This window comes from Mya arenaria, chromosome 17 (genome assembly GCF_026914265.1).
Source record: "Mya arenaria isolate MELC-2E11 chromosome 17, ASM2691426v1".
Classification (NCBI taxonomy): Eukaryota; Metazoa; Mollusca; class Bivalvia; order Myida; family Myidae; genus Mya; species Mya arenaria.
In genome coordinates, this window is record NC_069138.1 from 49,631,913 (window position 1) to 49,683,334 (window position 51,422).

A 51,422-nucleotide genomic window follows, 5' to 3' on the forward strand; every position below is an offset into this window, starting at 1 on the left:
TTCGTAAAATGCTACTGTATACAGTATAAAAATATATTGTGCCATTTCAATAAATCCCAATCAAATATATGTATGCAAGACTTTAAATTAAAATTGATAATAAAATAATCTTAAAATACGCAATTTTTAGTTATTTAAAATAACTACGCTTTGTGACGTCAGTAAACAACGTCGCACGCGCTTTTTGGTGAATTGAACAGACGTGCGTTTTTCCAACAAATTGATAATTTTAGATATGCAAGAAAAAAAATCAATCATGTATTTCCGGTCCGGATCGAAAAAATCCGACCCTCGGGCAAGCTGCGTGGCCGATAACTCGGCAAGCCTCGTTACCGGCTTACGCGCGTGCCTTCGGATCGTATTGTTCTATCCGTACCGGAAACACATGATAGATACTTATAATCTTACACGAGTGGCTATGATAGATGCTTTTCCCCCACCTCTGTTAACCAAAAATTGTATTTTTTCGTTGGAACTCTTTTGTGCATAGTGAAAATAAATGCGTATAGATAAGTGATAATGCGTGGTTGCCATGGGTATGCGCTCAGTAGTTTAGATTATGTTAAAAGGCAAATCGTTCTTGAAATAGTTCTGAGTAGAGTGTAGCATTATTTCTTGAATAGAGCGTGAACACCTTTTATGGTGACATTTGAAGCGAGAAATAATTAATTAGGATTCTAAATATTGCCACCAGACAAGGTTTCCATGATGCTACAGACGACGGTCTTCAACAAGGGAGGTAATTGTGTGATGACAATAAAAAAGGAGTTCCATAAGGGTACTTGTTTTATCTTTGCCCGTGGGCAAGACAAGAATTTCTAGCATGGTTAATTTTCCTGATTTACTTATCAGAGGTGGAAGAAAAAAGAATTCATAAGCTAGTTCTCGTCATTAAAATTATTGTTATTTTTTATGTTCAGTTACCCGTACACTTTTTGTATTATTTGAAAGGAAAGTGATTGCTGATAACCTATATGTAATATCAATCATCGAAAGTACATTTTGCTATCTTCAACTGAAATGGACATATGACATATTTTTCAATCTTTGATGGCCAAAAGCAACAATTTTGGCTTCATTGTGATACGAACATTATGTTGGATCTAATAGTCACCTTTATATCGGTTGCATTCGCTAAAATACTCTCTGAATTTAATTAAAGACAACAATTAACATAATTCTGTCCGGAGAGAACCCTATCTAGAAAAAAAATCCATTTAAGGTTACTATTGGAAATGCACCATTATCTCGCAAACAATGAATATAGAGTTGTGCATTGCACTTTTTCTTTTTGGGGAACTTAGTTGAGAAATAATGTAAAATATGAAAAATACATGGTTCGTTGACGTTTTCATAGACCACGTGAAATCTTTTAAGCAGGTGCTCGTGACGTACGTTCCCACTATTGTGTTTTATTTTTCTGTATCCTTAATGCTTATTTAAGTTTAATTGGTATGTATTTTTTTTGTTTATCATTTACTAGTGTTTTAAAGCAAACATTTTATGATCATTCCTCAATGAACTTTTATTAATCCATCTATGTTGCAAATAATAACAATTCATACAAGCAAGTATTTTTTAAATTGAAATGGACATGAATTCATGACCAGTATAACACTGGACGCCATTTACTGAATGAAAAATGAAAGTTATTTTTGTATTTATATCAAATTGATATTTTCACTTTTGTTATTTCACTGACAAAACTCCAGATTTCATTTGTACGCATTATAGAAAACATTTTAGTACAGCAAGTGGGTATATATTATCCTTTAAACGTAATGTCCCCTATTGTTATGCTAACATTGGTGGAACAGATTAGTCATCTGCTGTTATTAACAACTCATTTTCTTTTAATTTTCATAAACATACTAGGATCACGCGGGCAATTGACTCAAAAGACATTTATTTAAGCACACAATTGTCTTTACAATCGATCCTAAACAAATTACATTCTACTACATAATAAACAATTTCTTTTCCAAAATATTAAATTCAAACTTCCCGCCAACATTATCTTACAATTTTCAACTCAGGATCATAGTCTGTCAATAGTTTTAACAGAAGAACAAATGCCAAAAAAGTAATCCAAACACATTTCGTAGCAATTAGTGAATGGACAAATTTCCGGAAATGTGTCATTTTGTCAAGTTTTGAAATACACACTCGTGATGTTGTAGACTCGAAACGTTTCGAGTGCAATAAAAACAATAATAAATAAGCTGCACATAAGATAACTTTGATACTCAATTTATTTGTTACTAAAACTTCTCAAACTACTTGTAAGTGTCTTTAGTAAACTAATTTGTAAATAAACGATGCGTTCCTAAAGCTGTCTCAATTCATGCTAGTCAATAAATTCAGTGAATCCGCGCTTACCCAAAAATCTGTAAAATTTATCTAGAAGTTATGCAAAAGCACGATTACATAGGCGCTCGCCACGTTCACTTTTTCGCAACTCTATATAAAAGTTCCGGGTCATAAATTGTGGCCCTGACTTTCATTGACGACACTATTTCCATTTGTTTTCAAATATATTTGGTAAGGTACATTTTGAAATATTTACCCCCTTCGTTTCCTTAAATAAACTGCCTTTAGGCAATTGCGATTATCGTCAAATGAACGCAAAATCTTCGGATATGTTCGGATCTTGAGTCATTGCATAACAATATACGTGTAAAATGAAAATTATTAATCTTGTTATTGCTTGTTTAGTGTCAGCAGGCCTCGAACAACTTAAATGAACATGTTAGAACGTGTAAATTTAGGATAGGTTTATTGTATTGTTGTCATTAGTGTTTCATTTTCACGTTTAAAATTGATTTGGAGGAATGGATTATTTCCCGCGTTATTGTGACGTCATTTGATCAAATGTTTCCGGTAACAGTCGGGTCGTTCTGTTTACAGAATGGTCAAGGAAGAAATAGTGTAAGGTTTTTCTTATATGTAATGTAATGACTCCACCCACTTTAACCAGCCCAACTGCGTTCTTACCCCGACAATGACATCATTCCCGCAACTCATTCCTTTAATTACAATAATGTACGGGTTTTGCTTCTACCTCATTCTATGATATGCTGTGCCCAAATTGGGTTATAGTGTCACAACAGTAGACTTACATGCGTGTACGGGTTTTGGCTTCTACCTCATTATATGATATGCTGTGCCCATATTAGGTTATGGTGTCACAAGAGTAGACTTACATGCGTGTACAGGTTTTGCTTCTACCTCATTCTATGATATGATATGACCAATTGGGTTATGGTGTCACAACAGTAGACTTACATGCGTGTACGGGTTTTGCTTCTACCTCATTATATGATATGCTGTGCCCATATTAGGTTATGGTGTCACAACAGTAGACTTACATGCGTGTACGGGTTTTGCTTCTACCTCATTCTATGATATGTTGTGCCCAAATTGGGTTATGGTGTCACAACAGTAGACTTACATGCGTGTACGGGTTTTGGTTTCTACCTCATTCTATGATATGCTGTGCCCAAATTGGTTATGGTGTCATAACAGTAGACTTACATGCGTGTACGGGTTTTGGTTTCTACCTCATTCTATGATACGCTGTGCCCATATTAGGTTATGGTGTCACAAGAGTAGACTTACATGCGTGTACAGGTTTTGCTTCTACCTCATTCTATGATACGCTGTGCCCAAATTGGGTTATGGTGTCACAACAGTAAACTTACATGCGTATACGGGTTTTGCTTCTACCTCATTCTATGATATGCTGTGCCCAAATTGGGTTATGGTGTCACAACAGTAGACTTACATGCGTGTACGGGTTTTGGCTTCTACCTCAATCTATGATATGCTGTGCCCATATTAGGTTATGGTGTCACAACAGTAGACTTACATGCGTGTACGGGTTTTGCTTCTACCTCATTCTATGATACGCTGTGCCCAAAATGGGTTATGGTGTCACAAGAATAGACTTACATGCGTGTACAGGTTTTGCTTCTACCTCATTCTATGATACGATGTGCCCAAATTGGGTTATGGTGTCACAACAGTAAACTTACATGCGTATACGGGTTTTGCTTCTACCTCATTCTATGGTACGCTGTGCCCAAATTGGGTTATGGTGTCACAACAGTAAACTTACATGCGTATACGGGTTTTGCTTCTACCTCATTCCATGATATGTTGTGCCCAAATCGGGTTATGGTGTCACAACAGTATGCTTACATGCGTGTACGGGTTTTGCTTCTACCTCATTCTATGATATGTTGTGCCCAAATTTGGTTATGGTGTCAAACAGTAGACTTACATGCGATACGGGTTTTGGCTTCCACCTCATTATATGATATGTTTTGCCCAAATTGGGTTATGGTGTCAAACAGTAGACTTACATGCGTGTACGGGTTTTGGCTTCTACCTCCATATATGATATGTTGTGCCCAAATTGGGTTATGGTGTCACAACAGTAGACTTACATGCGTGTACGGGTTTTGCTTCTACCTCATTCTATGATATGTTGTGCCCAATTTGGGTTATGGTGTCAAACAGTAGACTTACATGCGTGTACGGGTTTTGGCTTCTACCTCATTCTATGATATGTTTTGCCCAATTTGGGTTATGGTGTCAAACAGTAGACTTACATGCGTGTACGGGTTTTGCTTCTACCTCATTCTATGATATGTTGTGCCCAATTTGGGTTATGGTGTCACAACAGTAGACTTACATGCGTGTACGGGTTTTGGCTTCTACCTCATTCTATGATATGTTGTGCCCAATTTGGGTTATGGTGTCAAACAGTAGACTTACATGCGTGTACGGGTTTTGGCTTCTACCTCATTCTATGATATGCTGTGCCCAAATTGGGTTATGGTGTCACAAGAATAGACTTACATGCGTGTACGGGTTTTGCTTCTACCTCATTCTATGATATGTTGTGCCCAATTTGGGTTATGGTGTCAAACAGTAGACTTACATGCGTGTACGGGTTTTGCTTCTACCTCATTATATGATATGTTTTGCCCAATTTGGGTTATGGTGTCAAACAGTAGACTTACATGCGTGTACGGGTTTTGGCTTCTACCTCATTATATGATATGTTGTGCCCATATTAGGTTATGGTGTCACAAGAGTAGACTTACATGCGTGTACAGGTTTTGCTTCTACCTCATTCTATGATATGTTTTGCCCAATTTGGGTTATGGTGTCAAACAGTAGACTTACATGCGTGTACGGGTTTTGGCTTCTACCTCATTCTATGATATGTTGTGCCCAATTTGGGTTATGGTGTCAAACAGTAGACTTACATGCGTGAACGGGTTTTGCTTCTACCTCATTCTATGATATGTTGTGCCCATATTAGGCTATGGTGTCACAAGAATAGACTTACATGCGTGTACAGGTTTTGCTTCTACCTCATTCTATGATATGTTTTGCCCAATTTGGGTTATGGTGTCAAACAGTAGACTTACATGCGTGTACGGGTTTTGGCTTCCACCTCATTATATGATATGTTTTGCCCAATTTGGGTTATGGTGTCAAACAGTAGACTTACATGCGTGTACGGGTTTTGGCTTCTACCTCATTATATGATATGTTGTGCCCAATTTGGGTTATGGTGTCAAACAGTAGACTTACATGCGTGTACGGGTTTTGCTTCTACCTCATTCTATGATATGTTGTGCCCAATTTGGGTTATGGTGTCAAACAGTAGACTTACATGCGTGTACGGGTTTTGCTTCTACCTCATTCTATGATATGTTGTGCCCAATTTGGGTTATGGTGTCAAACAGTAGACTTACATGCGTGTACGGGTTTTGGCTTCTACCTCATTCTATGATATGTTTTGCCCAATTTGGGTTATGGTGTCATAACAGTAGACTTACATGCGTGAACGGGTTTTGCTTCTACCTCATTCTATGATATGTTGTGCCCAATTTGGGTTATGGTGTCATAACAGTAGACTTGCAAACGTGTACGGGTTTTGGCTTCTACCTCATTCTATGATATGCTGTGCCCAAATTGGGTTATGGTGTCATAACAGTAGACTTACATGCGTGTACGGGTTTTGCTTCTACCTCATTCTATGATATGTTGTGCCCAATTTGGGTTATGGTGTCAAACAGTAGACTTACATGCGTGTACGGGTTTTGCTTCTACCTCATTCTATGATATGCTGTGCCCAAATTGGGTTATGGTGTCACAACAGTAGACTTACATGCGTGTACGGGTTTTGCTTCTACCTCATGCTAGGATATGCTGTGCCCAAATTGGGTTATGGTGTCACAACAGTTATTTTCGCTATGATTATGTGCCCAAATTGGGTCATAGTGCCAATGTCACAACAGTAGACTTACGTGAAGGTTAGGATTTGGCACTTTTTGCTTATGTTGTACCAATATTGACATGATGTTATCATTACAAAATACTAACATGTAGGTAAGGATGTGGCAACTAAATTTTGCTATGATATGTGTGTCCGTAGGGTAATAGTGTAATAACAGTAGAATGATATAAAAGGTATGGATGTGACCTCTATACTGTGCTATGAGTTCTTACCTTTGCTATGATATTGTCGCTTAGATGTAATGTCATTACAGTAGACTTACATATTAATACATGTAGTTAAGGAATTTGCCTTTTACCTTTTGTCAGATAGCTTTTAGAAACACTTAACTTTCGTAAGTAAGCCGAACAAAAAATTCTAAGACATTGACATTTGATACGTGATGCGGTGAAGACAATAATGTGTGCATGTTCATAAGTACAAACAGATTGTGACTGTATGAATGTCAAAAGATTTCCTACTAAATGCGTATACCGTAACTGATTAAGGCTCTCACGTTTGCATGTTGAACATATTATGTATTACAGCATGCACTTATAAATGAACAATACTTCCAATGATTATCACAGAAGGTATAAAAGACAAAAAACACCCACTTTGCATTTTTAAAGGGATAAAAACGAAATATTGTATGCCCGTACTCGCACATAGACGTGTATAGTTTATTAGAAAATGTCATGAATAAACCATAGAATTTCAACTTAAATTCACTATTAGTTCATGTGCATCTATTAATTGAAATAAAATGTGCTATTCACACAAAGTCTAAAAAAACGTAAATACTACAAAGTAGTAAAGCATTTAATCAATTTATCATAAGTAGTTTTTTGTGTTAACAATAATAATGATAATGATAATAATGATAGTTACCCGTCATCCCGCCATCCATTTAATAATAATATAATAATAATAATAATTAAAAAAAAATAATAATGATGATAAGGATGATAGTATACCGCCATCCCCGCAATACATTTTTGCATGCGGGAATTAGGGATGGCGTACTTTGGACATACGAAACACGCGTATGAGGTACGCATTCATTAGCAGGGTAACGTATTTTGGTACCCCATAATCATAGCATAGTATACAGCATGTAATGGCATTATTTTTTAATTGCATGATATTTATCCTTTTTAATGATAATGACAATAATTTAAAAAATCAGCAATCGCGAAAAGGATTTACATCGACAGCTTTTCCAGAAAATTAATGTTTACAAACGCTAGCAGTAAATTTTTGCTGTTCTACAAAATACAAATTTATATTATATTACCTGTGTTTTAATTAGAATGTGAACAGTTTACAGCATGCGGATTGTTTTATTCTTGTAATCTTGTCGGCTTTGTGACAACCAAATGCCATTGTTTACATACGAATCCATGGAAAATTATCATCAAGGGTAAGTAACTGATTGTTTACTTAGCCTTTGGTGTTCGTCATTGATGGTTCAACTATCACGTCACGATTTTGACTTTTATCAATGTGCTACGTACATCATTTTAACGGCTAAATCTTTCTTATCGGGAAAAAAACAATTTGTAACATTACATCCAGGAAAAATTACTTAGATGAAACAGGTAAAATTATTGTATTTTCGACAACTTAACTTATTAATTAAATTATACTGTCAATTTATAAGTAATGTACTGTTGGCAAAGAAAAAAATCTTTCTTCTCTTATCTGAAAAAGAGCTAGAGATCTCAGTCGAAAGAGTTTCCCAGAGCATGTTTGAACACACGAATGGCATGAAGTGTCGAATATTGTGTTGTAAGGAGTTCGTATACTGTTTAGATTCCAATGATGTATCATAACTGTGTACTCGCGTGTATCATAACTGTGTACTCGCGTGTATCATAACTGTGTACTCGCGTGTATCATAACTGTGTACTCGCGTGTATCATAACTGTGTACTCGCGTGTATCATAACTGTGTACTCGCGCGATTCTTTTTGGGGCTACATATGAGGCGCAAGATGTTGACAACGCCTGGTAATATATTTATTGTGCTCATACACGTATTTCGACGTTTTGTGATAACTGGCCACATTCTTTTAATTTACAGCATTAACAACTCATTGGACACCGCCCGGCCACATGCCCTTTATAATTGAACCGGAAACATATAAATTGCAGGTACAATATACTATTTTTTATTAGTAGCAATGCATTTAATAGGTGCAACAATAGACAGAAAACCACGCCAAAATGAGAATGTATCCCCTGGTAGAGAAAGGATTTACAAACACAAACTATCAAATGACAACATATTGAGACACCATATGCATTGTACTCTTTACAAGCTAAGGCCAAAAAGTATCACCTTCTAATCTTTGTTTATGAAAGCCTTTTGTATTTTTTTTCAAAAGGCAGAGAATGAAATCCTGATAGTCTTTCCTCAGTTAATTCAAAATCTTTGCAAAGTTCCTTGTATGCTTGCACAAATGTATCCTTTTTTTACAAAAACGAGTTGCTTCTTAATCATATTTCTAAGAAGTTAACGTCACATTTCACTTACTTGGCTGCTTTTTCAGCGTTAAAGACAAATATATTTAAAAAAAAAAAAAAAAAAAAAAAAACCTCTTTTTATAACCTTTATACATCTCACTTTATTAAAACAAAATGTATGAGCTTCGAATTATGCAGGCTACAGCCAATACTTAAAAGTCTCAGTTACTTCCCTTGGCAATTATTTTGCCATTATGTAATTGAGGCGTCAGAATCGTCAGAAGCGAGATCTTGTAAACACGTTTTTTTCTACCTTTCAAAAAGACATGGGTAAATATATTATATCATTATACAATTTAAAGTATATTAGAATGTAGTTACTACGCAAGTGTGTGCTTTGTCATGCTGTTGTGGTGTTAAGTCGCCAATGCATTAAAAGTTTGTGTTGTTGTTGTTGTCCAAATCAAATTGTGTTATAAATTCATATTTACACCTCAGCTTTCATTCCTAAAATAAACTGCTTTTCGGCAATTGATATAATCACCCGATGAACGCAATATTTTTCGATATGTTCGGATGACGAATCATCGCATATATTAAACAATATACTTAATCATTGTTTTATCTTGTTATTGTTTGTATTGCGTCAGCAGGACCTGTAAAAATAAAAAAAGTCTTGACTACAGCCAAATATTATTGTATTGAGAAGGCGGAGCCGGTTCATCTCCGGCAATCGCTAGAATATTTTAACCGTAAAGCATCTCGTACTTAGCGGAACCAATGAAACTGCCTCATTAATTGTTCATGATTACGATATTTTCTTAGCCAAATTGCCCACGGTACACAATGAAGCATAGCATATTTTGTATCGGGGTCATCCGACGATGTACTTTTTAAAGACCCATCTTCATTCATTATTTTTTTTTAAATGACCTTATTATTCAGCAGCATTTTATAGAGGAAACATACAACACTTCCTTAAGAAATAATTTTGAGTGTATTCAATTACTATTTATTGACAATGTACGAAATCATTAATTCAATTCATGTATGACGTCATTTTCGACATGTCAATTCCGAGAAATATCATATAACATCTAATTGCAGTTTTGTTGGTTTAAAGTGAAAAAAGTGCGATTACACATTGAAATGAGGCAGCAGAGGCAACATATAATTTAAAGGAATATTATGCACCAGTCAATTGTTACATAACCACGCCCCCAGGTCTGGGGGGAATACCGGGGATAGCGGGAGAAATGGGCCGTGTTTTTACCTTTCAGGTGCCGTGTGAATGCGGTGGTTTAGTTTCCTCTCCGAAAATAGTGGAAATGGGCCATACCTATGTATCTCGGGTTGCGGGCGCATTTGGGGTGGATTTTACCAACAGTCTGTCCCCGGGGACGGGGATTTTACCCGTGATTGGCTGGACCGAAAGCCAAAGTCCCCGCTATTCCCCGGACCTAGGGGCCGTGATTACAATTCACTGATGTATTACGATAGGACTCTGTTCCCTGCTCTCAATTGTACTGTCATATTCACTATTGTCACACTCTACATTTCCTTTCATGCATGGGTTAAGGTAGCAGCCGATATTGCGTGAACAAAGAATATTTGCGTAACCAACGATTTTACAGTATGCATCCTCATGGTACCACTGAAGGTTTCAACGTCTGTTTCCGGTCTTCTCGTATTCATATCTGTAGCGCAGACCAACTATTGTGTTGACTTGGTGTCCTCTCTTCATCATTAAGACCCATTTGCATCTTTTTTGATAAAAAATGTTCATATTGTCAGCATAATCAATGACTATTTCAATTGTTTACCATTGTTTACCACACCTACTATGTCTATGTTGCCAAGATGCTCTTAATACATGCTCTGATTCAAAAATAATATATATCTTTAAACTGACTTCCAGACTTCTTCAAACAGCATTCTCAGAGATCGACTGTTTTAACAAAGCATTTGTCTTGAAATTAGCCATTTTTTGCGTAATTTCCGGGAAATCAGTCTGCTGACAAAAGATCAGATCGCGGTATTTCATATTTACTTTTGCCACTCGTATAAATATGTTTTTCTATAACACTCGTGAAATAAAATACGATCTTACACAGAAATAAACAAATATTCTCTATGTCCATACGTGCTAAACAAATATGAATGTTTCGGGTAACCCGACCCTACCTAATAAAAACCGCCAACCCAGTATTTCTTTAAACAAAAAAAAACTGTCATTATTTTTGACAGAATAAAGCTCCATTACATTAGCTTGTCTGACAAGATTTTTTGAAAAACACCTACCCACCCTTCCACCATTACCATTTGTTAAGACCTATCTCTGAATAAAAATTGCAGACCCAGTATTTTAAAGGGTATTATTAAGAAAATAAAAACATATTTATATATATTAAAAAATCCTGATACATATACATATTTATACCAGGTAAAATTCCCCGATACATATACATATTTATACCAGGTAAAATTCTCTGATACATATACAGTCGAACCCCGATTGCGTAATGTTAAAAACCGATTTCTTCATACTAAGGGTAAGCATTTACGTTTGGCTCGAATTCCTCGCTGGCTCGAACGAAATATTAATGACCGATTTTTTCATACTAAGGCCTAAAAAAATACATTCAGTTCGTGTTACCCGACCCTACCTACGGAATAGGCGCCGACCCTACCGTTTTTGTAGTCAGTTTCACAAAAAAAAAAAAAAAAAAAAAAAAAAAAAAAAAAAATTCTTTTCAATATGTAGTTTATAACCTTAAATGCTTACACAAAAGATAACTTTAACACCATTCCGCTATGATGAAAATGACATTCTTATATAAACCTATACCTACTCTACCTATTTCTGAAAAGCATGTAACCCTAACCAAACAATTATTTTTTTATACTAAGGGTAAGCATTTACGTTTGGCTCGAATTCCTCGCCGGCTCGAACGGAATAATAAGGACCGATTTTTTATACTAAGGGTAAGCATTTACGTTTGGTTCGAATTCCTCGCTGGCTCGAACGGAATAATAAGGACCGATTTTTATACTAAGGGTAAGCATTTACGTTTGGTTCGAATTCCTCGCTGGCTCGAACGGAATATTAAGGACCGATTTTTTTTATACTAAGGGTAAGCATTTACGTTTGGCTCAAATTCCTCGCTGGCTCGAACGGAATATTAAGGACCGATTTTTTTATACTAAGGGTAAGCATTTACGTTTGGCTCAAATTCCTCGCTGGCTCGAACGGAATAATAAGGACCGATTTTTTATACTAAGGGTAAGCATTTACGTTTGGCTCAAATTCCTCGCTGGCTCGAACGGAATAATAAGGACCGATTTTTTATACTAAGGGTAAGCATTTACGTTTGGCTCAAATTCCTCGCTGGCTCGAACGGAATAATAAGGACCGATTGTTTATACTTAGGGTAAGCATTTCCGCTTGGCTCGAAATTTCCGAGGTTCGATGTATTTTCGGAGATCCCTGAAAGTTCGAGCCAACGGGGTTCGACTGTATATCATTGTTACTGTAGAACAAGTATTGCTTAGTCCTGATCTGAGCACGTACACTTGCGTCAGAATGACGAGTGAGACAGATCCTGTCAAAAACATATCGTGAGCTTGAGACTAGGTTGTTAAATGTCAACTAATTTCTTGTTTTTTTTTCAGATCCTGAAAGAGCACAGTTGAACCCACCTACTCAACGTACTAAGTTGTTTGTCTATAGAGCAGCATTGGCCAACAGATGTCTAACTGTAATGTGCATTGCCTTGTGCATCGTGGCATATATATCAGTTGGTGAAGCCTGGCTTGGATTATTTATGGTGATTTCTGCAATTATTGTGAGTATTGTGTGCCAATAAGAACTCAAGACGTAATGAAACATGGAAGCTTATTGTTTTTTATCGTGTAAGATCGTAATGTATTTAACCACCAACGGCTATATTTCACGAGTGGCATAGCCACATTTGAACGATTTTCTAATGCTGTCCTTGTGGTAAAATATATTGCGATCTTACACTTCGTTAATTTTAAAATCCTGAAGTTCATATAAAAAGTTTATTGTAGTTTTTTGGGAACACTTAATTAACTTGACGTGACGTCATTTCGGAAGATGTCGTTGATTTTGTGTCCTAGCCTTGTTAGATTGGGAAATGAGATGGGTAAAAACACCCAACAATCAAATATATATAATTCTCCGACCTCAGATAAGTAGATCCAAAAATTTAACCATGCTAGAAATTCTTATCTTGCCCACGGGCATATATAAAATGCCTGTATGGAACTCCTTTTTAATGGTCACCACATTGTGATTAACTCCCTTGTTGGAGAGTGTCGTCTGTAGCTAAGCATCATATAAACCGTGTCTTGTGGCAATATTTAGAACGCTAATTAATTATTTCTCGTTTCAAATGTCACCATCAAACAGTTTTCACACTTCTTTCAAGAAATAATGCTTCACTCTCCTTAGAACTTTTTAAAGACCGATTTGACTATTAGCATAATCTGAATCACTGCGCGCATATCCATGACAAACACGAATTATCGCATATCCATACGCTATTGCTTTCATTAAGCACAAAAAAGTTCTATCAAAAAATACATTTTAACTTGTTTAACTGAGGTTGGGGAAAAAAGCATCTACCACAGCCGCTCGCGTAAGATAGGTTCATCCCGACCCTCGAACAGGGTGTTTTGCGGAAACGAGGTAAGCCTCGTTTCCGCAAAACACCCTACGCTCTGGTCACAATGAACCTTTCTTACACTCTCGGCCATGGAAGATTCTTATATTGTTATTCCAATTTAAGAAACGCTAAAATAACAACGCATATAATACAACTTAAAATAAAACCTGCATTTTCAGCCAATCGAATTGCAGAAAGGCAATCTTTAAGTACAAGGCATCATCATTCAGAATTTCAATTTTGCGTTGACAATATATTAGCCAATGAGCTAGTATTTTAAGACAGTAAGATAACGAATTAATATTTTAATGATAAAGAAGGGCTGGTTCGCTACGCCCAATTAGCCGATTTTTGTTCATTAAAATGTTATCTCATGTCATTTATTACAAACATTACTTCAACAAGGTGATAGTTGAGCGAATCCATATCAACAGCATGTACTACAGCTAATAAGTAAATATTTTTTACCATATACTATCATTAATTTTAGAATTTTTCTTCCTACTAAAGAATGCGTGACAATTTTTTATATTCCCGGCACCGGTATTTTGTTAAAGCTGATTTATTTTTAAACTTAAGCAATGTAGTAAATGACTGTTGGTAAATCATAGGGTTGATTTAAGTGGCAGAATTATTGTTCATGTTATGAGCAAACGCATTGATTGCGTCATTGATTGATAATTCATAACAATATATTCACTGCAAAATGTTGAAATAATTATAAATATGTCATTTGGTCATCAATACTGCACTTATCTTATAACTAAAAGTATCTCTCTTTTAAATCATAAATTCTTTATTAATGGTTTATATAACATGATCAAATGTTTCTATTCTGTTTGTCAAAGTAAAAAGGACGAGGTATTGTCATAGCTTATGCTTCGTTGTCGTCTGCGGAGGTGTCGGATGTGTCGTCTGCGGAGTTGTCGGAGGTTTCGTCTGCGGAGGTGTCCTCTGCGGAGTTGTCGGTCTCGTCTGGGGAGTTGAAGGAGATGTCGTCTGCGGAGGTGTCGTCTGCGAGGTTGACGGATGTGTCGTCTGCGTAGGTGTCATCTGCGGAGTTGACGGATGTGTCGTCTGCGGGAGTTGCCGTCTGCGGATGTGGTTAAGGTGTCATCTGCGGAGATGTGCTTTGCGGATGTGTCTTAGGCGTCATCTGCGGAGCTGTCCAAAGCGTCGTCTGCCGTCGTCTGCGGAGGTATCTTAGGTGTCGTTTGCGGAGATGTCCTCTGCGGAACTGTCTTTGGCGTCGTCTGCGGAGGTGTCTTAGGCGTCATCTGCGGAAGTGTCATCTGCGCTGCCGACTTGTAAGGACGTTTACTTTGTCCTCAACTCAAGTTCTGGGTGTAAGCATTTGTTTGTATATGGATTAGTTAAACTGACATTAGGCTACCAGATAATTGAAAGAACTTCATCTATGTTGGTCTGAAAAATTGTATTTAACACTTAATCTTTTTTTCAGAGTGTTTTAAGCCCCTTAAACTGCAACTATTCCTGCTGTTTTGATTGTTCCAGAAACAAAAAGATCGGGAAAGTATGTTAAAATAAGTATAAACAGTTTTGTTTTCGTTATTCATTTTGATACGCTATTTCCCTTTCTGCTGTTAATGACAATTGCAACAATCTTAAAGATCATGTAGATTTTCTAATTTAGACATGTAACTCTTGGAAATTGCATTCAATATCCAAAAATTTAGCGATATATATATATTTTTAGGTGCAAAATTTAGGTGCAAATACTCGTTTTCGAATTACCAGAACAAGTCGTGATATGCTTCCGCAAAATGTCATCCTATTTTATATTTTCGGTGGTTAAAAATTGACTTACTCAAACTTTATTCTAAAAAATTTACACGATTAGTAATGTGCTGGAAAGCCTGAATGCTGAAATTAGGTTGTATCTGTATGCAACATTTATCAACTTTTCTTATTTCAGGCATTCCGACATCGAGGTGTGTATGTGTGGATGTTTGTAAGCTGCATTGCATACATCGTTATGTTTTGGTACAGCTGGATCTTCTGGCTAGCATCACGGGGCGGCCATAATGGAGAGTCCAGCAATTTGTATAGCAAATGCACTCGTGAAGGTGGCATTACTTTGCTGAACACCGTATTTGCTTTTTCGCTAATCGTCAATGTGTGCCTGTGGAGTTTGAACCTTTTCTCGTTCTGCATTATCTACAATAACGGTTGTTTTATGAATGAGGTAAGAAGGGACCCAGTGCAACAAAGGGCTGAATCGGAAGTCGTGTTGGATCTCCTAAATATATCTTCGATTGGAGAAGACCCGCCGGATAACGTATGTTCCTTATTTTGATTATTTTAATAACGTTTACAGGCGATACCCGTTGGGGCGAACTCCCAGGGACCGGCGAAAATACCTAGAGTCTCTGAAAATTCGACCCAAGCGGGATTGTTTACCTTCAGTGTAAAGAAATCGGTCCTTTATATCTAGTTCGACCCAGCGAGGATTTTGAGCCAAGCGAATTCCAGCCAACGGGGTTCGGCTGTATTATATTTTAACAGACATGTTGTGCAAACGTCTTGTGATATTGTAATAATGTTTTAGCGTAATTTCGTATTCTATGTAGTTCAGCAAGACAGGCAAACTGACCTATTCGTGTACAGAAGTCGTTTAAACATAATCACTACGGCTTGTGGTCATTAGGTTTTTACCAAGTCAAATATTTCTTTTTAATTCAAGTTTAAATTGATATTTGAGATTTATAATTATCAAAGGTTTACCCAAATGGTGAGTTGTGCGTATAAGGCACCGGACAACAGGACCCAATTTCTCGAAACTTCTTAAGCTTAACAGGCTTACGCATATTATAGAACAACAATAATAGTGAGTTTAGCTTAATCCTGTAATAAGGGACTTTCGAGTTTCGAGAAATTGGGGCCAGGTGATTAAGCCAGGAGGACTTTCGACCGGGGAGACGGCCACTACGGAAGAAGACGTAGAATACAGAAAAAAGGAATTAACAATGCTACCAAACCACCGGGATTGTGACATAAGTCCCTGCTCTTGAATTGGCGTATAGACAACACAATTTGCAGTTTGCTTAAACCTTTGCCTACATGTCTCCCCGGGCCCGCGCGTGTAAACTCATTGTGCATTACTTTTTTAGCGAGAGAAAGCTAAACTTTTTTGTTTTGTTTTATGCAGGAATCGCAATTAACAAATGCTGAGACAGATACCCAGCAGTCGATTGCGAGGCCTTTGGCGCTGAACACCGAATGCTGTCCCTACTGTGCCGAATCTGCTAGCACGTCTACTTGTGCTTCGTGCCAGAGTGATAGTGATACATCAAGGGACTTTGAGAACGTCAATTTTCCAATAAGGCCCCCAACCATTGGAGAATGTCGAACCGAACGTGTCACCCGAATGATTGAGACAACCGTTTAAATCAAACGGCTTGAATCACAAAACTAGTTTTAAATAATGTTAAACAATGCAATAATTTAAACAGTATTAATCACACGAGAAATCAACAAGAAATCACAATCTGAAATGAAAAACATTGTGAAACTCTGCATTTGTATGTCTACCCAAGACATTTAGTGCAGGTTTGTACCTAAAATAATTATTGTCAAAGTACATTTTAAGCATCTTTTTATTATAATTATAGTTATTAATTGATAGTTGTTGAAAGGCCCAATTATATGTCCAGCTTTGTCAGCTCAAAATATTTTTTATCATCTTAGTAATATTTTTTAAACCGGTTATACTGTATTAATACTGCTCCCTTTGTGAAAAACATCATCTAATTTAAACATACTGTAATATTTAAGAAACATATCTGTTTTATACTGCTGTACATGTATATAAGATATATTTTTGTGTGTATATTAAGTATATGTTAAGTGTATGTTAAATGTTGTTGGGTACTATTAGAACGTTGTTGTTAGATGTGGATTTATAACGGCTTTATATGATTTAAATGATTTCGTTGACTGATATTTCCTTCTAAAAGAAGACTCTTACTGGTTTTAGAAAAATAATCATTAGGGGATCAGAACCACAAATAAACATCTTTTTTGATAGCTCAATTTACCATTATGTTAAACAATGCCTGGTGACCTCATACAATATTGTAATTCTTCGGAAAAAACATTGCTCTCTGACTACTAATATGTCATAAACCAACCAAAAATACATTATGTATACAAAAATTGCAGTTATCATTTCTGCTTTTGGATTCAACTGAAATCGACTTGCAATTGCCTGTTTGCCATATTTGAAGGCTCTATATTCTTTTTTATGTTGTTACTTTTGGTAAGATGTTTACATGTTGTTGTCCTTCATATAAAAACACTTCCAAATTATATTAAAATAAGAAGGGTTGATCAGGCATATCAATTTTTACATGTGTGTACTTTTGTAATAGGTTCTCCGCGACACCCTGTCTCTTGTTGTATTTAACCTTTAGGGTTTCACATTCTGTATACAGGTGGAATTATTATGTATTGGCATGGTCGGGACCTGTAAATGTAGTTGGTGCATAGATTATGTACAGGCAGGAAGCTTGTAAAAGCATAGCTAAAACTTTTTTTGAAACATTTTACCTTGTATTCATTTTTGTTTTTGTATATGTATATGCAAGGTCCGTATTTGCTTTGTCATTGATTGTAAAGCAGGAAGTTTTGACAAACTGTTTTGTATTTGTGATTTTAGCTGTTTTTTAATGCCATGCAAAAAAATGTGGGTTTTTTTTGGCAGTTGTTAAAATTTTAATTTTTGTTGCTTCGTAGGACATGGAGCTATTCTCAAAAAAACATGTGATGGCGTTTTTTTGGTGACGAGTTTCTTTTAAGTTGTCGTCCACTTTTTCCAAGCAGATTTAAAATATGTACATAGCTAAACTCGTTTTTTGTTTGTCTTTTAACGTTTTTGTGTCGCTTGCGAAGCATTGTTGACATAAAATGATTACTTTGTCTGGCGTTGTAGTCCGCGTCGTCGTTGTGGTGTCACACTTGGTGTAGAGTCTTAAACTTGGAATGCATATTGGTTATGGTCAATAGATGACCCCTTTTTATGAGCAGTAGGTTAAATATCAAGGTCATGATCACCTTTACTAGTACTATTATATCACATATTATCAACTTTTCGTTTCCAATCGATAACATTAGGGCGACTTGGTGTGTAGACTTGAAATTATGCATTCATATTTGTTATAGTCAGTACATGTACATTATTGTTTAAGACGTCACAAGGTAATTTGTCAAGGTCATGGAGACGTACTAGAAATATTACGGGCGCTTGCCGCTCCGATCAGTAACTTTTGATCGAGTTTTTTACGAGAAACAGAATGGGTGCTCTCGAAAGGCGACACATCCGATTGGTATAATTTTAGTGTGTATTTTTTATAAAAAAAAGATGGAACAGGGGATAACTAGTTTGGGGTTTGTTTTTTGTTTTTGTTTACAAATCTTGATTTATGGAGAAAGAAATCTCAGGAGTTCTATTTGTGTTTGAAATGATGCTAATTTATTGTCCTTTTAAGATTTTATTTGAAATGTGCAATGAGAAATTCAATACAATTGGTGGTTTCTAATCACTCTTGAAAGAGTGCTTTTGTAAACTGTTGTGTCAGTTCCTTAGTATGTGATGTCAAATGAACAGTCACTTTCAATTTCGAAAAAAAACTTTAAAAAAAACTCAAATGTTTATTTTTAAAAACTTTAAAAAAATACTCAAATGTTTATTTTTTTCATTTAACCATTTATATTTACCAGCAATATTGTTGATGATATATTCAGTAAATATGACGATGTGGTATTACTAAAACGGTTAGTGTTTGTACTATATTTCAAATAAACGTATATTTATAATATATATCATTATATTTACTGATTAGTTTGTTCGGAATTTTCATTATGTTATTTATATAACAGTGCTAAATATGTGTTTTCTATACTGCTTGTTTAAAACAAAATACTAAAAGAACAGTTGTTAAATCAGTAGACCTACATTTGTTTTTTAATTTCCCCTTTTGTCAGTAATACATGTATTGAGGACTATGCTAGTCAATCAGTTGCGTGTGTATATTGGAATATCGTGGTTATTAATCTGCATGTTATTTGTTGCACGAAAAATCATTCTCTGTTTACTATTCTGGTAATGTAACAAAAACGGCTATAATGACAATTCAATTATTAAATAATGACTTCCTCCTGTGTGGCTGTTAGAAGCCTATTTTTCGGCCTTGCCACCCGAAACCTCTGCGGTGACCTTTTTCATTTTTCTTCACAATCTAATTGGCTAACGTAATAAAAACAATCATAAAAGTATAACTACCATCCTAAAGCTGGACGGGGAAGTCAAACATTGTTTTTGATTGTGTTATCTGAGTATCAATCTGTTCAAAACACTATAACTTATTTCCAAACATTAATCTATATTTTTTTTCTTCAAGTACACTGTTCACTGTACATAATTTTTTGACAACATGTTACTATTGTTCATTTAGTGTTTCTGTAAATTTAGTTCATTGTTATGCACGCCATGGAATGGATGCTTTTACATATTTAATAAAGGTTTTGTTTTGTGTTCTTTGTTTGTAAACTTCGATGCCAATATAGGCTTTGTGATATTGGGAATTTGAAATATAACAGTAATGTACGGAAACAAAAACAACGGTCTCAAATACAGTACAATTATTTATTGTTGTTGGTAAGGTTTCTCTCCTATCGAAAGGGATACAAGAGCGGTAGATGTTTGTGTGTATTTTTATTTAAAGGAAAACTCCAAACCTTTTTCAGTATTTGACTTTAAACTTCATGGATAGAATTGTCAGTGTGTATGAACAATTACTCTGAATGCGATTTCTATTTTGAGTTGTTGCCCTTTGTTCATTCTCATAAAGACAAGGGGCATAACTCGACAGCCTTCAAAGTATTTCCTTCAAACTCCATGAATAGATAAAAAAAAAGATATTTAGGAGAAATGCATTACAATAGAAAATCTTGTACGATATATTTGTCGAGCCCGCTCGCGGTGAGAGAGACATAGTTGTGACAGATGTGGTGTATGTGTGTGTGTCAGTGCTATCGTTCATCCGGACTGAACCTTGCCCGGGCTGTGTCTTGATCATGCATTAATATGATTTTCGAAAATCATGACATAAGGTTCACCATGATGAGGTAGCGTGTCGTGCACAAGACTCAGGTCTGTAGACCAAGGTCACGCTTAGGGGTCAAAAGTTGAAATGATCCTCGTTCGGGCTGTATCTTAACCGTGCATTATATGATGCTCAAACCTTACCTAGAAAGTTCACCAAGATAAGATGGTGTGTCGCGCGCCATACCCAGGTCTGTACCTCAAAGGTCAAGGTCACGCTTAGAGTTCAAAGGTTGAAATGATATCCTTGACGTTGTCCGGGCTGTATCTTTACCATGCGTTATAGGATTTTCAAAACCTGCAAAATGAAGGTTCACCATTATTAGGCGGAGTGTCGCGTAAAAAAACCTACGTTTCTCAAAGGTATTGGTCATACCTGGTGATTAAAACTCAATAGGCGGGGGACATAGCAGGCTGTGGCTGCACTTGTATATATCAAAAAATCTATTATAATATTTTCAAGAATAAATAGTGCTTGGTGTGGAGGTAAGTCATATGTATGTATGAAGAAAGGTCACAGTGGCAAGACATCAAACAAATGTTTCTAAAATTAAGCATTGCAGAGACAGGCATCTAGTGTAAATATTGACACACCCTTAGTATAAGAGTTGGTTTGTTTGCAGTGCGCATTTAAGTTTTCAAGACTACTTAAGAGTTGGTTATATGTTCCTTCTAATTTTATAAGCGATCTTTGTCAGATGGCTGTCTTTGAATGATTCCATTGTACCTGTACTGTATTAAGAGTGGGCACTGTTATTTGGGCTTTATTCAATCGTTTGCATGTGGAGGCTTAACCCGTCCGTTGATAATTTATAGTTTTTGTATAAGTTTAAATGTGAGTTTTATCTTATTCTTCATTGTTTTCCAGTCCATGCCTTATTTTCAGCACTTGTCCTTTCGGGCAAGTAATTGAAGAAAACCACTTTCCAATACAGTTTTCAAAAATCATCATCATCACCATCATCACCATCCTCATCGGAATCAGAATCACAATTCGGGCAGACACTAGACTCTTAAATAAATAGATCAGATAAATTTATTAAATTTATCATTTAATTGATAAGCGGCTAGGCGTTGGGCCGACGCTTAGACGCTTATTAATTGAATACAACAAATGCAGAGCACGCGAAATGCTCTGACGTCACCGATTCATGTGTAAATATACGTAAGCCAATATTTAGAACGTTCATTCAGTATTTGTGAAGATATTATGAAAATTGGGGAATTTGAATTTCGGAGAAATGCACTAACCCGTTCGGGCAACACCTTTCACTAGTCCGAAACAATATTTACTTTTCCCGGGCTTCGGCCAACCCAGTTACGAGGAAGACTGGAACTTTTCGAATTGATGCTTGCTTTGTGCCTCTAAATAGATGTTATATTTTATGTTTGGACTGCTAGGCTTGTCTTTTTAGTTTTTATTGTATCACATTGAAATGTTTCTTTCGAACCCTTTTTCTTCTATAAAGTCACATATTTTGTGATGTCAATCCATGAAATTATTGCTAATAGCATTAATAGTTGACCGTTGTTCATACAGTGTCGAACAATATAAACTATATCATTATAGCAATTGAGTGATTAATTAAAAGAAGAATTGAAAAATAATTAACATCAAACAACAATATAAAGGCAAAAACGCAAATAGCGAAATATGTTGATGCCAAATGAGCCTCCGAAGCAGATACAGGCTCATCAATATTTCCATGGCAATCTTCTTTCCTCTACTCCATATCGCACCAATTCATCGCAGAAAAGAGGTAACTTATGTCGTTTCTTGTAGCGTCAAAACTAAGAAACTACGATTTAAATAGTTTACCTACGACATCGGGAAACAGGCTTTGTATGGCCCTAACGTAGTTAAGACATTCCTCCCGCCAAACAGATGGTGTGCATTTTTTCTGAGACTGCTTTGTACATGGACGAATAAATAAGACTACAATGATATATCAAAAGAAACATAACGCTTCAAACCGAGTTTTAACTTAACACCACGCGATGCAGAATGAACACAATTTCAGAATATAATCGTCCGAGTCCTTCGTACAAATGTGTATTTAGGAATCGATTTTTATTTCGCGTTTATTACACTCTTAAAGGTTTTGTCTTAATTATGATTAATTATATAGTAAGTGTCAAAGAAAAATCATTTACCTTTGTTTAAGACAATTCCATTACACTTTTCAAACATGTGCAATGTAAATGTATAGAAATTTCTTTGAATATCATTGTTGTCATTTAATTTTGCTGACCAAGTGTATTTTAAAACCAACAAAATGCATTTCAAATTAACAAATCTAAAAGAAAAAGGAACAGCAAAATGAACTCAAATCAAGAAAATTTCAAAAGCCTACTCTTAGACTAGAAAGAAGGTCTATCAAGTACATGTACTGTCCCCTTTGGAAAGTAAAGTACATTCGATGTCGCCTAGATTAGCTCAAGAACATTCAATATCGCCTCGGGTGGGTCAAATACACCTAATGTATGGCGCGTAGGGTTAATTAAGTACATTCAATGTCTTCTAGGGTGGGTCAAGTACATTTTATGTCGCCTAGGGTAGGTCTTGTACATTCTTACTGCCTGGGGTGGGTCAAGTACATTCAATTTTGTCTAGAGTGGGTCAAGTTGATCCAATGTCATAGAGGGTGGGTCAAGTGCATCCATTCTCGTCTAGGGTGGGTCAAGTACATTCAATCCCGCCTAGGGTGTGTCTAGTACATCCGATGTCGCCTATAGTGGATCAAGTACATCTTATGTCGCCTTGGGCTGGTTAAGTACATCCAATGCCGCTTCGGATAAGTCAAATTCATTTTATGTCGCCTCGGGTGAGTCAAATACATTTAATGTCGCAGAGGGTGGGTCACGTACATTCAATGTGTTCTAGGGTGGGTCATGTACATACAATGACGCCTTAGTAGGGTCAAGTACATTCAATGTCGCTTAGGGTGGGTCAAGTACATTTTTTGTCGTCTAGGGTGAGTCAAGTACATTCAATGTCGCCTAACGTGGGTAAAGTACATTCAATGGCACCTACGGTGGGTTGAGTACATTCAATGTCGTCTAGGGTGGATCAATTACATTCAATGTCGTCTAGGGTATGTCAAGTGCATTCAATGTCACCTAGGATTAGTCTAGTACATCAAATGTCGCCTAGAGTGGGTCAAGTATATTAAATTTCACTTAGGATGGGTCAAGTACATTCAATGTCGCCTAGGATGGGTCAAGTACATTCAATGTCATCTAGGTGGGTCAAGTACATTCAATGTCGTCTAGGTGGGTCAAGTACATTCAATGTCGTCTAGGTGGGTCAAGTACATTTAATGTCGTCAAGGGTGGGTCAAGTACATCCAATGTCGCCTAGGGTGAATCTAGTGCATCTAATTTCACCTAGGGTGGATCAAATACATTCAATATCACCTACGGAATGTCAAGTACATTCAATGTCGCCTAGGTTGGTTAAGCACATCCAATGTCGCCTATGTAGCCGTAGGTCAAGTACATTCAATGTCGCCTAGGTTGGTCAAGTACATTCAATGTCGCCTAGGTGGGTCGAGTTCATCCAATGTCGCCTAGGTGGGTCAAGTACATGCAATGTCACCTAGGGTAGGTTAAGTACATCACATGTCGCCTAGGATGGGTCCAGTACATTCAATGTCACCTAGGGTAGGTTAAATATATCCAATGTCGACTAGGTTGGGTCAAATGCATTCAATGTCACCTTGGGCAGGTTAAGTATATCCAATGTCGCCTAGCGTGTGTCAAGAACATTCAATGTCACCTAGGGTAGGTAAAGCACATCCAATGTCGCGTAGGGTGGGTCCAGTATATTCAATGTCACCTAGGGTAGGTTAAGTACATCCAATGTGGCCTAGGGTGGGTCAATTACATTCAATGTCACCTAGGGTAGGTTAAGTACATCCAATGTCGCCTGGAGTGGTTTTAGTACATTGAATGTTACCTAGGGTAGGTTAAGTACATCCAATGTCGCCTAGGGTGGGTCAGTTACATCTAATGTCCTCTAGGACGGGTCAGGTGCATTCATTGTTACCTAGGTGGGTCAAGTACATGGTCAAGTCCATTCAATGTCACCTAGGTGGGTCGAGTACATCCATTGTCGCCTAGGTTGGTAAAGTACATTCAATGTCGCCTAGGTTGGTCATGTACATTCAATGTCACCTAGGGTAGGTTAAGTACATACAATGTCGCCTAGGATAGGTCCAGTATATTCAATGTCACCTATGGTAGGTTAAGTACATCCAATGTCGACTAGGGTAAGTAAAGTACATTCAATGTCACTTAGGTCAGGTTAAGTATATCCAATGTCGCCTAGGGTAGGTTAGGAACATTTAATGTCACTTAGGGAAGGTTAAGTATATCCAATGTCGCCTTGGGTGGGTCCAGTACATTCAATGTCTCCTAGGGTAGGTTAAGTACATCCAATGTGGCCTAGGGTTGGTCCAGTACATTCAATGTGACCTAGGGTAGGTTAAATACATCCAATGTCGCCTAGGGTGTTTTTAGTACATTGAATGTCACCTAGGGTAGGTTAAGTACATCCAACGTCGCCTAGGGTGGTTCAAGTACATCCAATGTCGTCTTAGACGGGTCAGGTGCATTCAATGTCACCTAGGGAGAGTCAAGTGCATGCTGGAATAAAATGATGATCGAGTATTGTCGAAAGTCGATTATTTGTGTCCGAGGTCGGCAATAATCGATTGCATCATTCAATAATCGATTATCGCTTATGTACGGCAAAGGGAAGTAACCGTTTTGTGTATGTACTGATTTTCTTTAAAACGGGAAACGGTACAGACATATACGGGGTTATACGACAATAGGAATCAGGGGAGCTAACTCTCGCAACATCCGTTTCAAAATGTCAGCTCCCATGGACGACCGTGTCTTTTTAAAGTAAAAAATCATCTTCATTGTTATATCAAATATAAAAAATATCAAGTAAAAATGATTATTTATTCAGCATTTCCCCATGTTATATCTTGCTAGAAAAATATTAAATTCATTTCAACATGATGTCATGATAATTGATAAGTATTTCATGTAAAAGATTGGAACATTTTTTAAATGCTACATATAAATACATTTTGTAATACATTTTTGTTCCAAATTATATAATATCTGTTTTAAAGTGATGAAAATGCTGATAATTATGTAAATAATTCATCAGTTTATGGTTGATATTTTTTAAAAATATAAAACTACCGACTGGTATATACTTGTAGTGTGGAAAAATCAAGTTTTTATTCTCAATTATTTTAGAATTAAGTTATCTCCTAAAAACATTTCACTAAATTATCAATTGTAACCTGTATCAATTTTGGAATGTATAACAAAACAGCATATAAAACATAACTGATTGTAATATGTTTATTCATTTAAAGACATGTATGTACAAACCAATATAGTTTTGGATATATTTGTAATATATTCACTTGTTCCGTTTCGATTATTTTCGATGATCGATTATGACTTTGGTCCGATTTTCAATTCCTAGTGCATGCAATGTCATCTAGGACGGATCACGTGCATTCAATGTCACATTGGTTAGGTCAATCACTTTCAATTATGCCTCTGTTGGGTGAAGTACATAAAGGCACATCTTCCTTTCAAATTGTCGCTTAGTAACCATTTACACTGACCAATTTCTTTTCATGATAGGAACACTGGAACAGAGGCATAAACAAATGACCATTTTGGAACATAACTATTGATAAGGAAGACTTTTTTTGTATTCGACTCGAGTGGTGTTATGCAGCTTAGGATTTTAAAAGGCGCTAGCAAAATGAATCTAAATTTGCAAAAAAAACCCACAAGAGTCGATTACGACATTCCGGATCAAATCGCAATACTAATAATCCTTTTATCATATGGATAACTGGTAAGATTACTTTAAATCCCTGGTTTTCATATTAAATATCATATTAATGAAGCATTATTTTAGTTAATGACGTCATTTAAACATTGCACAACGTTACTTGTTATGACGTGACGTAGGCTGAATGAAATACGGCCGTATTGCACTGGTTTGGACAACGGATTCCGTATTATTGCTTTTTAATTTCTTATGGGTATATAATGAAATAAATGTAATAAATCTAACCGAAACAAGTGACATTCATTCTTGTTAAATTATCGCAGTAAACAACTGCGGCACACAGAGACAACCGGATTATATTTGAACTTGTTTTTAGCTTTTTTTTACAGAAGAAAGTAATGTATGCGTTCCGGTACTTTCAGTTCAATGTTTAGTTCAGACAGTGATCCCTATAGCTAGGCTCAGCCTTCATTATTCAAATGCTGACTGTTTTTTGTTGATACGTGACATTTGAGTTAAAATAATAGTGCACATGATTGCGGAACATTCACGTCAAAACAGAATAATATTTGAATGACAAAAGCTTAATATGTTAATCATTTAAAATAAATGAATAAATTATAAAACGCTTATCATTAAGAATTAATATCAATGCTTTAAATGCTATAATTACTTGCCACAAAAAGATTCGTTACTGAAACGGGTAGTAAACTGTTTTTAGTCAATATTATGCATTTTCAACATTGTTTACACTCAATTTTGAAACGTGTTTAAGTTCGAAGTCATGCAGTAACATACTAGATAATTGTTTGTTTCAGTGTAAGATTGTTCTATATTTCACCTTGTGCGCACCAAATCTTATATTTCACGAGTGGTGCAGCCACAAGTAAAATATTTACATCTCAACTTATATTCCTTAAATGAACTGCCTTTAGGCAATTGCGTTTATCAATGAACGCAACATCTTCGGATATGTTCTGATCGCAATTCATCTCATAACAATATACATGATAACTATTCAACTTGTTATTGTTTGTATTGTGCCAGCAGGTCAAAAAATAAATCAACATTTAAGAAAGTGTTTATTTATTATATTTTAAATGAATTTTCCCATAAGTGTTTGAATTTTACGTTTAAAGGTGATTTCAAGTGGTTGATATTTTCCCGCGTTATTGTGGCGTCATTTGAAAAAATGTTTCCGGTTTCATTTGGGTCGTTCTATTTACTGAATGGGTAAGAAAGGATTAATGAATGGTTTTCGTAAATGAATTGAAATATTTTTTAACAATTCTTGAATACAATAAGGAACTATTGGTGTAAATATAAGAATTCAATTGCGGAGTTGATGTCATTGGGGATATGAACGCAATTGGGCTGGTCAAAGTACGCGTGGAGTCCTTCGCAATTCATTCCTTAAATATTCACTCTTGGTATTCACTAGGTGAAATTTATTGTGAGCTTTAACTAAAACTCCTTTTCCTTATTTTTATATGTATCAAATACTATAAAAGACATTTAATTGTAGTTTTTCAGAAAAGCACAGAAAATTGCAGCCGACATGCACATTCCTCTCAAATCTTCCAGTAACAACCAGAGCTTTTACCTAATTATATGCTTCTAGTTGAAGAAATTTGTTTTTCGAAGTTTTTCGAAATAATCTGAACAAATCTCAACACAGTGATCCGGTTCACTGATGAACACTCCAGACACTGGCAGACAGCGAGACAATAGTCAGGTATCATGAACAAAGTGGTCAGTCCTGACTTTGACTTTGTCTCAACCCTGAAAGATCATAGCTATTACAACATTGAATCATTCAAGTTGTATCAAAGTTTGATCTTACTTTGAAATCACAAAGATCGCATATATATATTATGAAAATATTTTTTTATGATTATATCGTATGAGAAAGTGGCATATGTCATTTATGAAGCGGCTTTAAGTCGGTAAGAAGTATATCGGGCCGACGATAAAAGGTGTTGCAAATTGAGGCGGCCCGAAGTCGGCCCGCCTTAGAATCCGATGTCGGGCCGAAATAGCTTGTATAATCAGTCTTATGTCGGCCCGATGTATGAGTATTAGCTCGGAAATACGGTATCAATTGTATTTGTCAGTTTAAATTTTCAGTATTTTTGGCATCAATCGTATACTTATAAAATATATAAGATAATGTATAATAAACTGCGATATAAGGCTTCAGAAAAAAATTATTTGTGGATTTTGGCCAATAACGAAAGGTGCTGCTACGAAAGTAAGTGGTTGCCAAACCATATTGTAGCTAGTGAATGTGATGTTAAATAGGAAAGCAGACCATTGCCAGTTGTTACTAAGACAGTATGTGATTTCTAACGAAAGTGATCGATGTTTAAGAGGTAAACTCTTCTTAAGAGAAGAGTTGTTTGCTAAGGAAACAAGATGTTGCTAAGGAAGTCATAGATTGCTTAGAATTGAATAGATGATGCTAACGAAACGTTTGGTGCTAAGGAAGTCTTTTTGTTCTTTTAGGACTTGTCAATTTTGGAAAGATGTTTTATGTGTAAAAACAAGTGATCCCAGGTCACGGTTAATCTTGACCCCAGGCACTGTCAATCTTGACCCCAAGGACATGAATTAATCAATCACGGAGGATGACTAAACAATGCTACATAACAAAATATTTTACCTCTAGGCCTTGTACTTTTGAAGAAAATCTGTGTTCCTAGCATAACTCAATGTACAACACGTGACCCCAGGGTGGGTCTTAAACACGTGACCCCAGGGTGGGTCTAATTTTGACCCAATGGCAGCATTTTAACAATTTTGGTAGATGAACACAAGACACTGCTTAAGCCCAAATACCTTACCTCTATGTCTTTTTTTAGGTTTGAAAACACTTTCCTTTAATAAATTATTGAAAAATGACCCTCTGAAAGTGGCCAAATTTAACCTCTTTGTCTTTTTTTAGGTTTGAAAACACTTTCCTTTAACAAATTATTGAAAAATGACCCTCTGAAAGTGGCCAAATTTAACCCCTTGGTAATCATTTAAACAATCTTGATAGAGAACTGCTAGACAATGCAGTGCTCCTTTTGTTTGTTATAGCAACCAGGGATCTCAGTGGAAACTATTTTGTACAAAAACCGAGAATTCATGTGTGATTTGACCAAGTTGAATAGTACCAAATGTCGTTTAAAGCAATTGCTGGCGGCAGATGCCGGACAACCCATCTACAATATTAACTCTCCTTGAATAATATGTAAGGATTGCGCCGGTTTAAAATTTGACCTGAAGAACTTTTCATCATATGAGAAATATTTTGAAATAGAATGGAACATGAATAAGCTGGTAAACAAACAAACGTTTCCCCCGTTTATATAAAGAAGTTTTGTGCCTGCTAAATCTTGAATATTTAGAACACTGGTTGAACTAAATATTGAACTGAAAGTATTGAACCGTATACAATACAATGCGTTTACTTTAAAGGTTCTCCTGTATTAGCCTGTTGTCAGTTGACGAAGTAATAGCGGACCGTACAGATTCAATATGGGTGACCGTCGCTTGCTAAGGTTAGATCTATTGTATTTATGTTTTTTTTGTTACTCTCTCTAATACTTTATTAAGTTTAAATACAGATTTTTGTACATTTTTTCCCTGTGACTGAAGAACGCGACGGTTTTAACTAGTGATAAAATGTTTAAAAGTATTTTAATATACGTCTTAAGAACAATTGGCACTGCATTTTATAGATTTATAAACACAACAACGAGATTAGAATTATATGCAATGATGCAATGATGATATCGCAATATATCACAAATCTGGGTGTGGAAGTTGGTTTTATATTTTTTCGGGAGTAATTGAATGTTTACTTATACTTGTACTTAAGTTATAACATACTAAGCTTAAAATGTATCGCAAAAACAAACACGAAATAGCATGATAGTGTAACTTATTTAAGCCAAATACAAGGGAGGGCAAATAATATTATCCTGTCAGGAGATCATAAAATTGCATGAAACACGAATCTGCCCCTGTGTTCAGTCTAGGGTAAGGGGATGCTCACGTTAGCAAACTGTTTGTTGTGTATTCAAGTTGTATCGCAGCGCATTCACCGCAATCGGGGGACAAAATTGCAAACGTTATCCGAAACAACTAAAGTTTATAGCCTTAACTAACTTACTAGTATCTATTGTGTCAGCTTTTAAGTACATTAAATGCCTATTGCCCATATACAGTACATTGCTGTCTTTTATTATTGTGTAACTTTAGTTTCGTTTTCGATTATGTACCAAAAAGGCACTATACATATGAATACAACGTCTTATGGCAGACACCATATATTTGTAAATATGTACGTCTGTATGTGTTCAATGTGTCACTGAAAAAAAAGGAAATAAACAATATCAACGAATATTTTCGTACTTGAAATTGATATTTACAGTCCTCCGAAGTTTTCTTTTTTGTATACAAATATTCATAAGATTTGTTCAAATTCAAATAGCTTTACAATAATTAAGAATATATCGTTTCTTAATTTCATTTTAATAGTTAAACATGCTTGACGTAGTGATTTTAACATGGATAACTATTTTCGGTGGTTCGGATCCCGGAGGGGGAACTTGTTTTACAACATAATGATCAAATTTTGACTAGAAATTGTTTAAAAGCATTGTCACAGTGATAAGCGCACACACATTTGTTTGCGAACTCGTACCTAAGTTCATTTGCCGTTGTTAATATTTGTGAAAATTGTCTGATGTCACAATATAGCGTACAAGTGGGTTTTATCCGAGTATCTCGGTTTTTAACCCAACACAAGACCACACTATCTCGCCCGGTTAACCACACAACAAAAGACCATACTATCTCGCCCGGTTTACCACACAACACAAGACTACACTATCACGCCCGGTTTACAACCCAACACAAGACCACACTATCTCGCCCGGTTTACAACCCAACACAAGACTACACTATCTCGCCCGGTTTCCAACCCAACACAAGACCATACTATCTCGCCCGGTTTACAACCCAACACAAGACTACACTATCTCGCCCGGTTTACCACACAACACAAGACTACACTACACTATCACGCCCGGTTTACACAAGACCACACTATCTCGCCCGGTTTACAACCCAACACAAGACTACACTATCTCGCCCGGTTTCCAACCCAACACAAGACCATACTATCGAGCTCGGTTTACCACACAACACAAGACCACACTATCGAGCCCGGTTTACCACACAACACAAGACCACATTATCTCGCCCGGTTTACCACACAATACAAGACTACACTATCACGCCCGGTTTACCACACAACACAAGACCCCACTATCTCGCCCGGTTACCAATACAACACAAGACCACACTATCACCCCCGGTTTACCACACAACACAAAACCACACTATCATGCCCGGTTTACCACACAACACAAGACCCCACTATCTCGCCCGGTTTACCACACAACACAAGACTACACTATCACGCCCGGTTTACCACACAACACAAGACCCCACTATCTCGCCCGGTTACCAATACAACACAAGACTTCACTATCACGCCCGGTTTACCACACAACACAAGACCACACTATCTCGCCCGGTTTACAACCCAACACAAGACTACACTATCTCGCCCGGTTTCCAACCCAACACAAGACCATACTATCGAGCTCGGTTTACCACACAACACAAGACCACACTATCGAGCCCGGTTTACCACACAACACAAGACCACACTATCTCGCCCGGTTTACCACACAATACAAGACTACACTATCACGCCCGGTTAACCACACAACACAAGACCCCACTATCTCGCCCGGTTACCAATACAACACAAGACCACACTATCACCCCCGGTTTACCACACAACACAAGACCACACTATCATGCCCGGTTTACCACACAACACAAGACTACACTATCTCGCCCGGTTTACAACCCAACACAAGACCACACTATCTCGCCCGGTTTACCACACAACACAAGACCACACTATCATGCCCGGTTTACAACCCAACACAAGACCACACTATCTCGCCCGGATTACAACCCAACACAAGACCACACTATCATGCCCGGTTTACAACCCAACACAAGACTACACTATCATGCCCGGTTTACCACACAGCACAAGACCACACTATCTCACCCGGTTTCCCACACAACACAAGACTACACTATCACGCCCGGTTTACAACCCAACACAAGACTACACTATCATGCCCGGTTTACCACACAACACAAGACCACACTATCATGCCCGGTTTACCACACAACACAAGACTACACTATCTCGCCCGGTTTACCACACAACACAAGACCACACTATCTCGCCCGGTTTACCACACAACACAAGACTTCACTATCATGCCCGGTTTACCACACAACACAAGACCACACTATCGAGCCCGGTTTACCACACAACACAAGACCACACTATCGAGCCCGGTTTACCACACAACACAAGACTACACTATCGAGCCCGGTTTACCACACAACACAGGACCACACTATCTCGCCCGGTTTACCACACAACACAAGACCATACAATCACGCCCGGTTTACAACTCAACGCAAAACCACCCTATCTCGCCCGGTTTACCACACAACAAAGACCATACTATCTCACCCGGTTTACCACACAACACAAGACTACATTATCACGCCCGGTTAACCATATAACACAAGACCACACTATCTCGCCCGGATTACCACACAACACAAGACTACACTATCACGCCCGGTTTACCACACAACACAAGACCACACTATCATGCCCGGTTTACCACACAACACAAGACTACACTATCACGCCCGGTTTACCACACAACACAAGACTACACTATCACGCCCGGTTTACCACACAACACAAGACTACATTATCACGCCCGGTTTACCTCACAACACAAGACTACACTATCTCGCCCGGTTTACCACACAACACAAGACCATACTTTCACGCCCGGTTTACCACACAACACATGACCACACTATATCGCCCGGTTTACCACACAACACAAGACCACACTATCTCGCCCGGTTTACCACACAACACAAGACTACACTATCACGCCCGGTTTACCACACAACACAAGACTACACTATCTCGCCCGGTTTACCACACAACACAAGACCACACTATCGAGCCCGGTTTACCACACAACACAAGACTACACTATCACGCCCGGTTTACCACACAACACAAGACCACACTATCGAGCCCGGTTTACCACACAACACAAGACTACACTATCACGCCCGGTTTACCACACAACACAAAACCACCCTATCGCTCCCCATTTCCCACACAACACAAGACCAGCATACACCCTATACTGTAATTACTTATCTCACTAGATTTTATTAGAAGTTGTCAAAAGAATATGTCTAAGCTAAACACCATTATTAATCAGTCGATTGAATCAGAGTGTGAACAGCATGAACAGGAAACCAATTCAGAATTAAATAAATGTAAAGAATATTAAAATTAGAACGTTAAACAAATAGCACCTTACTCGCTGAAGATTTATCAACTTAAGTATTTATAAGATTAACGCAGCTGTATGACAATTGATTACTTAAATCAGCTTAATCTAATATTGTACAACCATTTTTCCGCATTTCATGCTAGAGTTGGCAGACTGCTGTCTCAAATGGGCAAAAAAAATCAAAGTTTAGAAAATCACTTTCAAAATAACAATAATAATTATGTACGTGAAGTTTGCGGCCTAGTTAACAAACTACATGCCACTAGGCCGCTAACTTCACGTCGCTAGGCAGCTAGGCCACAGACAATACGCCACGAGGCCACACACTTCACGCCGCTAGGTCGCTTACTTCACGTCGCCAGGCCGCTAGGCCGCTAACTTCACGGCACTATGTCGCTAGGCCGCTTACTTCACGTCGCTAGGCCTTTAGGTCGCTTACTTCACGTCACTTGGTCGCTAGTCCGCTAACTTCACGTAGCTAGGCCGCTAGGCCAATTACTTCATGTTGCTAGGCCGCTTACTTTACGTCGTTCGACCGCTAGGCCGCTAACTTCACGTCGCTAGGCCGCTAGGCCGCTAACTTCAAGTACATATAATAATACACTGTTAGAACCAATGCTTAGTGGTCTTAGTTGTAGTCTCTTGTTTATAAGGCTTGCATGTTCATGGTCCGAGTATCATTTAAGCTTCCCTTCTTTGAAATATTTCTTTTTATGTTGTTTTTTTTTGTATTCACTAGATCTATGTATTGCAAAACTGTAAAAGTATTGAACACATCGTTTAAAAATAAAGGATTCAAATCATTAGCACGTAAAACCAGTACTGATGCAACGATTGTGACCATCAGGCTACGTTTGTAGGGACACTTCTGGAACGTTATTTGGCAATGGCATAGTTTAATTTTATTTCAACAAGTCGATTATTAATTGAAAAATATTCGTATGGGACTTCATACCGTTTGGAGATTAATTAGGTTTTGGGAAGTTCGCAAATCGCACCCTAGCGTATATACATACGCTCGAAAAATATTATTAAATCCTTATTTATATATTTATTTTGTTTCATGTATTTAAAATTTGAGAAATAAAAAAATTCAGGTACAATAATGGCGATAAATCAGTTATCGTCTTTCAACTTTCGTGAAAACCCACTTCGCCTCCAAAACATTCAACTTGTTGCTTTGTCGTTAAATCGGCACATAAAGGTTACCTCCTTAAATTATTCAATTATTTACGCAAGACTTTGGTTTTCATTACTGCCTACATTATATAAATATAAGCCTTAGGCCTTTTTGATGACAAAGCGCTATCGCCGGTTTCACAGTTTGTTTGGCAATATTTTGCACAATTCCCATGGGTCAAAATCAAGTGTACTTTCAAGGACATTAAAGGTCGGACGAAAGGACTATACATTAATATGTTAACTCCAACCGGTCATGCTTCACGGAAAATACGCAATTAAATTTAAACATTGACATTTGCATGGTCTGATAATATGAAAACTTGCCGAAAGACAGAATAAGTACCCTTTTAAAACACTTAAGAATGTGGTGTTTTGATAGAAAATGCAGCGACATGATCAGATGATAAAGTATCATTTAAATTGACATTGCAGACAATTAAATTATCTGATTTATTTTTATATATTTTCAAAAACGTTCCTGTGGTATATATATATTTAACAGTGAAATAAAGTTAATATTTGCCAAATAACTGAATTAAAGCTATTTCACAACGCCTTAACCAAATTTGAATAGGAGTAGAAATATTGATATAAAGCCTTCAAACTTTACTTAGGCGTTTGTGTACTCAAACAAAGAAGCGTAGATGAATTTTAAACTCGTTTAACAGCTTGCACTCAATTTGGTATGTGTAATTGTTAATATTTTCGAAAACAGAAATAGCTTGCTGGTTGCATTGTGCTTTTTAAATAATTTCGATTAACTTTCTGACTTCTAGTTAATCATGTCGACAAAATGGAGAACTTTGCCCCAAAGCGATCTACAAAACATAAACACAAACAGGGATTAACCTTTGAATACAAATAACTCTTGCTCCTATATTTACAAATTCTTTCAGAAGTTTATATTTTCATAAAACCTCATGTTCTGTTCTGTTCATAAAATCTTACGCAATCTTCTGCCACTGTGGTTTAGTGGCTACGGTCTCACATGCGAACTGTGAAGGCGCTGGTTTGATTCTCGTATACGTAGCATTTTTATTATTTTTGTTTTCTCTTTTTCTTTGTAATGAATATATTAATGAAATTGATATCATGTTACAAACTTACTTTGAGATATTTTCACCAAAGAATCAATATATTAGATATTTCATTACATCAAATTAACAAATAACAGCTTGTGTGCCTTTAAGAATGTCTTTGTATGATTTTCGTGTTGCCGCATTTTATCCTTTAATCTTAATTAAATCATTCGTACTCCCCCTGGCAAGTTTTATTACCATCTACTCTAACGTCTGAACAGAGATAATTACCTCATTGTTATACGTGTTTAAATAAAAGAAGACATTACTTAATATGTGCTAATATTATATAATGCATTGAAAACAAAATCCTTTAGATTAAAAATAAATGTTCTGTTCTGTTACCCATTACTTAGCAGTCCAATGCTAATAAATGTCATTTGATACAGAACAGAACAGAACAGAACAGAATTTTATTCGACGTTTACCAATAAGGTACATAGTCGTAGAATATAAATGCATTTATATAACGTGAATTCAACAAGTCACATAATACAGATTCGATACAGGCAATGTCTATATGTAGTTATGAATAATTGTCATACGTGAAAAAAATAATAAAAATAATATGCAAATGATAAAACATGAGGATGAGCTGATATAAACTAATCACTATATGTAATGGAAGTTCTATGTTTAAGAGCTTCTTTTATATATTTGGATAATTTAAATACAGTATTTTTGTTGTCTGACTTAAGCAGTTCTATAGATTTGTACATGGTTGGTCTGACATAAAAATATTTTTTAATGTGTTTCCTTCTGATGGCATTATAACAAGGACATATTAATATGAAATGAAATTCATCTTCTAGATCATTTGAAATAACAAAAAGTACAATAACGTTCATTCTTAGGAATGTTGTTATTTGCATATCTACCGGTGTGGATTATTAATGAATGAACAGACACTTAATCTAGTAATATAAAATCGTAAGTCATGCGGTAAAATGTTCAAGTATTGTTCAAAGTACATGTAGGAAACCATATATCTCCCAAACATAGGTGAAGATTTTATAATTTTTTATCATGTTTTACATAGACGCCGCGATTACACTATTTTGAAAAACATAGATGAAGCACTGAGCTAAATGTTTAAGTAAGATGTCAATTTGCTCATTATTATACTAGATGGGCAAGGCATTGAACACCAAAATGTATTAATAAAATGAAGGTTCATCAGTTGCCATTTTCAGAAAATAAATTTTGTAGTCGCTCCGTTGTCTCCATGAGCTCTAAAACAAACATGTCACAAATCTTGTTCAAGATTGATAAATAGTGATTTTATGTCGGAAATGACGTCATTGTTGTTTTCACAAAACCATGAGAAACATTTTTTAACATGTTTAAGATGTTTATAGTGTTACAAACGTTAAATTCATCAATACCTGAATCAAATGTTGTAATTCATCAAACATTTTACACTCCACTATATCATTCCAGTAAACCACAAGCTAAGATAGCATGGAAAAAGGGAAACATATACAGAGGATAATTGTGCTTAAAACTGAAACAGACACTCCTATTTTTATTCACTCTTATTATACATCGAATTTGATAAATATTTATTTTAATATGAAAATCGCGACTTATTGAAGCCAAGTAATGCTAAAGAGGAAAACATGCAATCGTTTGTATCTATAAAATAGTGTGAGCGATTCAGTTAAAATGATTGAAACAAGTATGTTATATGACTTTAAACTCACTATTCCAACGTTACGTTTATCAAGACAATTTACCAGTTTTTAATAAACCACTGAATAGCATGCAATACATAGTAATCTTGATAGTTTATTTCAAAGGTATAATGCTCAAAACAAGGAAGTGTTACTGTCCACTAATACTCATTACTTCTACATTGCAGGTGGTTACCTGCGGTTTGCATGGTGCTCTCCTCTGCGCATGCCTACCCTAGTTTTCAAACAAAACTCCCGAATGGTGACAGTGTACCTCATCCGTGCGACTCTTCTCGAATGTGGGAAGGGGTCGGACACGAGAACCAGGCGGGAGGAGGGGTTAGAAACCCCTTTGGAAGGGACTTTGATGCAAACGGGAAGGTAAATATCAATATGTATTATACGTAAAAAGTAGTCTGAGCTAGGATTATATACACAATCACAATGAAACCTCTGATGTAAATGTTTATATTGAAAAGTCAAAATAACATTTTTAGCCGGACCAGTGGATTTTTCTGAGTACTCCAATCTATCCCACGACAAAAAAAACCCCACAATATTGTGTAATATAACATAATGCGTTACTACTGAACCATGTACATGTTCCAACATTAGAGCATTTGATATCTTATATCCCTGAAAGTTCTTTCTTTGTTCATATTCGTATAGGTTTGGGACTCTACAATCTGCAGAATGGATTCAGATGGAGATGGACGGACGAACGGAGAAGAGCTGGGAGATCCTGACTGTATATGGAGCCAAGGACAGGCCCCAGCAGTCACTTCCGGTCTTTCACACCCAGGTAAAACCTTAGGGACGGTACCCCATAATAACAAGTGATACGTTTCTACGGTATAATTTGTTTTGTTTTTTATTTGAGATCAATATTTTGGAATAACATTACATCACATCACAGCGATATCCACAAATCAATATCGTCCTATTTTAAATTTAGTGTAATTATCAAAATTTTTCAATCATTTTTTAATAACACGAAGACGACGTATTTGACTATTAAAATCATGAAACAATTTAAGAACAATTTTATGTCTGTTTCAGCTCTTGGTTTTTAAATGTGTGTTCCTACATTAATTGTTAAAATTACAAACTTATATGCTTCTTGTTTCTTGAGGCTCGACCTGTACGCTAAGTTGTTATTATCTTCAGGTGTATGTGAGCCATTGGGCAGTAGCACGTGTGCAGGGAGAAACTCGTTTGTAGACTGTGGAAATACCGGAGAGTTTGACTGCCCTCCCATACACACAGAAGGTAGAGTTTAGTTGTTGTTTTCACCAGGGGTGTGTGAGCCTATAGAGGTAGCACATGTGCGGGGAAGAACTAGTTTGTATATTGCGAAAATAACGGAGAGTTTGATCGCCCTCTCATACACACAGAAGGTAGAGTTTAGTTGTATTTTCCACCTGTGGTATGTGAGCCTAAAGAGGTAGCAAGTGTGCAGGGATTCTATGTAGTCGTTTGTAGTCTATGGATAGAGTGGATAGTTTGACTGCCCTCCAATCTAAACAGAAGGTCAAGTTATTTTGTAGGAACAGTTTTATGCAACTGTTTAATAGACCCAGATGCGGATCAACATGCATTTGTTACTTCTACGGATATTATATTTTGAAATCATATGAACAATCAACCAATTTATAAAACCTCTCACTTATGTAGAATATGCCAATTTCAACTATAACTCCACCCCAACTGTCCTGTTTGTTATTGTCACTTGTTTGTCCATGTGATTCTCATGTTTATGTAAATGAGTGTATGAGGTTATGAAAGTGGTCAAACGGGTATATTTGTATTTAACTTACAGTTTCATTGGCTCTCCTATTTTTATCTCACCGCCCTTACTAATTTCCTTCATTTTGGCTATCACTTGTTTTCTAGAAGTCGGACTGCGATGTCCGCTTCTCTTTTAAAGTCATTTCTATATTGTTACAAAACTTTATATATTCATATTTAATAGTGTACTGTTTCACAGTCTGGTGAGTGTATTTCTTTATTACATTCATATTAGTATTTATTTGTATTTAATCCGAAAAGCTGTAATTAGAGATAACCTGCTTAATTGTATTTACTGAATTTCATGAAGGGCGTGGCACTTGCTTTTATCTTGTATGTTTTGTATTGTGTCTTACAAATGTTTATTGGTTCTGTCATAATGTTATTATATTTATAAGTTTTTCTATATGACCATTGAGAAATAAATATATCGAATCCTGAGAAGTGTTGCCAACTTAAATTTGTTTTTAAGGAATGACTTGCGGGATTGGTGTCATTATCGGGGCAATTTGGCATGTTATCGTGTGTGGACCCAACGCGTTCTTTAACCAGTCCAATTGCGTTTATATCCCAGATAATGACATCAGTTACGCAATTCATTACTTATATTTACACTAATAGTTCATTAATTTATTCAAAAAATGTAAAAAATACTTCAATTCAACATGTTGATTTAAGTTCTTCGGGGCCTGCTGACACAAAACAAACAATTACAAGATTTTCTTTTTTTATTTACATTCATATTGTTATTCGATGACTCACGATCCGAACATACCGGAAGATGTTGCGTTCATCGGATGATAATCGCAAAAGCCGAAATGAAGTTCATTAGGTATAGAAGTTAAGGTGTAAAAAGTTGAAAAAGAGGTATGCAACTGCAATATAGATTAAGTCTTTAAAATGCATCGACATGCTACGAATTGCAAAACAAAAACAATTATTATTTAGACACCGTCAAAATGGACATACGCTACCCAGAAACGCCAGTCCCTGCCCAGGAAACCACATACATGTGTATGGCCTTTGAGCTTCCATCGGATAAGCCCTACCATCTGATCGCCTCTAACCCAATCATCGACAACAGGGAGGTCATGCACCACATCATCGTCTACGGATGTTCTGGAATGGGTAATTATTGTTACTCCCAAATGTTTTCCATACAGGACCATAACATTCTGACGTGCTTATTCATTGGCATTGATTTCTTATTTCTTACATGTATACAGAAATAAATAATCATCACTTTTATAAACATTTTTTGCAATCTATGCAAGTGAAATTAGAAGAAAAGTGTATTTGGCTGCAGTTAATACTTTGGTAAAACCCATGCTTCCGAACTGAAAAAATATCCTTATTTTGAGTGCAGAATAATTGTAACTAAATCAGTCGTCTGTGGCAATTCAATCAAACATTACGAGGTCTGTTTAAGAGTGACTGCGGTTTGTTTGTCAATGTTAAATAACATCTTTGTTGGCTATCGCCTATACATATTGATCCAGGAGGGGTCAGCATATGATCGATGGAAAATCAAACAGTGCATTTCAAAATTATCTTAATATTGAATTACTTTTCGCAAATACTAGTTTTATATTATGTTAACCTTGTTGCGAACGAAAACTAAATACGTGACATAATATGAAATGATGTATCTAGCTTTGGTAGAACTTGTATCATGTGTCCATGAATAGATATCACGTGACTCATATTAAAAGATTATTAATTATCTTTGATTTGTTTTCGTGCCCTAACCTCCATTTACCTTTAATAATCAAAATGATATTAAACTATCTAAGCAATAAAATAAACCATTCTTTTAAAAAAGAAGTATTGTACAGCTGATTTCAAGTTATAATGGGAGAGTTCTATTCTGATTGTCAGGGGAGATCACTGCGTAGGAAATTATAAAACTCCTTCTTGCCTCTCTTTGTAACGTTTTAAATGCTACGGAGTTGCTAACTCACTAACTTGTTATTCTCTCTTTTCAGTCCCTTTCACTAGACTTATAGTGACAATGAGATAAGTTACTCATTGATAGGACACTTAATCGGATTACGTTCACCTTCGATGAATACATTCTATATTTAGCAAAATCAAAGTCAAGGACTAGTAAATTTTACCAGTTGCATATTTGTATCTGGATGGCTCGGCGCGATGTCAGTTCCCTTTGTATCCATAGCAATTATCGGGGAAAGCGTTAGTATCAGGTTATAATGCAGGCACTCAATTCGCGATTACGTACCGTAGAAGCTTCAAACCTCAAACAGCATAAAAATCGTTTGCACAGAACGTTATTAAATGAATTGCTGAAAATCTTGATCATTTTTCTTTCATTACTTTAAGGTAAAGGAGCATGTCGGGGCAGAAGTCTTTAAAACTAGGTCAATTATTTACAAACCTAAAGTTTGAAAAAACATGAGAAGTGTATTGCTAACATATGTGTTACAGACACAGCACCAAGAGAGCTCAACAAACCATGGAACTGTCAGGGGGAAATGCAATCGTGTCGGGAGATGATAAGTTTATGGGCAGCAGGTAGCCCTGGGATATGTTTCAATGAAAACATGGGATTCCAGGTTGCTGGAGAAAAGGGACTGAAGTATGCTGTGATGGAGGTATGGTGTTTTACTGCCAACGTATTGTATTATCCGCGAGAAAACAATCTCTAGGGTCTAGCTAGAATCTGATCATATCATTCATATCCGTAAGTGTACACATTACATGTAATCAAGTACAGCAGTGCCAATTGAGAAATACATCACAACGTCGTAACAAGGGGACTACGGAACAGAGTGCATAGATCTACCATTGCTATAAATTAAATCGAAACTGATATTTTATTGTCATTATAACTGTTATGTATTTTTAATTGTATACAGATACCTTCCCCCAACAAGCAAGTAGCCAGACGTTTGAAATCATAATTAACATTGTTTATTCTCCATGTCTCATTTCATTTAATTGATGGTGACTTATTATAACGCAAAATAATATATTAAGCAGTCGAATCAACCAATATATGTTATAATACAGTGGAAAATACTTGCCATGCCAAACAGTCACATACGTGGCCTAGTTCTTGGATGAAGGCCGCATAGAACAAGACAAACACAACGTCATAAAAACAATTAGCAGCACAAATACACATTCAATTTATCTATAAAGTGGAATTTGAAAGTGGTAGCATCATTCCGATTGAAATTGTTAATTTATAGGCCGTGTACTACTTGCAAATTTTTTAACAGTATTCTGTTTTCAAGAATCACTAGGATGTATCCAAATATCCCGAAGGACAAGTGTTGTGCATTTTTCTTCTGAAATATGTAACCTCACACTTGTTCCATCATTTATAAATAATTACTAAATTAAAATAAATCAGGTGGGCCACGACGAACATATCACATTCCAATAATCCTCATCAGAGCACTCATCAACTTGAAAAGAATGGGGGGGGATAACTCAAAACATAACATATAAACTGATTAATTAATTTAATATCGTACATAACTACATGATATAAAGAACCCTTAAAATGATTATTGTTTTGTGTTTTGTGGCTACTACGTGCATGCAGGCGATTGTAGCATTTATATGAAAACAAAAACTGTCTCAATACCAGATAAGAAATATATCTCAAACTCACTAGAACCAAATCTACACCATTGAACGTACAGTTATCTACAATAAGATTTGAATGAAACAACTCCCATCAAATTGATACATATATTCCCATTTCAGTTTCATTGGAACAACCCCTCCCTCGTCGACAGTTATACAGATAGTTCTGGCTACGAACTATACCTCACTCCAAATCTCCGCCCTTACAATGCTGGTGTGTTAACGATTGGTCAGAGTGACATCGCCATTCCGCCGGGTAAAATGGGACACGTGGAAGAGGGCACCTGTCCTGGCAATTGTACCAATCAGATCATGACGGGAGATGTACAGGTCACATTGGCTCTTAACCACATGCATACGATGGGTAAGTATACCATTTGTTTGTCCAATTTTCTGTTAAGAGCTATCGTATTTGGTATATAAATTTCTTCCAATGTATAACGAAACTTCTTTTGAACATTTAAAAAGCTGATTTTTGAATTCGGTCGTCGAGTACTCAAAGTAGTATAAACCTCATTACCTTTATATTGAAACTGGCTCATTTTAAGCGTTAATGTAAAAGTATTAAACAAATATAGCACGATTGATAAGTCGTTGGTCAAGTGTGAGGTTAAGCGTTCACTGTTAATAGTTGTTCATTGAAACAGCTTTGTTTAAATGCTCTTAAAGCTTGTTTGGTTTGTAATCAAACATAATTTGAAAAACTTGACGTCTATAATAAGGTTTGTTTTACTCCAGGAAAGGCCCAAATCACGGAGCTGAATCGAAATGGACGGCGTATACAGTACCTAGCAAAAGATGACCACTATGACTACAACAGTCCTGTGTTTTATGAGTGAGTTCAATGCGTACAGGTTTATTTAAAAATACGTTGTTTTTAATACGAATCTTAGCCTAGCGTTCCCGATGGAATATTAAACTTTGAAGATGAAAACAGTCTTCGTTCTTTTTCAAAATATTCTGATATTTATCATAAACGATATTCGTATATTTGGATTACATATCTAGACAATCGTTGATACGGCGAGATTGCTCTCACATCAATAGTTGCCCTGGACCTCACCCCAAAAGAACAGAAGTACTGTTTTTTTCTCCCGAAAAACCTACCTATTTAAATGCGATTTATTTATACTATGGTATATGTGATAAATGACATAAGTATATATAATCTGCCAAGATATCCAGTAAGAATCACAACATAAACACAAATCTTATAACAAAGTTTTCTTTATCATTTTCCTCATAAATGATGACGTCACACCCGGTTATTCGACGTCATAGTTTGCTTTATCTTGTGACGTCATTTTATATTAAATGCAGAAAGAGACGAACGTTTTAAAGTTTTAAGTCTTCCTCTGATGATTTCAATAGAAAATGAATTACTTTATTCTAATAAATCTTAATCATAAAAACAAAATTAGAATGGAACTTGCAAATATTACCAATGGTTGTTTCAAGTTACAATGTTTACAAACATATGGAGTAAGATTGTTATATTAAACTTGAAACAAGGCTATATAGCATGTGTGCGAACGCAGTACCAATATATCCTATTTTTACAGATATGAGGATCCTATAACCGTTCGACCAGGAGACGAACTCCACACAACATGTGTATGGCAATCGCTTGACAAAACAAAAACAGTCAACTATGGCGAAGGGACGCAAGAAGAAATGTGTTTTGCTTTCCTTATCTACTACCCTAAGGAAAACTTTCGGTCAGAATGTGAGTAGTGTATGTTGCAAGACAGTTTACAATTAGCTCAATAGGTCCATACTTACGCTATGGTGCGTTTGTAGTCTTTTGCTTCATATTCATGTCAACAATATCAGAAGTATCTTTTTGACTGCTGAGCTTGTCCTTGCTATTGACAGTTCATATTTTTGTTAGGAATTTAGATGAAACTAATTCTCTTTTCATATTCGTCACTTCTATGCACGAAGCCAAAGGTGTCCGTTTGTAATTTGATTTTTATCCAAGCTGCCGTAAACAATGTCAAAGTAGATATTTGGGTTACACGATTTTCTTTAGTACATTGTTGCTATTTATTATCAATTATTATGTTCTCTTGTTTTCTATGCACGGGGTTAATGTTTACATTGCAAATTGATAACGGTCTACAAAAATGTGGCTTTAGGCTAACGGATATTATGAATTCTCTCTTGACAAAAGGGTTAACATGAATGGTTTGATGTTTAAAACATTTCGAATATGAGCATAATTCTACATCCAGTGTATATTAGTCGGGCGCATAATAACATGCTGGTGCTCGTTTTCATAGCCTTTCAGAATGTCGCCAGTAATCAAAATTTGGATTCGAATGTGACTAATACCAGCTTCCAACTGTATTCCATGTTAACAGAAATTAATTAGAAAGATGTAGCTTCCTGTATTTATTTCAGCGTGTGTATCAATGAAGGGACTTGATCATTGTGAAATGTGGATGAACGGAAATGTCAGGAGAGGGTGTGATTTTGATAAAATTTCCAACCCAGTGTAAGTAATTAATTGAACCAACATATGTTAGGATAGCATGCCGTCCCTCGTATACACATACATATTAATACTATTTTTAAGTTTTCTATCAGTATGGAAAAAATATGTAAATAGTTTGTCAAAAAGGAAATAATGCATGATTTCCTGACCATCTTCTAAAGCTTCTTAAAGATGTGCGAGGGCTGGAAATCTATGTTATGGAAGTTTTAAGCAGAATACTAACTTAACAAGTAAAAATAGAAAAAAAAACAGTAACGATACAAAAATGTGGTTGATTAAGGTACGACCCAACTCGCAAATCACAAAGTATAAGTCATCCTAAATCCGAAAGCATTTTCTAGAATTAAATGTTATGCAGTATCGTACGATGAGCTTCACCTTCCTACTGTAAACGCAATCCGACATTGTTATTTTTAAATTGCAAAGCTTATGCTGCGCTAGTTAACTTTACACGTTTTGCACAGAGTGTGATATTTTCATCTTTCTTAGCATACGACATTGAATTCTTTTAATATTTTCAACTTTCTTAGCGTATCAAATCAATTGGTTCAAAATACAAATACAAAGACCTTTACAACACATAAAAACGTTGTTCATTTTAGCTTAAACATCTTAGACGAATAACCAGTGCTGAATTATTTAAAATTTAATAGATTAACTTTTTAATTTTATAATGAAAGTGAGAACATACTTGGACACCAAATACCAATCTTGGTGCGGATTCTTAAAAGAAACGAAATCAGAAGCTCCCGTCTTTCATTTTCAAACAGAATGTCAATGTTTAAATATTCAAACGTAGTCATGGATGTCAAAATGTTGAAATACGCTAATCATTCGTACATGATAACCTAATACAAGGTATTATCCTTTTAATTACAGAGACCCCGACACTGTGGCCATGTACGAAGCAGTCTCAGAAAAATGCACACCATTTGTTTGCCGGGAGGAATGTCTTGATTACGTTAGAAGCCTTAAGCAACAACCCTGCTTCATCGGTGACGTAGGAGACTTGTTGAGAACTTGGTACCTAAGGGATGAATCCACAAGAAACGAAGTCATATCCTTCTTTGCTGCTATTGATTCGTGCGATATGGAGTTGTGGGAGGAAAGATACCGACCAAATGGAAACATTGATGGGTCCATATCTTCTGCCGAGAACCGCCTGGCCTCGACGCATTTTATATTCGCAGTTGCTGCCCTTTCATTGTTATTTTGATGATGTTTTGTGTATATTTTATCCCGAGTAAGCTTACTGATTATGTAATTCTAATAACGCAACAGTACATAAATATCACCACGATTACACGTTATTACACAAAATTTGGCAATGAATGTAGATGAAAAAAAATAAGGACGTTGATTGGTTATGCTACGTATCATTGTAAACACATTAAATATTGCAATATTATTTGGTAGCGTATATTCGTCCTGAATTTTAGAAACATAATTCAGGCGTCAAAAGAAAATTATTATTTTTTACTTTGTTAAATATATGTACATGTATGCTTTCCATACAGCAAGAGGATAGTAAAATATAGTATGATTTTTATTTGAACTCCTTATTCCAAACACTACCTTTCGTTTGCCTCCGTAAATGTAAATAAGTGTTGTAGCAATAAAAACTATTCAATTATATCACAGTTAAGAGTCGTATGAGATGACGTATATTATTCCGTTTTGACTGGTTGCTCAAATCTAAAAAATTTCAATCTATTTTAATTCAAGAGACAGATATATGTGCATTTGAAGTAGTCTTGGTTTAGCTTTTTAGCTTCAGGAATTCAGTTTCTGAACTATTATATTTGGGGTATTTAGAAACTTATTTCCTACATAAACATATAACAAAGTGTGCTTTTAGTTGATTGTAAAATCAAGTCAAATCAATCTATTTGTTTTGTGTAAAATTGGACTCCCATTAGTAGATTTGTTTGAACACATGTACTGTACCTTTTTCATTATTGACTTTATATTCTGTTTTCAGTGCAATTCCTACGTTCTGCAAAAAAATGCAATTTTATTTAAAAAAAATCGTGTTTTGCTTTGGATATAAGAATGTTTTACTTTACATGCCTGCTATGTATTTCATAAAGTAGTTGTATCTTTAGTACGAGTTTATACGGTATGTTATTAAGAGTCAACAACTCCAGCTGTGATTCAATCATTTCTGTTTCTTTCAATAAACGTTCTCCTTTAGCTTTCAGTATTAATTTCACATGAAGCATATGTTTTTTTAATAATATGATGGAAACTACATGCACACGTCCAGTATTCAAATTTTAAACAACGAATACTTTTAACGACATAATGCTAAGGCCTGCAAGAAACTGAAAAAATGATACACGCCACAAAAATAGTAATACGGTTGTATAGGTTCGTTTCTTATGGACCTTTAAAACAATTTCCACACGTGTGTTTCCACCCTTATGAAAAATTTTGTCTCTGAAATATACGTTACCTTTTACCTGAATATATCAGTTGTATGGTCTGGTTCGATGTCACTTTTAATATCGTTATGTTTGAAATTATACTTTGTTCATAAAAAATCATGTCGCTAGTGCGCTCGAATGGCAGGTGTGTTTATTTTACATACGGGAAAGACACAAAAATAGTAAAGATGCAGCCAACTGACTCTAACTGTTGTATGTGGTTTTGGACAATTGGTCATTATTTATCCAAAAGTTGCCAAAAGATAACCTGCAGGCAACTTGTCCAAGTTGAATTTAATTGATTGCTGATTTGTTTTATCCTTCATATTTGTATCATAAGTACAGCATAAAGATCCGGAAAAAAAATATATATATAGCTTGTCACCATTCACCAACAGCACACTATTCTATAAAAATGCACCACCACAACGTCTATCGTTCATGATTCCTCCACGTATCGGCTATATGACGTCATACTATCTCCGGAAATTAAATGCGCAATTTCATTCCGTCCATCAGCAATAACCTTGTTAAATGCCCTCTCCATCATTCAATATACCAGCTTTGTCAGTTTTTAAACATAATCTAAGCAATAACAAAAAGGCTTATCCAAGTCTTCCTTTAAACAAACGTTCGCATTCCGTAGGCAGCTGAATGGCAGATGATTGATATCGCTTTCATCTTGATTCTGACCAAATTGTAACCATTCATCAGGTATCAAAAATCCTGTCCTTCATCATTCCTATGTTTATACCCTGTCTTCAAAATGTACTTAATCATGCCTTTTTAAATTGGGATGAGTTTCGTTCAATTCAATCAACAACAACATTTTTTTCACTAAAGCAAGCAATCATTCGACTGTTTTAAATTGCTGCAGGATTTATAAGATCATTTTGCTCTTTTCGCTAAACTTATAGGACTCAGTGCATTAACCCTTTCATGCAGGTTTAACTTACAATATCCTTTCTGCAGCTTGAATATTTCGCCCTAATTATATATTAATCATTCCCACACCTGTTTTAGTTTGAGTTTATTACCTCAACCTCAAATATTTAATGTGAATTGCTCTTTGTAGACTTTATACACTCCCTGTACCGCCTGACCTGTTTTTGCAGCATAATGCAAGGCTTGTATGGTAAAAAAGCTCTTAACAGTATTGGCATGATTTTTCCTTCATTTCGGAGTGCTTTTGAGACTTCAATCGATTGTTTCTTGAGTTATGAGCCAGTCAGAGCTATTCATTTATTATTTACTTATTTTGTTTCCAATTAAATACAAATTATAGTAGAGTAAATAGGTTCGAATTTCCTTGTATTTCAGACTGTCTCTAGGCTTTAAATTGTGCCTTCCAGAAAAACGCACCTGTCGAAATTTTACGTGTTTTAAACTAAATCCTAGTTGATCAAATGTGTGTTCCTGATTAAAGATCCATTCCAGGCCATCAGAGATTTTTTGTATCCTGACCGGAAATACATGATTGTTTTTTTTCTTGCATATCTAAAAATTCTGATTTGGAAACAATTTGACGTAGAAAACGTTCTTTTGTACATTTCACCAAAAAGCGCGTGCGACGTTGTTTACTGACGTCATAAAGCGCAGTAATTTTAAACCACTTTTGACGTTAAGTAGTTCCTCTAAAAAAGACATAATTATATACTGTAATGTTATTGGCTATGCATATTTGCCAAACAGTTCTTGAATATTATAGTATTCAAGATGAGTAATACAGCTAGTATATAAAAATAATGCCTGCGTTTTGTTGTCAACAGTAACTTTCCTTGGCCGCGAAAATACATTACTTTCCCCCTACCTGCAATAAAAGCTGTGTTGTATACACCGGTCAGTGACTATACAGTCAATAGCTCATGGTTATAGTGTAATGTACTTAGGTTACGGCACTAATAGCTATAGACCTTAGTGCGGCGTTCGACACGGTCGACCACGACATTCTCGTCCATGTATTGACCAACCAGTATGGTGTTTGTGGATCAGCGCTGGAATGGGTGGATTCGTACCTGCGACCACGTGGCTGCTGCGTGAAGGTGAATCAAATTTCTTCATCTCAGCGCCATCTTACATGTTGTGTCCCGCAAGGAAGTTGTTTGGGTCCTTGGCTCTATTTGACTTATGCTGGGACTCTATTTGACATTGTGCCCCCGTCCATTTCCTTGTTTGGGTTTGCGGACGACCATACAGCGAACGTTCGTTTCAAACCAACAACAATCGCAGAAGAGGCTGCAATTCAGGAACTTCAAGGTTGTGCTATAGTCATAAACGACTGGATGAACAATAACAAACTAAAAATGAATGCATCCAAAACAGAATTTATCATGTTTGGTAGTCGCCCGCAATTGGATAAATGTAACACCAAAGAAATTGAAATATGCGGTGATAACATCAAACAGCATAATTATATCAGATATTTGGGTGCTTTTCTAGATGCCACACTTAATTTCAAAGAGCATATTAAAAGAAAGTGTAAAACTGCTATGTTGAACTATTTTAAGATAAAAACTATCCGTAAGTTTCTAACCAAAGAAGCAACTGAGGTCTTAGTTCTGTCATTAGTTATTTCAAACTTGGATTATTGTAACGTCATTCTGTATGGTGTCGCTCATTGTGAACTACATAAATTACAACGCATCCAGAATATGTGTGCCAAACTTGTTCTCAAACGCTTTAGGGGTGATAGTTCAAAACAGGCATTATATGACCTGCACTGTTTACCCATAAAGGCAAGAATTAATTTTAAGATCCTCACTTATATGTATAACTGTTCCGTTGGAAATGCTCCTCAATACCTTAGTGAACTTTTGTCTAGAAAAGATTCAAAACGCACACTACGATCCTCGGAATCATCAATAGGATGCTACGTTGTGCCTTTAAATAGGAAAAAAAGACCTTCAGTCACAGAAGTTTTAGAACTATTGGCCCTAAGCTTTGGAATAAACTGCCTCTGAGCCTTTGACAAAGTGAGTCAGTAAACATCTTCAAGAAACATTTGAAAACCCATCTTTTCAGAGATTATTATGCATTGTTTTAAAACGTATACTCATGAACTATTTACCAATATATTTATGAGCTGTTGTCTGTTTACACGATGGTTAACACCCATCATGTTGTAAATAATTTATATACTATTCATTGAACTATGTATGTTGTGTACTGTGTGCTAATATTCGTATTTTTTTTTTTCATTGATTACTGGTTATTCAATTATTGTGTCTGTATTGCTGTATTGCTTTTATTATCTTATAATTCATTATTTTACAAC

At 36.1% G+C, this 51,422-nt stretch overlaps 1 protein-coding gene across 1 annotated transcript; it reads left to right on the forward strand.

The window, feature by feature from the left end:
* Window positions 1-29,862: 29,862 nt before the first annotated feature.
* Window positions 29,863-47,909, forward strand: LOC128224400 (DBH-like monooxygenase protein 1 homolog). The gene is made up of 11 exons (XM_052934225.1): window positions 29,863-29,952; window positions 38,011-38,203; window positions 38,492-38,624; window positions 38,990-39,091; window positions 40,559-40,738; window positions 42,056-42,222; window positions 43,346-43,589; window positions 43,964-44,060; window positions 44,788-44,951; window positions 45,629-45,722; window positions 46,602-47,909. Exons 1-11 carry the CDS (start codon window positions 29,930-29,932, stop codon window positions 46,936-46,938), a joined length of 1,734 nt encoding a protein of 577 aa, XP_052790185.1. The 5' UTR covers window positions 29,863-29,929; the 3' UTR covers window positions 46,939-47,909.
* Window positions 47,910-51,422: the final 3,513 nt, after the last annotated feature.

Coding starts and splice junctions, on each gene's coding strand:
- LOC128224400 (XM_052934225.1), top strand. CDS start 29,930: ATGGGTGACCGTCGCTTGCTAAG. Junction 38,625..38,989: donor TTCCGGTCTTTCACACCCAG/GTAAAACCTTAG, acceptor TATTATCTTCAG/GTGTATGTGAGCCATTGGGC. Junction 40,739..42,055: donor CTACGGATGTTCTGGAATGG/GTAATTATTGTT, acceptor TATGTGTTACAG/ACACAGCACCAAGAGAGCTC.